The sequence below is a fragment of the Rhamphochromis sp. 'chilingali' genome (genome assembly GCF_963969265.1).
Source record: "Rhamphochromis sp. 'chilingali' genome assembly, chromosome: 19".
Classification (NCBI taxonomy): Eukaryota; Metazoa; Chordata; class Actinopteri; order Cichliformes; family Cichlidae; genus Rhamphochromis; species Rhamphochromis sp. 'chilingali'.
This window is the reverse complement of record NC_137946.1, coordinates 32998942-33071030: the sequence shown is the minus strand read 5'-3', so window position 1 is coordinate 33071030 and position 72089 is coordinate 32998942. Positions and strand designations below refer to the sequence as shown.

Sequence of the window (72089 nt, the reverse complement as noted above, 5' to 3'; positions counted from 1 at the left end):
TTTTTCCTCCTCAGAAATCACTTTTACTTTTAAACAAATTGTGTGTTAAATTAATATGGGGAACAAACCGTGAGGTAACAAAACGAACCTTAATGTATAAAGGCAAAGAGTGTGGTGGATTGGGTGCGCCAGATCTCCGTATCACTTTGAGAATTCCTTTTATTAAAAATGTTTTTAGCGCTCTTAATAGGGGAACTCTGTGGATTAGAGGTAACGAAGCACAATGGGGAAAACTAAAAGGTAGGGCTAGATCCAATATACCTTATTATAAGCTCCTTTTTGGTGACACTACGGAACAGTGGAAAGACTTGAGCATTAACTGGACACAAGTATGCACTAAACAAGTATACAATATAATTAATAGTAAAAATAAAGGACAGATAAAATATAAGGGCGTGGGCGTAGAAGAATACCTGTTAGTAGTTAAAAAAAAAAAATCTCTATCTCAAATTAATCTCTGAAAATATGAGAGATACAGTGTGGTTGATTTCTGTTGGACGTCTCCCCGTTAGAGCGGTGGTGCAGTGGAGCTGTTATGTTACCACCAAAGAATGTCCAATGCCACGATGTGTCGAAGATGAAACCCTTGAACATTTACTGTTATCGAACAGTAGAAATCAGACAACAGATGACTAAAATGGGTTTTGAAATTGATAACAACATACAAGCTATAAAATATGGTCTGTTTAAAGAAAAAAAAATGTATGACAGTAAAAGACGCCTCTTTTGGCTTATTATGTGTGTCATTAACACCCACATTTGGAAAACTAGAGCCAAGGTGGTCATTGAGCAAAAAATGATAGATAGCGTTGCTGTGTGCAAAAATATCCTTACAGACCTGAGAAGGAGGAAGACTTTAGAACAAAAGAAGGAGCTAGTACGGGTGCAGCGACAGGCAGTGCCTCAGCCGGCCTGGACACCGGAGCAGGGACCAGGTGGACCTCAGCCTCCCCCACCCGAAGCACTGAAACAGGTGCAGGGGAATGCTGGGCCTGAGCTGCACTGGGAGCAGGAACACAACGGGGTGAAGGAGCAGGCTCAGCAAACAGACTCATCTAAAAATGCTTGTTAGCTTCCTACCACCACGTCTAGCAGTCTCAGTCTTTGATTTAACAGTTTTCAGTCTCAGACTTTGTGGCCAGGTTTAGAAAAAAAACAGACTTGGCAAAAGTGGGCTTTAGCTTATTTCCACCACGATGAACAGTATTAGGACTAAAAATCTCAGAGGAATGGATATTGTCATTAACTAGCTCGTGAGGCGCTAACCAAAACTGGCCTTCCAATCCAAATCATCATCGCGAGAAGAGATCCCGAAGGTGTCTGAGGTGAGATTATAGTCCTTTCTGTTTATTGGCTCAGGAGTGTGGGCAAGGTAGTCATTTCAACTCACCACCACAAGTTGCTCAGAATTGTCCATATGACGGTGGCGTGGGCGCCGCTTTCCTCGGGAGGAGCAACGCTGTGGCTCCAGCAAGAAATGTGTGTCTGAAGTTAAACGAAGACCTCCCACTTGTAGTGTAGGTAGCACAAGTGCAGGCGAAGCAGCATGGCAACTCTGGGGACCCCCCCAGAGCTAAACGAGTCCCATGAAAAAATGTGCCCGTAGTCGGGGGTGAGCCATGGCCTCCACCGGAGCTCCTCCTCTAGCTGGGAGAGAGCTACCTGCCGGCGCTTGTGCAGTTCAACATCTGCTGGGTCCATGTTCTGGTCGCAATCTTCTGTCAAGTGTCGCTGTGTGCAGGCAGGAGTAGTGGACCCAAAGTGCAGACTCACAGCAGGCAAAAGTGTACTTCAAACTGAGCTTTTATTGCTGGATGGCAAAACATAACAGAAATGCAAATAAACAAGCAGGCAGCCCATACAGCATAAATGAGGGTAGATCATGACACCGACAAACTGAAACACAGGGCTTAAATACACAGAGGGAGCAATCAGGGAATGGACAACAGGAGGGAAACACAGCTGGGGCAAATCAGGCCTAACGAAACTGGGGAAGCAATACCAGACACATTAACATGAGCCATGGACCTTCAAAATAAAACAGGAAACATAACACAGACTGAACTTACAGACACAGACTCACAGGCAGGCACTACAACAGAGGGAACAGAGACGTGGGACCAGGGCAGACAGACACTGACTGGACACGGGGATATAGCAGACAGGGGAGACAGCAACTAAGGATTACACAGAGACATAAACCATAAGACATGACTCTAACAAAGAAACCAAAGACTAGAAATGATAAATAATATAATAAACTCAAAAACCCTGGGTCAACGACCCAGGCATCCTAACATTAACCCTCGGTTAATGTGGTGATAGTACTATGAGCGGGGCCCTGGGTACGTCACTTAATTTTACTGGTAAACAGGAGAAACAATAATTAACCAGTTTTAACCTTTGTACTTAGAAGTTTTAATATTGGTGGTGCCTCCACTCAGTGGAAACAGTGAGTTCTGTTTAGATAAATCCATTATTCTTAGTGAAGATTAATGTGTTAAGCCCCTTTTCACTTTTTAGTAACCGTTACCACTTATAAACTCTGTAAATAATAATTATGACACAACACAAAACTTTAAATTCAAAATGTAAAATTTAGTCAAATAAAATATGATTTAAATAAAATAAATACAATATTTCAAGTTCTAAACTGTTTCCTTACAATTAAATTGGGTGTTTTTTCTTCACAACTCACATTCAATGTTTTAGAAAACGCATTTATCCAAATTACTCCCCTTTAAGTTCCGTTCAAATTTGTAACCTTTGTGAGCTCATATACTGAAACCGTTGCAGACCTGGTCGTTGCTTGGGCTCGTTGGGATCAGAAAACACATAAATGGCTGCTTCACTTGTTAAACAAGCAGAAAATAAAATGCCCTTGCTCAAGTCTACTCACAAATCCTTTGGGCTAACTGCGAAGGCAAGTTGAGGGGCAGGCTCGGTCTGTGACCATGCGGCCTCTACTCGGCAACGTGGTTGGAATTAGCTGCATGGCCGGGTTGCTGAGGACACTCGGACGAAACCACGGAAATCCTATCCACAGCAGAAGGGTCCAGAGAATTCCTCTCGGTCCATCATCACAGGGTAAAACAGTCCATAACAGGAACGTAGACTCTGCATCCACGGCTATTGTTGAACTATTCTCCCGTTAGCTCTGGTATACAACCTCCTCCGCTAATGTGCAGCTGCCGACTCTCACCAGCTTAGTTAGTGTTGTTTTTTTTTTTCTTTCGCCTCACTTAGATCACACCTTACTTACATCTGATTGAACAATAGGTTTACATCAACCAATGGGATAAAAGAAAATATAAGATTGACAACCCAAAATTTACTTGTAAAACAACTTGCAGCAAATATGCCAAGTTGATCAATTACTGATTCCACTTCCTCTCTTTTAATTTCCCCAACCAAGGTTTCATAAATAACAGAATTTAATGGTTCAACCTCACTTAGAAGATTGTTAACAGCGTCACTGTTTGTAACTATGGGTGAAAACATCTCTGAACAATAGTCCCTAATAACTTGTCTTTTCCCTTCTTCTTTAAAAACTGACTTTCCATGTTTGTGCTTAATTGAGACAATGAAATCATTTCCACGTTTCTTTTGATTATTTAGAATCATATAGTTGTTATTCCCATAAAATTCAGTACATCTCAAGATATTAAATAAAACTTCTCTATTGACTCAATCAGTACTCTCCTTAAGAGATATCATTTGATTTTCCTCCTCTCCTTGTTTCTCCTTCTTATTTCTTATATATATATATATATATCTACTTACTTCTTCATTGTATTTCATATTCTTAGCATGATTTAATTCTCTCGCTTTAAATATAAAAAATTTACACATGCGTCGTTCAAGAAGTTCCCGAAGTTCCCGAAGTTCCAAGAAAGAGGCAGTAAAAATCTTACGATGTAATATTTTCTTAATTTCAGATTTAACTTCAGACACAAGCAGCCCGTCTGCTAACAAAGATGTATTCAGTTTCCAATAGTTCAAAAATTCATGGGAGCAACAGGAAATTTGAACCAACAATTTACTTTCTCGCCGCGATTCTCTAAACTCAACATTGGATATCCTGTCAGTCGCTTCAGTAACAATATTAAAATCTCCACATAAAATAATATTAAAACCAATCTCTAACAAATACATTTTTTTCAGCAATTGCATCTTTTTCGTTCGATCGGGTGCATTATATACATTAATAAAACGCAGCTTTTGCCTGTAATAACAGCAATCAACAAGGAGGAGTCGTCCCGTTATTATGTTTCTACTTTTGATCATATTCACTGTATCTTTTTTGAAGAAAATACCCACTCTGTCAAGCTGTCTTCCCCTATTGATATTATTGAATGGCCAGGGTTCCACACTTTATTTAATTCATTTATATCCGTATGTGTTTTTAATCTCATCTCTTGAAGGCACAAAGCTTCTCTCTCTTGAGCAGTCACGGGGGCGTCTGTTGCTTGGGAAGGTTCCTCCAAAGAAGGAAAAACCAAAGTGTCTGAGGGTCGAGGTTGTTGGGAGGATTTCAGTATGTTAACAAAGGACTTGGGGCATTTAAAGAAAGTGTGCCCTTTCACACCACAGAGGGAGCATTCACTTTCATTATGACAGTCTTTAGCCTTATGACCCAAATCACCACATTTCCAACATTTAATTGTTGGGCATTCTCTCGCCTGGTGATCTGGATATTGGCAAGTGAAACACCTCACTGTTTGGGCAGGGTAGATAATCCTGCCATTATAGGGGCCCCGAATTTGTCAACTGGCTTGAGTCACCACTTCTACCTGGACAGAAGACTCCACCTGTCAGTTAGTGATGTGCGATACCAGTGCATCCCAGAAACGACACAGAAAGTCATAAAGTCAAACATAACTTTTAAAACCACCAGTATAGGCTCATGAGGCCCTGATGGTAAAAAACTACATTTCTGCAAAGTGACGTCACTTCCGGTTTCGGGCAGGTCATGGCGGACATGCGATAGTTCGCGCTGATGGACGTAGGAAGTGTTACAAGCAGCTGATTGGATCGGCAAAGCGTGTTTCTGGAATATTATGTTCTTGTTGCTGCAAGTGCTTTTTATGCAGTTTTTGCAAAGCTATATGTGGAAGGAAACCGTGACCGAGGACAAGCTGATGGCATAAGATCTAAGTACAACTCCTCCGGTTTCATATGCAAAAAAAATTTTTTGCGCTAGCTTACGTGGTTGCAGAGCTACTGGGATTTAAAAATAGTTGCGCAAAACGGAGCGTGCTGCTCGTGCTAATAATGCAGAATTATTATATACAAATAAAAAAACCTGAAGTTGTGTGCTATTTCAACACGTAATTTAACATGTCATTTAACATTTATCTTTCCTTGACATTTCAACAAAAACATGTGACAGTACCACTTTCCCTTATTCAGAGGTTTTTGTTTAGGAACAACAGCATATTTACAGTTTTCCCTTTAGGTCTGCTCTGTTTTTTGCTCACAACCTCTCCTGCTTTTGAAAAGATTCTCTCTGCAGGTACAAAAGAAGCAACGATTCCTAGGTGTCTCACAGCAAGTCTGCTTAGGGATGGGAAGGTTTGTTCATGCTCTTGCCACCAAACCAAAGGATCCTTATCTCCTTATTTACTGGCATAATTCAATGAGTACATCACTGGAAGCTGACCACTGATGTTGGCTTGACACAACCTGCATGTCAAAATCTGTCCATATCCCTCCTTTTGTTGCAGCTAGACCTGCGGTTGGAGGACTCGGGATAGACCCTGAAGTCGAAGGCCCTGCGGCAGAGCTAACAGTAGGTGTTGAGCTTACAGTTAGAGTGGGAGCAGACTGTCCTCTCTGATAGACTTCTTGCATTTCAGTGTGGAGATGTGTGTTTTGACTGATCCAGAAATGTACTTGCAGCTAGACAGTGAATGCTCTCAATACCCCTGAATCTGCGCTGGCATTGCTGTGCCAGTTGTGTGGAAAAAGCGCTGCCCTGATGTTCACAGGCTGCTACAGCCCTGTGAATGAGTGACACAAGTGGAATAACTTTGGAGACTGAAACATGTTTTTCAGATGAAACCTCCTGTGTTACTTCTTCAAACAGCCGTAGTGCATCAACTGTTTCCTTGATCAGCGATAATTCTCCCACATTTAAGCACAATAAATTCTTCCCTAAAAGGCAGAGGGCTGTGGTCATGGCTTCATTTTTCTCACAGAGCCGCTCCAACATGTAAAAGACAGAGTTCCAGCGGGTATCTACTGACTGAATTAGCTTGTGCTCTGCCACTTTCAACTGTTGCTGACTATCCTTGAGCTTCTCTGTAGTCTTTGTGCTGTGGTGAAAAAAGGACACGATCGCACGGCATTTTTCCAGCACCTGCACCACTTCTGGGACAGCTTTTACACTGTCCTTTACAACTAAATTCAGTGTGTGTGCAAAACATGGAAGATGCCTCCATCCAGCTTTGTGCACTACAGGAACCATATTTGCACCATTGTCTGTGACAACTGCAACCACCTTCTCAGTTATGCCCCATTCTTCTGTGATTTGCTTAATTGCTGAGGTGATATTATCTGCTGTATGCTGCCCATGGAAAGAGTTTCCAGGACAAATTCTCTCATTTGCCAGTTTTCAATGAGATGGCATGTTACAGTCAAATAGGCCTCTGTGGACACTGAGGTCCACATATCAGTGGTGAGAACAACACTGGAAGCATTTTGCAAATATGCTCTTACTTTGCCTTTACATTCATCAAACAAATTTACAAGATGAGTCTCAGTCAGTGGTTTTCCTCCTGGGAGTTTATATTTTGAGTCAAGAGCTCTCAAAAATCCCTGGAAACCTTGGTCCTCAACTATGGACAGAGGCTGGAGGTCCTTCACAATCATCGCTACAAGGCATCTAGTGAGTGTTGCTGCTCTTGGGGAATCATCTACATAAAAAGTAAAATACAAAGGACAAAACAAAAGATGGGGTATACTGTACTGAATGTTTAATCTTTTTAGAGTCATCTATGTATGCAGTCTGACAAAATAGCCCAAGGGGAAAGGAATTGATAGTTTACATATACTTTTAAATAGAATGCTGTGTTAATGAAATTGTCAGTATAATACACAATTAAAGGAATAAATAAGTTCGTCAATACCTGCATTTTAAAATATTCAAATAACTATCAGTCAAAAAAATGAAACTGAGTGAAAATAATAATAAAGCTAATACATAATAATAGTATCTATAAAATGTTTCTCTTATGTATGAAATAATCTTCAACTGAATTTTTATGTTTTAAAGACTACAATGCCTGTTTTACTGCAAGTACTCTGTATATTTTAATGCGACCTAGCCTATGTACCCTACATTTTCCTCCTCTGTACCTGGATAGTGCCTGCCTGCAGCACTAAAGGACTCAGCGAGAGACGTCTGTCTCGCCCTAGCAGCACCTTCTCCTCTCCTCCTCTTCGGTTCGCCTCAACATGAGCTCATCATATTCTGTGTTATGATTAATTCTGGGGTGTTTTACGAGGTTAGTGGTGTTGCCACAACACCTCACTGTCTTCCCACATACATCACATACTGCGTCTTGGCTGTTTGTGGAGGTAAAATATGTCCACACATGGCTTCGCTTGCGGTCGGCCATTGTTTTGAGTGTGCATGGCTGCACGCCAAGGGTCTGCGACACATTTATACAGCCGTATTTCACAGATGACTATGAAAGGCGGAAGAGGAAATAGTTCCTTACAATTTCGACGATCCCAGTGGTATAATTTCATTCCATTATGTTCCTATTAATGATAAAATATACATTTACGCAGAATTTATAAAATATCGATATTTTAATACGAGAATCGATTCTAGAACATAATTAACTGGTATCGGAGGAATCGATATTTCAATATCAATCTGCACACCACTACTGCCAGTCTTTCCATTTTGGGTGCGATGCGTTGGAAAGTGATATCTCCAGGAAGCGACGTAAAGGCGCCTCTTGGGTAAAGCACAGCTCAAAGTCCTGTTTATTAGGCAGAGCAATGAAGGAATAAATGTCTTGTACATTCACCCATGTTGTTTGTAGAAGTAACTCTTCAGCAACATAATCACGGGACGGAGGATCCCCGTTTCCGATGTATTTAAGTCTCACCCATAAATTGTTGAAGTTAGATGCAAAAGGTAGTGGTGAACACGGGGGCATGATTACATAACTCCAAGTCCACCACCCTTACCACCCTTGCTTTTTTTTTTTTAAATACTTTATTTAAATATCAAAATCGCAAATTACAAATACACATCACATAAACACCATGCACAAAGTATTCACATTATATTGTTTTACATTTAACAATGATAAAAACGGCCACGGCAAGTCGTTTTCCTCCTCCTCAGGTGCGCTACAATATTGTTACATACTACAGAACTACTTATCATTTTTTGTTCTATATCCCTTTAGCCCTTGTTTTCCATATGTATACATTTATAATGCACATCACCAATCAAAACAATCTTCTTTTTATTTCCACTCATCTTTTTTTTAAACAAACCATATCTTATTGCTTTTATATTATTTTCAATATCAAATCCGAGTTTATCCATCTTCTGTCTTATTTCAACCGTCCTGTAACATGATAGCAACAGATGATCAAGAGTTTCGTCTTCATCACAATTCTCCATGCGGCATTTCTTTGTAGTAACAAAGCAACTCCACAGAACCACAGCTCTTAGTGGGAGACATCCGACAGAGATAAGCCACACTGTATCTCTCATGCTCTCGGATATTACTTTGTCATATATGTTTTTAACTATTTTCTGATTTTCATCTTTTTCAGCAAACGTATATCGTATCATACCTTCATTTTTTCTTCCAGATTGATTTTATTATATATTTGTTTTGAGTTTAATTGTAAAAGATTTAAACCACACACTGATCTACAAAATCCCCGAACACAAGTTTAAAGTATGGCACTCCCGTTCGGGCTCTCCCTTTCATGTTTTCCCCTTGGATCCAGTGGGTGCTTCGCTCTAATGCGCTATATATATTTTTCAAAAAGGGAATCATCAAAATGATACCCCAAAATGAGATCTGGTGCTCCTAATCCTCCATTTTCTTTGCCTTTGTACATTAATTTCCTTTGTGTTACTTCGCGGTTTGTCCACCAAATCAATTTAGTACACAATTTACTTAATAACAGTTTTCTGAGGAGGGGGAAAGACAGTAGCTAGGAAAAGTAACTTTGAGACTACATATGTTTTTACAATATTCACACGCACTTTATAGTTTGTATTTTTGTTGTCCCATTCAGCTATTTTATTCTCTATTTCACTCTCTTTCTTTTTCCAATTCAAAAGACATGGATCATTTTTAGTAATCCAGGATCCTCCAGCAGCCACCAGGCCCAGGCTCTTCCAGCAGCCACTAGGCCCAGGATCCTACTGCTCCACCAGGCCCAGGCTCTTCCAGCAGCCACCAGGCCCAGGATCCTCCAGCAGCCACCAGGCCCAGGCTCTTCCAGCAGCCACTAGGCCCAGGATCCTACTGCTCCACCAGGCCCAGGCTCTTCCAGCAGCCACCAGGCCCAGGATCCTCCAGCAGCCACCAGGCCCAGGCTCTTCCAGCAGCCACTAGGCCCAGGATCCTACTGCTCCACCAGGCCCAGGATCCTCCAGCAGCCACTGGGCCCAGGATCCTCTAGCAAGGCACCAACAAGTAAATCAACAGTGACAAGACGGTGAACGGAGCGAGCAAGACAACAAGCTCAATGGGGCCTAAGAGAACACCGAACGCCGATGAAATTGAGGACATCAAAAAGTCATTGGACTTTCTAACTGAGGAAACATCGGCTATCAAGCTACAACAGAAATATATCCTAGACTTAGTCGAGGAAATAAGGTCGCTACGTAACCAGAATGCAGAGAAGGAGAAACGGATCGTCTATCTGGAGAGCAGGGTCGCGGACCTGGAGCAATATACCAGAATGAACGACGTGATCATCACAGGGCTGTACATAAAACCCCGGTCATATGCTCGGGCTGTGACTGCTGGCAGTAAAGAGGAGCAAGGAGATCTGGATGGGAGCTCTGCGGAGCAACAAGTAGCTGGTTTCTTGCAGTCGAAAGGGATCGACCTGGACTGTAATAACATCGAGGCATGCCACCCCTTGCCCAGGAGAAATGCTAGTGATAAACCAGCTATCATCATAAGATTTGTAAACAGGAAACACAAGAATGCACTGCTGAAGCAGGGGAGGAAACTAAAAGGATCGAACGTCTACATGAATGACCATCTAACCAAATCCAATGCTGACATAGCGAAGAAAGCACGATACCTAAAGAAACTGGGAAAAATTCAGAACACCTGGACTGCAAACTGTAAAATATTTATAAAGCTCAACGGTACACCGGAGGAAGCCAAGGTGCTGGTCATCAAATGCATCCAGGATCTGGAAAAATATTAACAGGTCACTTGACTACAAAGGCAAGGAGCGGGACAAACAATCTACAGTCATCAAAGCAGGTAATAGAAGACAACAACGGAAGCTAAAGCGTAACGTATTCAAGGATGAAACAATCAATTAATTCATTATCTGGGAATTATACATTGCTACCACAAAGGATTGCTAATCAGGAGATAAATTCACCAGTAAACACGGAATACAAAACACACTTCACAGAGCAGGACATTGATCCAGAACTGAACTTTTTTAACATCAAAAATACCTGCTACTATCATACTGAAGAACAATTCAACAAAACTGTCAAGGTCGACGGCAAAATATCTATAATCCACTTTAATAGTAGAAGTTTATATGCAAATTTTCACAAAATAAGGGAATATTTAAGCAAATTTACACATCCATTCAGTGTGATTGCAGTATCTGAAACATGGATTAATAAACAGAAAGGAGAGGACTTTGTAATAGATGGATATGAATTAAATCTTACAAATAGAAAGAATAAGAATGGCGGTGGTGTGGCCTTGTTTGTGGATAAAAATTTAAAATACAAGATGGTAGAAAAAATGACGATGGCGGTAGATAATATATTAGAGTGTGTAACAATAGAAATTAGTATGGGAAAAGAGAAAAATGTCATTGTAAGCTGTATATATAGAACACCAGGTTCAAATACTGAAATTTTTAAGGAGTGGGTAGATAAAACATTCACTAGGACAAACCAAAAAGTCATGTTCATTTGTGGGGATTTTAACATAGATCTACTAAATCCAAACAAGCAGAGAGCGACAGAGGAATTTATTAATACAATGTATAGCTTGGGACTTTTTCCAGTGATCACTAAGCCCAGCAGGATTACAGCACAGTCGGCAACCCTAATAGACAATATATTTACTAATGAAATAGAAAATAGAACCATAAGTGGTCTCCTAATTAATGACATCAGTGATCATCTACCTGTTTTTATAGTGTATAACAGCAATTACAGGAAGGTTAAACAGCAAAACACAATAAAATACAAACGAGTGAGAACAGAAGAGTCAATAAACGCATTCAAAAGTGATTTACTCAAGCAAGAATGGGAGATGCTGTATAAGGAAAAAAATATTGATAAAGCTTATGAGATTTTTTTAGGAAAATTTAAACTGTTATATAATAGTCATTGCCCAGTAAAGAAATATAGTAAAAAACAAAAATATGCAGAGTGCCCATGGATTACAAAAAGATTGCAAAATGCATGTAAGAAGAAAAATACCTTATACAGAGAATTTATAATGAACAGAAGTACAGAAGCTGAAAATAAATACAAGAAATATAAAAATAAATTAATGAGTATTTTAAGGTCATGTAAAAAGGAATACTATGAAAAATTACTGATTATGAATAAAAATAATATTAAAGGGATCTGGAAAACATTAAATACCATCATCAAAAAGGGCTCGGGGCAGGCAGACTATCCTTCGTATTTCGCAAATAATGATAGAAATATTACTAATATGAGAGATGTGGTAAATGAGTTCAATACATTCTTTGTAAGTGTTGGGCCAGACTTGGCTGAAACAATTCCTGATATGACAGATTCTGTAGAGAAAGAAACTAGACTCATTGACCGCAATCCTCATTCAATGTTCTTAACGGTGGTGGAAGAAATGGAAATCATTGATATTGTTGGGAAATCACAAACAAAAAACTCTACAGACTCTGACGACATTGATATGGAAATCGTTAAGAGAGTGATAGAGGGCATTTCCAAACCCTTAACACACATTTGCAATTTGTCCTTACAAACTGGTACATTCCCAAAACAAATGAAAACAGCTAAAGTAACACCACTGTTTAAAAATGGTGACAGACACCAATTCACAAATTATAGGCCTGTCTCTCTACTTTCTCAATTTTCAAAAATACTGGAAAAAGTCTTTAGTAATAGACTTGACAAATTTATAGATAAACACAAAATAATAATGGATAGTCAGTATGGTTTCAGATCAAATAGATCAACATCATTGGCATTAATGGAACTGATCGAAAATATCACCAACAATATAGATAAAAGACAATGTATAGTTAGTGTATTCATTGACCTAAAAAAAGCTTTTGACACAATTAATCATGACATATTACTTGATAAACTGGAGTACTACGGCATTAGAGGAGTGGTGTTAGAATGGGTAAAGAGTTATTTGAGAGACAGGCAGCAATTTGTGAAAATTGGGGAATATCAATCAGAGTGTATGGACATTGTTTGTGGAGTTCCGCAGGGGTCAGTATTGGGACCAAAGCTGTTTATCCTCTATATCAATGATATATGCAGAACATCAGATATACTACAGTTTATTCTATTTGCAGATGATACAAATATTTTTTGTGCGGGAGAGAACTTACAGCAGCTTTTGGAAATTGTCACACAAGAAATGATTAAACTGAAAACATGGTTTGATAGAAATAAGCTATCATTAAATTTGGAAAAAACTACATTTATGTTATTCGGAAATTGTAAAAAAGATGCAGGAGCAAAATTATTAGTAAACAATGTTGAAATAGAGCAAGTTTCGGATACAAAATTTCTGGGTGTGATAATAGATAACAAAATCTGCTGGAAACCTCACATAAAGCATATACAAGCCAAACTGTCAAGAAGCATCTCCGTACTAAGTAAAGTTAAATATTTTTTGCCTTCCAAATCACTCCGGGTACTTTATTGTTCACTTATATTGCCATATTTGGAATACTGTGTGGAAATTTGGGGAAACACATATAAAACTGCACTTCAACCAATATGTAAAATAAAAAAAAAAAAAGCAATCAGGATGATTAATAAAGCAGGATTTAGAGACCATACTAACATCATGTTTTTGAAATTAAAAATACTGAAGTTTATGGATCTTATAAAATATAAAACTGCAAAAATTATGTACAAGGCCAGATACAATATGTTACCAGGAAATATACAGAGGATGTTCTATGACAGAGAAGGAGACTATGAATTGAGGGGGAAATTGAATCTAAGGATTCTTAAAGCACGGTCAAAGGTTAAAACCTTTTGTGTCACTATTTATGGGGTAAAACTGTGGAATAGTTTTACTATAGATCTACAGCAATGCTCAGGAATTAGTAAGTTCATGAAAATACTTCGAAAACTGATTTTGGAAGAATATGATACCGATAAAGATGATCACCCATTGTATGTATAAAAATATCAAATTATATCCAAATTATATCAATCACGGTAGCCAAGTTTATATAGGTTCTCCTCGTGTATCGTGTGGAATATGTGATGATGGGAATTAGGTGAATTATGTGGGATCAATAAGATGTTGAGCAGGGGTAGGAATTAATAAGTATGTTCATACTTCTTCCTACTCCTTTTCAGACCAAACATTGTTACATTATGTCAGACGATTTTGTTTTATTTCATTATATATTTTTTGTTTATCTGAACACATACGTGTGTGTATATCTACATATATATTCGTATCTGTAAATGAAAATATATGTAGTGTGTATATATTGTTTTTTGTTTTATATGTCTGAAACAAATAAAGATACAATACAATACAATACAATCCAAATACCTATATTCTTCATCTCTTTGTTAGCGTTTAAATCAATTACAGGTTCTTTTGAGTTTTGTCACGGTTTGCAAGCCGTGTGGAATTATTTAGGACCAGGACGCGGCAGCTCTGGTGCAGGTGAGTATTTATTAATGAAGGAAATACAAACAACAAAGGCACTGGGAACATGAAACTGGAACCTAAACTGGGTAAAACTAACAAAACAAACCAGAAACGAAGATGCAGGGAGGTCCGGGGAAATACACATGGAGAGCTGCAGGGAGACCGAGGGAAAACAACACAGACGAACCAGCAACGACTATGACAGAAGACACAACTTAAATACACTCAGAGAACACAGGGAGATTACACACAGGTGGGGGACACAGCTGGGAGTGATTAACATGACGAGACTAGGGAGGCAACTGAAAACACTCACATAAGACGCAGACCTTCACAATAAAACAGGAACTTACACATGAAAGGACACAAACTAAGAAACGCAGACTAGATACAGGAACACACGGGCAGAACAGAGTAAACACTAAACAGAGGAAGAACAGAACCAAAATCACAAGAAGAGAAAACACAAAACGCTGGGTCAAAAGGACCCAGGATCATGACAAGTTTTGTCCAAACCACACTCCTTCAGTCTTTTCCTGGTTTAACTTGGCACCGGAGGCTTGTTCATATTTTGTTAACAACTCCTTGAGTATTAATAGCTCCTTTTGGTCTTTAATAATTACTGAGACATCATCCGCATAAGCAAGGGCTGTCACCTTGCATAAGTCGTTTAGGACGTATCCAGTAAAACGGCTATCACAATTGATTATCTTGAGTAACGGATTTATTGCTAAAACATATAGAGCTGCACTTTTCACAATGATAAAGTCTCCCACGGCAAACCGTTACATAATATCATATTTCTAGTTTTCCTCCTCAGGTCCACTATAATGTGTTTACATACTACAGAGCCACTTATCTTTGTCTTATAACCTCTTTAGCCCTTCTTTTCCATATGTGTACATTTATAATGGACAATACCAACCAAGACTATCTTCTTTTATTTTCACTCATCTTTCTCTAAATATACCATATCTTACTGCTTTTATGCTGTTTTTTTTTTATATCAAAACCTAATTTTTCCACATTCTGTCATATTTCCACCGTTCTATAACAGTGTATTAGCAGGTGATCCAAGGTTTCACCATCCTCACACATATCCATAGGGCATTTCTTAGTCGTCACAAAACAACTCCACCTTATAACACCTCTTACAGGGAGACGCCGACCGACATTAACTCCACTCTCTACATTTATTTGTTCAGTCAACCTTCCATTAACTTTGATCTGAACACATGATTTTTTGTATAATACTTTAATCCTGATCCTGCCGATACTACTCTACGGATCCGAAACGTGGACGGTGCTCAAAGCGGACCTCAACAAACTCAGTTTTCCAGATGTGCTGCCTTCGGCAGATAGTATCACTTCGAGACTGCCTTCGAAAAGAGGGCATCCGATGGAGATCCGACAACCAACCGCCAATCGAGGGGAAAATTCATAAATGCCGATTGCGATGGTTTGGCCATGTGTGTAGAATGGATGTGAGCAGACTACCACATCAACTCCTCTGGCGTAAACGGACCAGAGGAGATATGGAGAATCCACCGAATGACACCGAAGAAAACATGGGTAAAACAGGTCAAAGATGACAGGGATCGCAGAATAAATCTCGACGAGGCCAGGACAATCGCCAACGATCGCTATGCATGGCAACGAGTTGTGAAGGAAATTTGACAACCATTGGCACCCACAGCAGCGTATGGGCTTAGGAGTCGATCCAGACCCAACGCCGGGTAGGGATCAAAGAAGAAGAAGAAAGAAGGAGCATTTGCTTTCATTTTGACATTCTTTTGCTTCTGGACCCAATCCTCCGCACTTCCAACACTTAAAGGTGGGGCAATCTCTCACTTGATGGTCTTGCGCTTGACAAATGAAACACCTATTTACTTGTCTGGGATATATAATTCGTCCATGATAGGGTCCTAGTGAAATTGACCTAGGTATGACAACCATGTTGCCAGCTTCATCTCTCCTCATCTGCACCTTAAATTTCCTCACTCCATACCAAAGGCCAAACTTATCGACTGGTTTAACAGGTGGTTGTAGGATTTCACAATATCTTTGCAGATATAGTTCAATATCTTGGTCTGAGACTCTTCCTGTACCATCCTGTACCCCAATTTCTATGTATTTATGCCAAGTCGTCGTGTTTCAGGTTTCTCATGACAGGTTTCCATCTCCCTGTTCGTGTTCATGTTTTTTATGTTTTGCTTTAGTTCTCCCAGTTTAGGTTATTGCTTAGTTTCACACTTGCCCTTTTGATACTGTTTAAACCAGCCTTAATAAACGGCTCACATTCTGTTAAAATGAAGTTTTGTTTTCGTGTGTCTGCACTTGGGTCCACCTCCTCACTCCACACAGTCTGCTTCTGCAGATTGTGACTGTTCAGTCATTAAAGAAGTTAAAGAACTATTTGTTGCAAAGCAGAAAAGATGAGAAACATGCCCAGCATTATTCCTCTTAATCACACAGAGGCAGTCCACTAAAGTAGTATTATTCAGTACAGACACTGTAAAATCATGTTGCCACGCCACTGACCTGTATATGAAGTAATAGTTGTTTTTATATTAAAGTTCCTGAATTCATACAAACACTTCCTTTATTATGCCGACTCAGCAAAGAGCATCATGTACCCCAATTTCACGAGTGGAGAATAGATTTGTACTCAATCACATCAATATGGTGACATCCATCCTGTTGGAGGCATGTTTAGAGTGAATCCTGTAAAATGCTGCCATTCATGTCAATATGCTCTGTTTACAATGTCCACTGGCATATCTTTAAATGTGCTACTAGAAAATACACAAAGCATAAAATACACGTAAAACTACTTTATTTTCTGCTCCCTTCTTCTTCCTATTCTCTGTCTTCATCCTGCTCTCTCCCTTATTCTCTCTCAGTCTTTGTGCCGTCACCCCAAAAAAGAGAAATGTTACAGTGTATAGAAGACATAAACTAATCCAGTTAGCAACAATATTTAAACTGAATACTGGCTACTGCTGGACACTGACAGGTAACATCAGTTTGACTTCCTATCACCTGGATCTGGAGCTGTATTGTAAACAAACACTGAAGCCCAATTTGACCAGAATAGGAACAGAATTTTTTAACAAACTAAAATGATAAAGTATATCAGCTTCTTAACTGGCAACTCACAATATCCCAGCAAACTAGTGGATTAGAAGGTTCAAATTAGCCAATAATCTCTAGTGATTTCAGCTACATTAGTTAATATTTTTGATGCTATTTAGAGAACAAATACTAATTAGCAGACTCTTTATAAGTCACAGTAATGTTCCAGCATTCCATTTTGTCATTAATAAAAAAGTTGGGAAAATAATACATTTGAAGATAATTCCAGAAAATAATACAAAAATACACTCACTACTATTACTATTGTTATTTTTAGGGGTGCTGTGATGAAATTTGGGGTGGTTGATTTCTAAAAGGGTCTAAACTCAACTATGGTTAATAATGGTTAATAATCTGTGTACTACCAATATAACTGAAATAACTTCACCATCTGCTAGGCTAGGTAAGTTCAGGTTAAAGAAATTGACCAACACACGAAAGCAGGATACATAAAAGGACATAAAAGGAAGTTAAACATTATCTGTGTCAGCAGAGGAGTGGTAGAAATCTAAACTAAACACAAAATAGATCAAATAGCTGATGACTCCTTCTTAGAAGTTATTCTAAGACGTATTTAAGCATTGCTACTTAAAGCTTCACCCATACAGGAAAGCTGAAACAGAAAGTTGTTCTGGAGTTCTTACACATCTCACACGGTGAAAAGCAAGTGACCACTGAAGTTGGTGTCATGATTAACACCATCAAAAATCCTGGCATGAGCCCAGAGACGCAAAGACACCTGATCTCCAGGTTCTAGAAGCAGTGAGGTACCACAAGAAGTGCTCACAGTACCAGATGCCTGCAGTTCAAATGCAAGAAAAATGTGTTCTCCATTCCTGAACAACACACCAGCTATAGGATGAGATTTGTATGCATGTCCATGTAGGTGCCACTCAAAGTGGTAGGCTCCTCTCACTGGAGCAATGAAGATACCTGTTCAATAGAAAATGAACTGTTAGAGCATCTACAACAGATCAGATTGACATCAACACTTCAGGAACAAGATACACATTATTATTACCTGTTTGTGGGTTGTAGGCGTTTCCAATGTTTGTGATGACACGTCTGAAGACTAAAGTAATCTGTACATTAAAGGGTCCAGTATATCCATAGCCACCCTCCAACAGAGATGCTGAGAAAGCCACTTGTTTGACTGAGAGAGAAGGAAGGTGGATTGTTTTAAACTTTTGTTTTTGATTTAAACATTTTTCCTTCAATTGAGGATTTCTTTTTCATAGTTTAATGTTTTCTTTGTTAACACAGTGCAATGGGACTATTGTTTTTTTTTCTGAGAATCAAAAACAATTTGCTGACATAAATGTTTTTGTTATGCAGTGATGTAGTCATGTCATGGTTGGTGCCTATTCACCAGCTAAATTTAATTAGATTAAGTGTTGGGTACTAAATATGATGTTGTACTTTAAAAGAAACCTATAAGCTCCACAAAGTGATAAGACGTACAATAATCCAATGTGTGGTGACCTCCTTTATAATATCATAAATGCTAAATATTCTTCCAGTTACACCCCCCACGTTAGTGACCTGGATTCATGTTCTGCTTCTTTTAGGCTTTTATTTTTTCCTGTTTTAAGGTCTATCAGCTTATTTGTTTTTAGCTTTATTATTTGAGAGTTGCTGAGGTTGTACAGTGGGGCAAAAAAGCATTTCAGATAATAAAACTATGGATTTGATCACCAACTATACGATTGTGTTTAAAAGCAGCAAACAGCAGACTAAGATAGTTACATTCGGGTCAAAGGATTACACTGAGATATTTAGGGGTTGTTCCTCTTTAACAACTGGAAAATATTTATGATGTGGGCATTCATAAGTTCACTGAAACAATCATAACTTAATTGATTACATTACCTTTTGATTGCTGCTTCAGATGTTCAATCTCAGCCTTCTGCCTCTCCAACTCAGTCATCTGCCTCTCTAGTTTTGTTACATGCTCTAAAAAACAACTTTATTTAGATCTTTGTTTGAAGATTGCCTTGAAAAGCGCTATATAAATCCAATCCATCATTATGTCATTTTTGTCATTGTGAATATTTATGAAATGACACTGTGACACAAACGTTGGTCATAGGAAACACACACTACTGTACCTTGATTATCTTGTTTTAATGTCCTGATCTCAATCTTCTGTTCAGCCAGTGAGACTGCCATCTCTCTGAGCACAGCATGGATGTCCTGTTGACAGGGTTGTTGGTTTGAAATCTGCTGGTCAACAATTTCATTATCTGCCTCTGTCTGATTTGTGGAAACAGAGCAGACCAGAAGCAACAGCGAGAAAAACACCATGATCTCCATTCTGTCAGTGAAAACTCAACCGTATCTGTGTCATCTGCAAACCTGACTGACTTTTATATTACACAGTACAAAGATGACGTAGCCACCTTTCCTAAGATAACTGAGGACATTACTATGCCTTATAAATCACTGGCTATTGTAATGTTTATGAGTACCATTTAAAAGGCTACAAGGAAAACAAGTTACTGTGAACGATTGTCAGTCGGCAGTAAAATGGGTCAGTGCATGTGCTGTCTTTGGAAGTTTAATGTAAACAAGAAGAATATAAATGATTTCCATGAAATGACTTTCTACCAGTTTAGCCTCTTATTTCTCTATAATTTGCTTCCAAGCCAGACTATCTTTAAATGTTAGAAAATCATTTTGAGAAACAGTTCTCCACGTTTTCTGGAGGACTTCTCACAAGCTGTTGTTTTCAGTTCAGTATCTGTATCTGACCATTTTGAAGGGGGGGGGACCTCTGCCCCCCAGAATTCCCAGTCAAAGTCTGCTTCTTTAATAATTCACCGCCACGTTCTCTGGGAACTCCCAGGCCCTCCAAAGTGTGGAGGCCTATCTCCCCTCACCACACTCCCTGCCGGTGACTGATGCCCTCAGGGGTCGGTGCATTGGTGGTTCTTGGTGTCTGGGGCTGGGCGCTCAGGTATGTACCAGCTCACTCCCGGTGGCTACCTGGCGGGGCCTGGCGCCTGTTGCTCGGTCAGGCCTCTTCCGGGGTGCGGGGGGCCCTCGGGCCTCCGGCCTCTGGGCCTGCGGCTCGGTTCACTCTGGCACAGCTGGCTGCTGGCAGAGCTGGCGAGCACGCCGGTGCAGCCCCCTCTAGCTTCTGCTCGGTGGCTACTGGGTGACGCCTCGTCTGGGGATACTCAGCCCTTCCCATGAGGGTGGCACGGATGCCCCTCCGGTGGTCCTCCTTGGGCTCTCGTGCTCTGGGAGCCTCTGGATGTCTGGGGCCTGGATCTCCTCCATGCCTGCTTCATACCCTGGGGGCGGGGCTATGGCTCGCTACATCCTCTTGCAGACCATTACATGTGGAAACCATTTGAATACAAGCGCGCTGATCCACACAGGTGTGCACGCGGGTGTTCACTGCTCGTAGACTTAAATTACACCTTTCTTGGCTGCTACTTCAAAGCACATTGTGCGCTGTCTGTCCTGCGTGCTGCACAACAACATTGAATATTTAGTATTTACTGCTGTTTACACTTAGCTAGATTAATGCGATGGTGTTGTGTTTAGTATGTTGCTTTGGTATTTTTTGCTTGTTTTCTATTCTTCTTCTCTCAACAGGTGATCCAGGAGATTTTTTTTTCCTTTCTCACTGTCCCTCTCCCCTTCTGTTTTTCTTTTCCTTCCTCTTTCTCTCTCCCTTTCCTATCCCTCACTCATGTCTGTCCCGTCTGTAACATCTGAAAATAAAATAAAATAAATAATAAAAACGAAGGTCGATCAAATGGACCGATACGGCAATGCCACGATGATCCATTTGGTAAAGTAAATCCATTGGGTCTCCTTGTTGGTCTTCAGACAACAATTCTGACGGCTAAAGAACCAAATGGGACAGGCAGAAAAAAAATAAATAATAATAATAATTCACCGCCTGTAGGAGGTGTGGTCCTGTGGCTCTGCAGTGTGTGAGGTGGAGGCTGAGGGGACGTGGAGGAGACCACCGCTCAGTGTAGCATGAACAGAATGAGACTCACAGTTACTTACATACCTGTGCTGTACTGACACAAGCAGCTTTTACACATGATGTGTTGGGGGCAGTGTGGGTGTGTGTTTGAGAGGTGGTGCAGTAACCTCCTCATTTATGTTATAAAAAGCTTCACTTTGGAGACAGTACAGTTGCACAGCAGTTATCCAGCGACAGAATGGAGATCATCATGTTTTTCCTGCCGTTGCTTCTGGTCTGCTCTATTTCAGCAGATCAGCCTGAGACTCCACTCCAGCCACCCTGTCCACAGGACATCCATGCTGTGCTGAGAGAGATGACCGCCTCACTGACCGAACAGAAAGTGGAGATCAGAACCTTAAAAGAACATAACAAAGGTAAAATATTACCTTTGGGAATTACAGAAGTACCAGTATCACAGCATGTAGCTCCACAGATGGTCTTCCTGACACAACATCCAAAATATTTGCATCTCCTCCTGGGACACAGAATCTTTGTGTTTCTAAGGTGAATCACTACATCACGGGCCACTAAACTTAAATGTAAAGTTCTTTATAATTTGTTTTTCAGAACTTGTTGCAAAACTGAAAGAAGCAGAGAGTCAAAAGACTGAGATTGATAAGCTGAAGCAGCAGCTGCAAGGTAATCATCCCACACAGGCAAACACACCAGCTCCAAGCAACACCAACGACTCTCAGCTGGTTAATATTACACAAATATTAATGTTGTGTCTAGAGAAAATGATAAACTTTTTCCTTTACTCATTTTATTCAGATCATGCAGCAAAGCTGGAAGAGCTGGAGACTCACAAGTCTGAGGTTGTCGAGTTAAAGCAGGAGCTGAAAGGTACTGAAATCACCATGACTCTGACTGTTAATGTAAACATTTACAAGACACACTGACTGTAAAGTCTTCAATTGATTTATTTAGCAGATTGTTTCATGTTTTAAGTGCCTTCATATCTGCTAAATAAACCACAAACTGGCTTTGTGTCGACATGAAGATCTTCCTTTAATGCCTCTTAATGGCTCACAATGAGACAAGTGGTGGGTGGTCATGTACGTGTGACACATTTGGTTACAGCTCAAATGAATGCAAAGGTCTTTTCAGATATTTGGTCAGCACAACAATCATTTCCCATAAACACAGAAAACAGCTAATGTTTTTCTTTTTTGATTCTATGACAATAAAAACTGTAAATTGTTATTTTACTGCAAGTTGTGAATATTAATGACATTTCTCTCTCTCTCAGTCACACAGGTGGCTTTCTCAGCCTCTCTGCTGGATCAAGGTGAAGGATATACTGGACCCTTTAACACTCAGAGTACTCTGGTCTTCAAACATGTTGTCACAAACATTGGAAATGCCTACAACAAACACACAGGTAATAACACTGAATGTCACTTTTCAGCTATGTTGATGTCAGGCTGATGTTCCAGATGTTCTAACAGCTGATTTTCCCTTTAACAAAAACAAATGTCCCACAGGTATTTTACCTGTGGGACTACCACTTTGAGTGGCACATAGGTGCACATGGAGATGCTTCACATGCTGTATATGCTCTGTTGTTTAAAAATGGAGAGCGTATATTCACAGCATATGAAGTCCAGCCGTCCCATTATGTAACCACCTCTAATGGAGCCTCTCTGCTGCTGCAGGTTGGAGATCAGGTGCTTTTGCATCTCGCTACTAACGCGAAAATCTACGACAATCAAAATCATCTTTCCACCTTCAGCGGTCATCTGATTTTCACCATGTGAGACCGAAGCACTTCCTCATGTTGTTTTTGCTCAGCTGTTTGAGAATTATGTGTTAAGTGCATTCATGTCATTGATGGTAAATGTAAACCACCTGTCTTCTGTTTTTAAACCATTCACATTTTTAGATAAAGGCGATGATACAGTGTAACAGTTTGCAGTCATATTTCTACCAAAATAATAATTTTTTTTTCTTTTTTTGTTTGTGTCATGGTTCTGGGTCATTCGAACTCCATTCTGAGTTTATGATGTTTTGTTCTGGTTTCTTTGTAATCTTTTTCTTGTCTATCATTTAGTTTATAGTCATGTTTTTTCCTGCTAAGTTGATTATACTCCCGGCCCGTGTGTTCTTGTCCCTGTGTCGTGTAGTTGTGTCTCTATCCTGTTTACATGTTCCCATGCTTGTGCTTCATTCCGTGGCTCCTCCGTCTGTGTTGTGCTTTCATGTGTGTTCTCCCAAGCCCGTCATGTGCCCCTCTCCCTCTCTCTCTGTATCATCTCCGTTAACTGTTTCCGCGTTCCCCTCTCCTGGAAAACTACTCCCATTGTCTCCCAAGCCCAGCTCCTATGTCAAGTTGTGTGAATTAGTCTGGATCTCAGTGTTTCCTGTTTTACTTTGAAAGTGTCACGTCCTGTGTGCATTGTGTTTAGTTTTGCTTCCTGTGTGGTTAGGTATATTCGTCTCAGGTGTGTTCCCAGGTGTTCATTGTCAGGTCGTCTGATTGTCTCCCCGTGTTCCTGGTCTGAAGTTTTTTCCACGTTCTTTGTGTTTTGATCTTAGTTTATTTTCATCTGTCTCCTCTTTTGCCCTTTTTTTGAATGTTTTTTCCTGGCCTCAATAAACTGCTTGTTTTTCTGTTAAACCCGTTACCAGCCTCGAGCGGCTGTGTTTGGGTCCGCTTAATTAATGAGTTCTGCCCTTTGACACTCTGTTTGTATTTATTAAAGAATAATTGAAAGACATCTGTGGAGTTTTCCTGTTTGTATTTGTTTCAGATATGGACATCACCACAAAACGGTGATGTAACACATCCTAAGTACAGATATTATACTCAGATCAAAGTAATGTAAACAGAGATCTTTGTTTCTGGGTGCAGATGTTTCCTCAGGACATGGACTATTTAAAACCTTTTTTTGTTTGTTAAACAATCCTTGGTCAGTCCTCTGTAGTCCCTGTAATCCCGTCAGTGATAAGGCCAACGATTGCTGAGTCAACAGAGAACTTTTGCATTAAGCAGTGTACTGTACTGCAGCGCAGCGTTGTAGAAGTCTGTGGTGTGTATGGTAAATATAAATGGAGCCAGGACTTTTCCCCATTGGGCGCCTGTACTGCAGACGACCCTGTCAGACACACAGTTCTGGATCCTTCCATGATCCACTCACACCTGTATACTCCAGGTTATCTCTCAGCATTGTGTGCATGATAGCACTGAAAGCACTTTCAAGATGAGCGAGGGATCGATGTAGGAGGTGGATCACAGCGTCATTAAAGCAGACAGCCATGTAGCTCGTTTCACAAAGGGACCACAGAACTCTGATATAATGTTTAATTCAGACCGTTTCAGGGTCTGTATTATTCTGCTGACAGTGTCTTAATGCAGTGTGTGACAAGAACAAGTGAAGCCAGATCTGAACATGCTAGTATGTTTCTTGTTATGGTAACAAGCACTTACAGCAGGTGAGGTGAGGACAAAGATGTCTTTCCAAATTCTCCTCAAAGTAAAAAGTGTTATCAGGTTGTACTTTGGTTAATTGCACAAGTGGGAAAACCCCAAACATTTGCTCTGTGAAGAGAGCAGTGAATCAGTCAGTCTGACAAAGCTCAAGAAGTATGAGGAAACAGTTCTTGTCACCCCGTCACAAACAAATATCATGCACGTGTTTTCTGGACACAAAACTGGACTTTGGATCTAAACGGCACAATTAGCCTTGGGCAAAAATCCAACACCCTCAGAGCTGCACAACATGCTGATCAGCACATCAAGATAAAAACTTCAATATCTTTATTTCAAACATGTTCCAACAGTTTAAAACGTGCACAGAAAGCAGTGAGATAACCATGTTGGTAAAATGGTCCATTAAACAGCCATCCTCTCCGTCTGGATCCATTAAACCTTCAACCTGGAAGGTTCAGTCACAAGGACTTTGTTTTCATTCCATTCATGACACGCGCATAGGGCAGACTTTTACTATAACTAGTACTAATATAATTTGGTTGAGCCTGTTTACATTTGATTAAGGTGTATTATTTATTGTGGGTTTCTGTGAGCAGGGGTGAGTGTGAGGTGTATCATCTGTTTCAGAGTCTGGTTGTTAGAAAGAAAATTTGAGGAGTTGCTTTTCAGCCTTCCAGTTAATATTTTTAAGTCTGATTTTTCACCAGGAGAGCCAGTATCCTCAACATTCATGAGGGAAGGTCTGGATTGTTTCAGAGATTCAGATCTTTTGACTGGGCTCCTTTACAAGAGTCAGCTGTTATGGCCTCCAAATGATTCTTCATTTGGATCCTTCTATTTGTTCCTAATTTAGGAATTATGAATGGTTTGTGTGTTAGGAAGCATTTTTTTCAGTGTGCTGATAAAAACGTTTATTTTTATGCATTTATTTGTCCTCCACATTGGTATCATTTCAACCAGGTCTTCTTTTTACAAAATTCTGTGCTTAGCTTTGCTTTGTCTCCAAAATCATGGAAATCCAGACGCTGCTCATTTCCCATTTTTGCTCGTTTCCTCAGTTTTGCATTTAACCCTTTAAAACTGCTCCCACTCAATCTCATCTCAAATGAGAGCTCAGTCACACTTACTCACTCTCTCAACCAACCTTCACAGAGCTGCTGCCACACTGTGCATGTGGATTACCGTAATGACCCTAATATCCCAGAAACGTGCAGAGTCACTGCTTGCAGAAACCTTTGGAATTCTTTCAATTAAGCAAATGTTTCAAGAGTTACCGGAGTTACAGATGTTTCAATTTTTTTTGTAAAACATCTGTCTGATGCCAGTGGCAAAAAGTAACACAGAAACTATGTCGTGGTGGTGGTGTGTGTGTGTGTGTGTGTGTGTGTGTGGGGGGGGGGGGGGGGGAGGCTGCAGAGATCATGAGCTCTGTTTAACTATGACACAGTTCAATCACACAGATCTCAGAGGAGAGTATTTCTTCATTCCTGCTCTGTTTACATGACCCAGTTTGTTCAATAATGCAGCAAAACAACACTGATTCATTAATCATTCAGCAGCCAGTACCTGTAGTAGGGGTGAGGATGAACAAGGAGTCATGGAAGGTGTGTTTGAGGGGTGGGGAAGTAAATTCTCATTAACGCCTCTTTTTGCAGTGTTATAAAGAGGTCAGGTTTGAAGATGACACAGATACTGTTGAGTATATATATATGATAAATTAGTTGAGACTATTACTTCCTTTAATGTCAAACTTATCATCAATTCAACAAGATAAATAACTTCTGGTTTGTCTAAATAGCACATTTGCTAAATTTAATTTGCAGTATTTGTATTTGTGAGGCTGCATTGATAGATTTATAGGCAAAAATACTATTATGATCTTTTATTGTAACTCTTATTGTTAAGAAGCTTGGAAAGAAAAGCGTCTGGACTTCTTTAAGTTGCTTGAAGACGTTTCATCTCTAATCCGTGAAGCTTCTTCACTGAAGAAGCTTCACTTTTCTTTCCAAGCGCCTTAGACCCTGGATGACTGAGAACCTTCACAGACTTATTGTTATCGCAAAAAATACCACAAAATGTCATGATAGGATTTTAAGTCCATATTGCCCAGTTCTAATCTTCTATTTAATTTTAATATTTTTAGGGGCACAAATATTAAATATATTGTTGAACAATCTAGAATTGATTAAAGCAAAAATGAAAGCTTTCACGTAATGTCAAAATTCAAAGCTTCGATTTTGGGGTTTATATACTTGTTGATCTGACTCAGAGGAGTCAGTGCCTTAACAATCATGAACCTCACTGCACGTCACTGATGTGAGTTATGAAACTTTGCTTAATCACTTATCTGGATTATGTGTTAATATTTTTGACTTTGTTTTGTAAAAAGGTTGAAAGGAACCAAAATAGGAAACTTCTCTCATATTGAGTTCTTATCTCCACCAGAATCCCAGCGTTGATGTTCGACGGGAATGCATTCTGAAAGCTGTCTGTGTCTACTTAAATGAAAAGCCAGATGACCTGTTCAAGGAATTCTTGGTAAGTTAAAAAAGGAAAACGATCAGTTATTTTCCTTTTTTTAATTTAGGATTGGAAATGGAAGGTGGACTTACTTGTCCATATGTATATGTATGCAATTAACTTATCTTTTTCTTTTATTTTTATTTAAAGGATGTGGATCTTGGAGCAAGCAGAGAAACGGAGCAGCTGACTTTGGGAGTCTGTGTTGTCAGACATGAAGGAGCAAACTCTGCAGATACACCTGAGGACATTGGTGTCATCATAGAAGGATGCACTGTGCTGCAAGCTCTTAGTGATGTGGCAAAGGGGTGTGCCCTCCTGCTTGGACTAATCTACAGTCTATAAAATACACATTTGAATTTCTTCAGAAGGTGCTGATGGAGTTGGATGGGAACAACCTATCCATGAAGGTGCAGGTTCTGAAAAACAAACTGCTTGAGTGAAACAGCCTGCACTGAACTATAGAGGACACTGAACTTTAAGGTTCTCGAACCCTTCTCCTTGCACTTCATAAACTTTTCAGTTTGAATTGCCACAAGAACTTCTGCAAGGCCTTTCACTTTTCTGCGTTCTTTGTTCTTGAACCTTTACCAACATCCAACTACACTGAAAAAGACTGCTCCTAACTTTGGACTTCAGTTTAAGTTTTGAAGCAAAGGTTATTTTTCTAAATATGGACAAAAATGACACTGCAGTAATTTCTACCTGCTGTTTGCAGGGCTGTATTGTGGGCTTTTCATTGTAGCCCAATCAAGTTTAAATTAAGTCATGTTAATGTTAAAAATGTTGGAATCACAACACTTCCCAGTTTTAATCATTTCAGTTTAACATGACATTCTGCATCTTGTCTTCCTGCGCTTAAAATGCACTTGAATATATGTAAAGATTGTTTAGGAAAAAAGATCTAGAAGCATTTGAATTGCTCAAAGTGTGCTTCAAAAAGTTTTACACAAAGTGTTATTAAAGTTAGGTTAACTGAATAAACTTGTGTTTGATTTTGTTAAATTTACAAACTTAAATAGAGTAAATTGCAATTCCGTTAAAGTGATTTAATCCTATAGTTTCAGTAGAGCGTGTTTTGGGTGAGTAGATTTATCAGATTTACTTAAAATTTCTTGTTCAAACTAAATATATCATACATTTTATATTTCACTAACCCAGTTGTGTGGAACCGGTTGACATAACTGGGTGGAGTAAATACAACATGTTATTTCTTAGAGTGTATATGTGATATAGACAAATAAAGTTTTATCAATAAATTTGTACTTTTCAGATCATGTAGAAAAGCTGGAGAGGCAGAAGACTGAGATTGGCCAGCTTCAACAGCAACTACAAGGTACTGTGTGAATTTTTTTATTTTTTTTACTCATGTTTGCATGTCTATGACTGTTTCATTGTAAATAAGAAAATTAATTTCATCATATTAGTATTTATTTTTCCCCTAGATAATAAAACTAAAAACTCCTCTAGTATATCAGCGTCACAAGCTGGTTTTTGTGTGTTTTAGAATTAAAAAGCACACATAGCCTCACTGTGGCAAAATAGTTCAAACCAATAGTACAGCGGTCCCTCGTTTATCGAGGGAGTTACGTTCTAAAAATAATCTGCAATAGGTGAAATTAGCAGAGTAGCCAACTTTATTTTTTAGAATTATTATAGATGTTTTAAGGCTGTAAAACCCCTCACTACACACTTTATGTACTTTCCTCAGACAGGCATGAACATTTTTACACTTTCCTCTCCTGTTTAAACTCTCAGAGTTCAAACCTTTGTAGAAAAATAAGTCCAGTATTATAGAATGAAAGCAAAGATCAAACCATGTTTTCAGGTCCAGAACATGGGAATAGAGCTGCTGCCAGAGAATTCAACATTAATGAATCAATGGTACGGAAGTAGAGAAAGGTTAGGTTGGGTCGGGTCGGGTCGAGTCGAGTCGGGTCGGGTCGGACTTTTCTTCTAGGTTTCAGAGTGACTGATGTAGATTGCTCAACAATGCTCCGCGGCTGCTGGGCGAGCCCTCATCTGGGACTCTCCTCAGCTCTTACTGGGACAGTGGCGCGGCTGCCCCTCTGTTGGTCTTCCATGGTCTCTTGTGTTCTGGGGGCCTCTGGATGTCTGGAGTTTTGATCTCCTCCATACCTATACATATATATACATACATACATACATAAGTCACTTATAATAAATATTTGGAAAAGAAACATGTGTAGTTGTAGCAGTAAACAGTGTGTTAAGTGGATGCGTAGTACAGGGAGATGGCCACAGGCAGGAATGATTTCCTGTGTCGTTCAGTGGTGCTTTTCGGTAATCTCAGTCTCTCACTGAACGAGCTCCTGTGGCTGACCAACATGTCATGGAGTGGGTGGGAGGTGTTATCCAACATTGTCTTTATCTTGGACAGCATCCGCCTCTCCGACACCACCTTGAGGGAGTCCAGCTCCATCCCCACAACATTGCTGGCCTTACGGATCAGTTTATTAAGTCTGTTGGCATCTGCGACCCTCAGCCTGCTCCCCCAGCATGCAACAGCATAGAGGATCGCACTGGCCACCACAGACTCGTAGAAAATCCTGAGCATTTTCTGGCAGATGTTGAAGGACCTCAGTCGCCTCAAAAAATAGAGACGACTCTGGCCCTTCCTGTAAAGTGCTGTGGTGTTTTTAGCCCAGTCCAGTTTATTGTCAATGTGTACTCCAAGGTATTATGGTCCGAAAAATACGGTACCTTCTACCTTCCTTTAGCATGTTCAGAAGTCCAACGTTTTGTGCGATGGTTAACATCTTCCTCTGTCTTTTGGGTGCTACCGCAGGAGCCTTTGACAGTGCAAAATGTTTCATCGGCATTGTTGTGTTTGCTGGGGAGAAAACTTACAAACATACAGTACAGCACTTTAGAGTCACACGGCTAGCGATCAAAGATTTATGTAAATTTGACTGTTAAAGGTGAACCGCATTATAGCGAGGGACCGATCTACATGATTGTGGCTAATTTATGAAAACTACCACCTGCAAGTGGAAGCCCATAATATCCAGTTATGTGAATGTGTGGCTGATCAAGATATGGCAATCCTATAAATTTCTCCAGAAGGTGGTGATTCTGTGTTTCTATGTCATTAGTTCATTCACAGATGGAGAGGTGATATAACACTCATCAGTTCAATTTTCCATCAAAAAATTTTAAGAGAAAAATTGAAAATGGAATCCAATTTTCTATAATTCCAAAAGTAATCAGTAACTAATTACAGATTACTTCCCAAAAAAAGCAATCCCATTACTTTACTGATTACTTATTTTCAAAAGTAATTAGTTACTTAGTCACTTTTAAAAACATGATAATCCATCATATAAAATATAAAATATAAAGAAAACATATAAAATGTAATCAAATGAGAAAAGTATCTTTTTAAAACTTGTTTTATTAGTTTTAATTGTTTAACTTTATGCATCAAGCAAACATTAAATTATATGCACCATTCTCTGACTGTAAGAAATTTGTTTGACGTTTAAACCTATTTTCTGCACATTCCTGCACATAAAATAAAATATTTTTTGTGTTTACACTCGCTCTTTCAAATAGATGCAAGTAAAACACAGCAGAAAATAAATAAAGTCAAAGACTTGGCAGTCCTGTTTATTTTCACTTGTATAGCAGGAGTGGGGCAGGCGGAGGTTTGCCCTGGTGCAGGTGTGTCGCAGTGGTCATGGGGAGGTCTGGGAGTTTCTCTGTGAATGTCACATTCCCATGGCCGCGTACACTCGGTGCTTGCTCGGAAGTTTAGTTTTTTTTTCGCTGTAAAAAGAAGTTTTCTTCCCACGCAGTGAGCAGCGGACGCTAATGTTTTTGTCACTTTTTATGGAATCAAACTCAAAGTAAGGTCAGTACTTCCACGCTTTAAACGCTGCACGCTCATACTCTCTCCTGCACTCGATATGTGATCCATTGTTGATCTGCACACAGCTGTTGCCACGAATGTTGCACTCGCTTACGTCACTGTCGTGAGACATTCTCGCAAAAAAATCACAGTTTTAATAACGCAGTAACGCAGCGTTCCTACGGGAAAGTAACAGTAATCTATTTACCTTTTTTGTAATAGTAATCCCTTACTTTACTCATTACTTGAAAATCCGATTACTTGAAAAGGGTAATCAGATTACACTAACGCGTTACTTGTAACGCATTACTGCCCATCTCTGGCTGTCAAACACTTCTTTCATTGGAGATAATGATGACTCTTTTGGGAAGAGTCTAACTCGAAAACAGTTTAAAATAATGACATTTCTCTCTCTCTCAGTCAAACACGTGGCTTTCTCAGCCTCTCTGCTGGATCAAGGTGAAGGATATACTGGACCCTTTAACAGAAAGAACAGATCATGATCCAGAGTACTCTGATCTTCAAACATGTTGTCACAAACATTGGAAATGCCTACAACAAACACACAGGTAATAACACTGAATGTTGCTTCTCAGCTATGTTGATGTCAGGCTGATGTTCCAGATGTTCTAACAGCTGATTTTCCATTTAACAAAAAAATGTTCCACAGGTATTTTCACTGCACCAGTGAGAGGAGCCTACCACTTTGAGTGAAAAATATATGGATATGGAGGCATTGAGAATGGTGCTGTGTTGTTCAGCACATTTTTATTGCATATGAAGTTCAGCCATCTGGTGCTGCAAGTTCCTCTAATTTTGTCTCACTGCTTTTGGAGGTTGGGGATCAGGTCTTTTTACGTCTCTGGACTAATTCAAAGATTTATGATAACCAAGTTCACCATAATACCTAAAGTGGTCATCTGCTTTTCACCATGTGAGAAGCGTGACAGCTTCAGAACCTCCTGTTTGTTTCCAGTTGGTGACCCTTAAGACTTTATGTAATTAAAACAAAAATTGAACATGTTTTATTTTTTCATCTGTCTGTGAATCCAGATCCAGATGCACATTATGATGTCAAAATTGTAAACTAAAATATTAATAATGATAAACAAAGAAATTGTCTTTTTATTGAACAATAAACAATCACTGAAATAACATTATTAGTTTTTTATCCATTTCAAATATATAAATATTATCATACCGGGAGCTGCCATCATGGTGGCAGCTTTGTGAGGCTGTACTATGATCTAAATGCTTAAACTGGCAGGGTGGCAGTCTTTTAAAGATATGGCTGTTATGGATTCTTATATCGTGCTTTCCTCCTCTCCTGGATCAAGTGCTTTATACAACATGCCACATTCACCCAAGCAGTGTTTTCTATGCTTTTTAAGTCTTTTCTACAACTACATTCACACTCTGATGGATGCATCGTAGAGCAACTTGGGGTTATTAACTTGCCCAAGGATATTTGGCATGCAGCCGGGGGGAGCCAGGGATCAAACCACCAACCTTCCAACCAGCAGATGAGCTGCTCTACCTCCTGAGCTACAGCCATAGGGATCCCATAGCATAGGGTTGAGTCTGATCCTATGCTATGGGATCCGACTTGCATTAATAAGAACTTCAAACTAAGCAGGAAAGCCAATTCTACAGCAGGTTTCAGCATCACAGCAACAACACCTCTGAGTCTTCTCTCCTGAACTTTTATTGCAATATCAGCAAAACAACAATTCCAGACAACAAATTACATCTAACTCATTGTCATCCAGCTTTTACATAAAGAACAATTTGAGGCATCCTATAACAGTCCAAGATCATCAGCTTTACCTCAACACTTATTAAATCCACTTGTTCAATACAAAAACACACAACACACGCAAACAGGCTACAACAGTAGCTGTACACCGACTGTTATGAAAACCATATTTATAAAGTCTAATAATGATAAGTGCATCTACTACTGACACATTAAGTATTTACAGTCAAAGCAAAGATTTCACACCATTATCAGCTGTACTTTGCATCATTAAAATCAGAGACACGTATTTCCTCCATGCCTCTTTTTACTGTGCAATATAAAGCTCAGGTGGTGTGAGGGTGCACGTGGATAATCTTCACATGGTACGAGTGTTGTGGTGTTCAGGAAAGTAGAGCAAACTTTGTCTGCACTGGTACCAAAACAAATGTAGTGACTGAAAGTGTGAACTGTTTTCTCTCATTCTTTTCAATTTGGTTAAAGAAAATTTATAATCATGTTTCAAAGTATGTTTTTATAGTATGAAGTAACTCAGCAGGAGACCTGAAACGGATTCAAATGTGGCTCCAAAACATTTTTACAAAACTCAGTTCTTAACAGCGCCCCTCAGTGAAAAACAGCTCCAGAGAAATGATTCCACTGTTGCTTAAACTCCTGTTTTTGTTGGTACTGGGAATCTCTATTTGAAAACTGTGAAAACTCAGAATTGCATCATTCAGCTGCAAACAAACAATACACCAGCAAAGCATCAAAAATATACTAAATTATTAATGTGGATCTCTGATTAATAATTAAATTAATAACTGCAAAATGTACAGAGTCAGCAACATTGAAGGATGTGAAAGTTCTAAACAAAGGTTGGCAGGATTCACACATGGAAAAGGTAATTACTCCATTACATCTGTGTTTCCAGACTAATTACCTTTTTGAATTAGTAGAAAATTTCATGAGAGTCATTTAAACTGCTCTTATTTGCTATGAACTAAACCAGCACATGTCCCAACACAATTTACTGTCAGCAGACAATCACTGATAGTCACGCGTTTGTGTCCTTCTGACTGAAAGTCATAATGATTAATGATTCATTCACTAAGATTACTTATGCCTTCAGTTATCAAAGAATCTCTGAAACCAATGAAATCATTACTACATAACCATAACTGTGTAATATAAAAGTCAGTCAGGTTTGCAGATGACACAGATACCGTTGAGTTTTCACTGACAGAATGGAGATCATGGTGTTTTTCTCGCTGCTGCTTCTGGTCTGCTCCGTTTCCACAAATCCGACTGAGGCAGATAATGAAATTGTTGACCAGCAGATTTCAAACCAACAACCCTGTCAACAGGACATCCATGCTGTGCTCAGAGAGATGGCAGTCTCACTGGCTGTGCAGAAAGCACAGATCATGATCCTACAGAAAGAAAATCAAGGTACAGTATCATGTCAGGTAGTGAGAGAAGTAACAGGAAACCTTCCATATGCTTTCATTTTTCTATATTCACTGTTGTCTTATAAAAGTGCCAATGTCACTACGAAAATGTCCAGTTAGAAAGAAAAAACCCTGAAATAATCAGCATACTTTCTTTTATGTTATGGACAATGCTCTAAAATTAGCTGTGCAGTGAAGTGAAACTCGTAAAATTATTTTTTACACTTTTAGATCATTCAACAAAGCTGAAAGAGCTGGACGGACATGAGACGGAGCTGGACAGGCAGCAAACTGAGATTGACCAGTTGAAGCAACAGTTACAAGGTAATGTGTGCAAGTCATCATGAGTCTGATCTTTTCTATGAAAAGGTAACTGTGGATGTTTGTGACACGTTTAATTACAAAGCATAAAGTTAAAAAACAAACAAAAAAAAGACATTTCTCTCTCTCTCAGATAAACAGGTGGCTTTCTCGACTTCTTTGTTGGATAGAGGCACTCTAGACATTGGACCCTTTAACACAGATACTACTCTGATATTTAAACATGTTGTCACGAACATTGGAAATGCCTACAACCCACACACAGGTAATAACACTGAATGTCACTTCTCGGCTATGTTGATGTCAGGCTGATGTTCCAGATGTTCTAACAGCTGATTTTCCTTTTAACAAAAACAAATGTCCCACAGGTATTTTCACTGCACCAGTGAGAGGAGTCTACCACTTTGAGTGCCATGCATATGGATATGCAGACTCGGGTTGAGTTGTTCAAGAATGGAGAGAAAATTTTTATTATACTTGAATTTCAACCATCCCATTTTTGGACTTCCTCTAATGGAGCCTCACTGCTTCTAGAAGCTGGAGATCATGTTTTTTTACGTCTCTCTGCTAATGCAAGGGTACGTGATAGTCAAGGTCATCACACCACCTTCAGTGGTCACCTACTTTTCACCATGTGACCAGTGGGACAGCTCTATAACGTCCTGTTTGGAGCTCACACTTCAGAAGTAAAACAGATTGGATTGGTTCAAGGTTTTGTTTGTGTGTGTGTGTGTGTGTGTGTGTGTGTGTGTGTGTGTGTGTGTGTGTGTGTGTGTGTGTGTGTGTGTGTGTGTGTGTGTGTGTGTGTGTGTGTGTGCGTGTGTTTCCTTCTATTTAGTCTTGTGTTTCTAAAACTGCAGACTTACAATGTTGAAATGTTTTTATATTTGCATCTATATCTGGATTACATACATGTGATAATAGACAGTAATAAAAATGGGTTTGAGTTAGTTTCTCTTTCCAAAGTTAATCTAATAAAAAATATTTTAGACATTTTTCTGCTCCAACTCACATGTTTAAATATTGACTGCAGGTTTCCCAAACATATGGTTTTATACAACCACAGCAAGGCCAGTACAGTGGGGGTGTTTTGCACCATCGCCCCACTACAAGAATGTCTTTAATACATCTACTTTTCTTGTTCTTCCTGATCAAGTAGAGAATGGTTTCTTTGAAAATATGTTTGAATGTCATGTATCATTAAACCCAGATCTGTATCACCACAATGATCGTGTTTGATTACTTTGCTGGCAAACAATCCATTCAGATCATATCACAGGAACATTAATAACAATGACCAATGACTAATTTTAAAGATGAATAATAAAGTATCAGCTACCTCTTATATACAATGGAAAAATCACTGCATATTCAGGTATAAAAATATAGTTTTCTTTAGTTATAAAAACATGAATCCATTCAAATGTTAATATTACATATGTCCATGTACATGGATCAACAAGAGAAAAAATATGAATCAAATCTGTGCAGGAAAAGTAAACAAACAATAGACAGCTTTTATCTCCTGCTGATAATTATCAGTTTTACAGTATAAGATCGAGTTAGTTCATCTTTTATGAATGATTAATAAAAACCTGTCACGTAGGAATTTTCTAGGCATTTAGAAATTGTTTGGTTCACTTAAAATAACTAAAACACTCCTTTTAAATCCAAATTCAAATAAAATCTTAAGACACAGTAGTGATCAGTAAATGGAAGAGCCTGAAAGTAATGTGTTATGTGTGGAATTAGTATTGCAGAGACTTGTAAGCAGAGCTATCAGCTCTTTATTGATGTCAGTCTCCTGTTCTGGTTTTCTTTTACAATGTCATTCCTGACACTTTACTTACTTTCTCCATTCTCTTCAGCTTCTACTTTCCAGTTGATTCACATTAGGCACTTTAAAATATCTCTTTTCTCTCCATCTTTTTCCAGTTCACAGCCATACTCTGTACTTACAGTACGATGGGACAATGGCACCATCATGTGGTCAGTTATCAAGTAGGAAAAAAAGAAAGAATAAAAGAGCAAACCATTTGACTCCAAATTTAACATATTCTCATCATTTTTACTTGTGTAGCTGAAAGCTTGGTGTAAACAGCCCCTCTTTGGACACATAATCAACACACTGAAACCAGGTAATAATAACGCCAACATGTGGAGTGGAAAAGTTGTGTTATTTTTAGTGCACATATCATAAACATATTCAGATGTGCAACCATACTGGACCAGTGTCTATACTTATACATACTTATAGATATCTATGACTTACTTAGTAATAGTGATGGTAGAATAGTTACATTTATTTCTTGCATATTTCCACAACCCTGTATCCATAATCACATTCTGCGTTTGCTACCATTGTATGTAGTGTATTATCTTATTTGTTTTGTATTTTTTGTATTTTCCGTCTGCTATCTCTACCTGAGCTGAGGTAAATGGGAAATGGCCTGTATTTGTATAGCGCTGTACTTAGTCCCTAAGGACCCCAAAGCGCTTTACACATCCAGTCATCCACCCATTCACACACCCATTCACACACTGCTGATGGCAGCTACATTGTAGCCACAGCCACCCTGACAGAGGCGAGGCTGCCGGACACTGGCGCCACCGGGCCCTCTGACCACCACCAGTAGGCAACGGGTGAAGTGTCTTGCCCAGGACACAACGAGCCAGACTGTAACACACACATTTCCCCACAGTGGGATCAATAAAGTCTTATCTTATCAAATCACTGACCACAGAAGTAATATTAAAATCATCTGTCAGTCACACAACAATGGAGCTTTATCTGAAATTAGAATCTGAAATCTACAGTTTATAGCTGTAACAAAAAAACCAAACAAAAAAAAACACCATGAAGATGCTTTAACACAATTATATTTCCAACAAAACTGAAACAAAGTGAAAAAAATATCTATGTCAAATCATTTACAGAGTACTGCAGAAAAAGACGACATGTAAAATACTGAAAAATGTTTCATTTAGAGCAGAATCAAGACGTTCCCTGCAGCGCATGTTGTTCCTAAACTTTCAGATACATTTGCCCCGCCCCCACAGCACTGAAGGGGGGAGGGAAGCCCTCCTCAGCTGATTATGACACCCCGCCATGTTAGCTATGAGATGTTCCAGTACTGTATAATACTTTTATTTAGTATTATAAATTTATCAGTCTTTTGTTGCCATTTTTATGAAGTTACCACAATCAAAATAAAATAGAATATGTTTCTAAAAACATTTAATATGTTGTCTTTGTTTCACTATATCAAAGACAACATATTAAACTCATATTCACTTTAAATATAATATTTAATTTAAAAAAATGCACTTCATGTGATATATTTGGTAATTTGTATGTTTTTAGGATGCTGAATGCAAAACATGAGAAGTTTACATTAAAAAAGCACAACAGTGATTAAAAGAATCAATATTTTATTACAATTAAATATGCCTAATTTCTCCGAGATTCCTTACCTTTCACTATGACCAAAATAAACCACCTTGCATTTTCGATTTGTATTTCTCTTGAGTCTCACTTTTAGAAATGTTAAATTAATATAAGAAATCATTATTGGATATGTTTTTTGACTATAGGATACCAGGTTTCACTTTATAAAGGGAAATTGTACGCTTAATTAAACTAAAAACTATCAGGGATGTGTGTGGATGAGAGGAAGAGATGAGCCAAACGCAGGACCCATGGTGAGAGTTGGAGTTTATTATAATGAGGGGACGAGCAGAACTTAAGCTGGCTGAACCAAGATCACACATGCGGAGTAGACAACATCAATGACAAGACGCTGGACCGAGCGAAACTGAGGGTTTAAGTACAGGCTGGGTGATGAGTAATTAGAAACCGGTGAGTGAACAGCTGAACTTAATCTGAGTAAAGACACATGGAAGTAACTGGAACAGCAAAACAGGAAATGAGAACGAGTGACAAAATAAACTGAACATGAAGAAAACTGAAAACACTGGGTGAACCACCCAGGAACCCTGACAAAAACACCAGTTTTGAAAGAAATGTTAAATATTTTTCCTGGTTTCAGTGATAAAAATGTATAAGAAACAGTCAAAAAATTCTTATTTGATTTACATTTTACACATGACGCCATTGTTATTTTTGTTTAATCTATCACAATCTACAACAGAAAACATTACAATAGAAAATAATGAAACAGGTCTACAATAATCATCTGACATATATCAGCTAAAACTGCACTTTATCATAAATATAATGCATCTTCTTGACACCTATTCCTAGTATCTCTAATGAATGCAAAATATGAATTAAAAGAAAATTAGAAAAAGAAAATCAAGAGAGAGCAGAAATGATAAAAGTTGAGCTGTAGTATTTAGTGTTTAATGGAGTGAATTTCCATCCATTGTGCAGAAAATGTTTTTATGGTTTGGTTGTGGGGTGACAGCGGCTCTGGTTTCTGGTTCATTTGTAGATGCAGATGAAAAACACTTTGAGAAGTTGTCCGAAACACGCGTCCTCCTTCGTCACGGACAGCTCGTCATGGTAACGCTCTTTCTTGGTCAGTTGAGCTTCTTCTTTAAGTGACTAACAAGCTGGAACAAGAGCTCTGTCAGCACACCTCTGACACCCATTAAGCACTCTTTGCATGGCAGATGGTTTGATGAGGCTCTGGCTCTTTCTCACTGAAAAGCTGAAGTCATCTCAGACCCATAACTACAATAAAATATTTGGAACATCAGGACAGTCACGCTTTTGTCTTTGTGTTTCATGCTGTCTGAATAGTTCAGGGTTGTCAAACATAAGGCACGGGGGCCAGAATTGGCCCACCAAAGTCTCTAAGCCACCTCACTGAATGACTTTGAACAATGTGATGGAGGGCACGAGTTTTAACTTCATATTCATGAGTTTTACAGTTTTTCCAGCTGATAAAGAACTCGGCCGCTATTAAGTAATAAAACAAACTGCTATAATATGCTATAGAAAGGTAGTTTTATACCATTTGTCCACATTAAAAATAAAGAAATCTCAAATTTTCTTTGTAATTAACAAAAATTTCAGTTTTATAACTACAGGACTTTTTAGCAAAGTTTTTTTATTTTTTGAACAAAAAACTGAGACTTACTATTGAAATTGCTTTTTCCCCGATATTAAGCTCTGTCACGGGTTAAATGTGTAATTAAACTTCTTCACAGTTATACGACTGAGTTTGAAATACTTTTAAATCTGCTGACATGTTTCACTTCACTCTGAGCTCTGCTGCACATCCTGATTTCTTTTTACAAACGTTCAGTCCTCACATTTGATCAGAAATATCAGCTCTTTGACATAAAGACAGCTTGGACTTATTTTCAGTTTTCATGCCTGTTAACGTCAGATGTGATGGAGGATAGGAGATGCTGCATGACGTGAACACATCTTGTAAAAAACCTAAATAGAAGTGATTTCTACGACTGTTATCTGCTTTAAACTAACAAGCTGAGCAGATGGAGCAGAAGGTTAATAGTTGATCAGATCATGTCGGCTCATTAGCTTTAGTTTGTTTTACTAAGTGCTGTAACCAGTCAATCAGAAACACACTGTCACTTAATATGTGCTGATGGCAGCGCATATGTTTGTACACACACACACACACACACACACACACACACACGCACGCACACACACACACACACGCACGCACGCACACACACACACACACGCACGCACGCACGCACGCACACACACACACACACACACACACACACGCCATCTCTTCACAGGGCTGTTCATTTCCTGAAACTTCAACCAAATCTTTCACCTCAGGTTTAATAAATCATATTAATGGTTTGCAGAGTCCCCATAATCCGTAATCATACACAAGTCCCCACAATGTGGGTGAAATAGCAGGGGGTGTGTCCAGGTGGTGCTGGTGGAGTATAAATGGCGAGAAGGCTCTTGGTTCTGCCTCACACAGCTGCTCCTGCCCTACATCTCAAAGTTACCTCCTCCTCTCTGCCTGTGCAGGTGAGTGCTGGCTGTAGGTTTGGTTGTGAGGACAGTGACTGTGATGCTAACGTGAATGTGCTTTTGTGTTCAGCTCTTTCCAGCATGGCAGCGCTCTGGCTCCAGACCTTCTCCCTGCTCGTCTTAATGATGGTTTCGTGGCCGGGCTCCCAGGCCGTCGGTGGGCCACAGCACCTGTGCGGCTCTCACCTGGTGGACGCCCTGTATCTGGTCTGTGGGGACAGAGGCTTCTTCTACAACCCCAGGAGAGATGTGGACCCTCTGCTTGGTGAGACCGCCAACCATGAACAGAAACACTAGACAAGCTATTTCAGGGCAACTTTTCTTTCTCTCAATTCACTTTAAATCAGCTTTCATGTTGGAAACTGTAATTTTCCATATCTTTATGGACCCTACATGATTAATTTACATCTATTGTCATTTGTCTCAACACCTGCATCATATAATGGCGCTGATTTTGTAACACTTTGTGTTAGAATTAGTAATTTATGTTCTAATATGTTTAAAATGTATTATTTAATATAAATTCCCATAATTTTAGATCTGAACATTCACCTGCTCTTCATCCCATCAGGTTTCCTCCCTCCAAAGGCAGGTGGCGCTGTGGTGCAAGGTGGCGAGAATGAAGTGACCTTCAAAGACCAGATGGAAATGATGGTGAAGCGAGGCATTGTGGAGGAATGCTGCCACAAACCCTGTACCATCTTTGACCTGCAGAACTACTGCAACTGAACACTGCTCTGCTGGACTTTGTTTAGTCGAGCCAGGCTCGGCTAATCAGGTCTGAGTCCCAACCCCACCTCCCCCCCTGCTTCAGAGGAGAGCCACAGCTGTCCTCTCTCTGAAAACCAACTGCTGTCAAATGAAGTGCTGAGAAATGGATAAAATTAATTTTCCAAGAAAATAAAAATGCAAAATGTGACGACGTGAGGCAAAAAAGTGTGTTCTTTTGTTGTGATGAATTCAGTTAATTGATTACATTGAAAACTCAAGCATGTTAGGTACCTGCTGCTATCCAGCACAAACTGCTGAGCTTTCACTTTTCAAATATTTGTGTTTAGCTTATAGTGTCACTTCTCTGAACAGGATATAAACACATCATGCACTCGGACATGATGTCCTTTTTTCAACAATCCCTTGTCATCTTTATTTCAGCAGCTCAGTGTCAGTGTTTTTTATTCAGGTCCTCATGATTATACAGTGGGGATGCAAACTACAATGCTCTATTTAGAATTCCCATATACCAGTATTATTTCCTAAATGTTGCCAATAAAAAACTAAATCAGAAGAATTTTAAGCAGTTTTAATTTTAAGTTAACCTCATTTGAGGAAGAGGTCAGAGGTCCAAGTATGGGAATATTTAGAATTCCCATGTTGTCAATTCAAATAATGCCAATAATAGTTTGAAATATTTAGCATTATTGTCACTTGACTGTCAGCTCAATCTATTGACTTTGAAGGAATTAAATAAGTTTCAAAATACTACTTAATACTTAAATCAATTGAAAATCATAGAAACTGGGGCCCCACGGCGCATTTTTGCCCCGGGCCTCTGCTGAGTTTGCTCCGCCTGTGTAGGGCGGGACCGGCTCGTGCCGGCAGGGCGGGGTCAGGTGTTCACCTGCCCCGCTGCTTTCAGTCGTTGTTCCGCTGATTCCGTGACGGGGCTGTGGTGTGAGTGAGCCGGGCTGCGGGTTCCATGCTGGCTGCGACGCTGTTGCTCGCTTTCTGAACATCTCCGGACAATTAATTTGAGTTCTGTGGATGCGCAGAGTCCGCAGGCTACTTCCGGTTCTGTGAAAGCCTCAACAAAGCAGCACGATGCGAGATGTTCACCTGAGCAATGAGACGTGCACAAACGGTAAGAAGTCAGAAAGAAGTGTGTGTGTGTGTGTGTCACAGTCACAGTCAGTCAGGTGTTTGTTTGTGGAGCAGGAAACGAATGCAGAGTGCGGGTGCGCTCTGTTTAAAAATGACTCACAACGATCCGGAAAAATGCTCCTTCTCCTCAGCCTGATGGACAGGGGCGTTTCCACGAGTGTTTGCTCTGTGTGTGAGAGAGACAGCGGGAGAGAGAGATTGACAAATAGTTGATCAAAAATAAATCCAGCGTGTAAACTTGCTGTGGAGCTCAGTTGTAGTTTAGCTGTCATCATCTCTGGTGTTCTGTCACAATTCTGAGGAGCTTGAGAAGAACAGCCACAGATATATTGAAGTTTCTTGAAGATTGTTCTCCTCTCCTCTGAGGAGCTTCTTCACTTACACTGGGACAGCACTATCATCTGTTATGTAGCAGGTTAATCAGAGAAACTCAGTGTTCTCCAAACACGACATCCCAGTGTACCTCAGACCCAGCCACACCCTCAGACCAGAACTGGTGGTGTATCCTGTAGGGCTGCCACGATTACGTCGACTATCAGAATCGTCGACGACTGATTTAATAGTCGACGCGTCGTTTGAAGCTTTGTAAGATCCCAAAAGACGCAGGAATAAGTAGCAGGATTTAAGAGTGTAATAACGGACTGAAACAGAAGATGGCAGCACTGCATGTACAAGGATGCCAGCTGCTGTTAAACCCCGAATAAGAAGAAGCTGTGTCCCAGAATTCATAGCGCAGCCCAGCGCAGTTTCCAACAATGGCGGCAGCTAGTTAGTTTTAATATTACTCTTATTATTCTTTCTGGGTCACAAAATAAACGTTTAACATATTTTCAGGCGAGAATGTAGCTGTGTAAACCTCAAATATCTGCTCAGTTTATCAGGACACCACATATTTTCAAAAGCGCTCCGACGTTTTCGGAGACGTCTGTTACCCACTAGCTCGATAGCGAGCCGGGGGCTAGGCTCACTAGAGCCGTGAGAACACCGGACTCCCCGCAAATTGTTTTCAAACCCACCGCCGTCTTTCACTACTCAGGTTAAACATGATATATGAGTCACTTAGATAACTTAAAAATGTTATTGTTTGGCTTTTTTTTAGTATTTTATTTGTTCCTGAGTAAACCGGTGAGTTTATTAAACTTCACCGAAACAATCTGCACATTTAATTAAAATTTAATAAACTACCATCTTGTATTTATTTTTAGTTAGCACAGACCTGAAACACTTAAAGCTGTAAGCTAGTGATGGTTATATAAGAGCAGATACATGCTGGTGCAATAAGCTGTACGTTTTAAGTACAATGGATGATGATCTGATTAGTCGACTATCAAAATAATCGTTTGTGGCAGCAATAGTATCCTGTGCAGCGCAGCAAGGAGAGCTCAGACCTCTACAGAAACCCAACACTTCATAAACACATGGGAGAACCTAGAAGAGCCACCTCGGCTGTACATCTAAAGGTCAAAGGTCACTCTACGAGGATGTTCACATTTTGGACAGAGAAGACAGGTGGTTTTGAGATGCCTCCCAGACGCCTTAACGCCCACTCACATCCTGGCTCAAGTGTTCTCAATAAGTCACATGACAGAGTGAGGCAAGGTCTCACAATAGTTTCACCTGAAACCTCTGCTGACAATGACCCACACCCATTTTCACACATTGAATCATTTGATGAATCACTCTTAAGGGTCAACTCCCACTCAGGCTTAAGTCCCTGGGACTCTGCTCCATTTGGTTTCAGAACTGAAGAAGCTTCTGGGATGAAGCATCTCCAACAAACTTAAAGAATCTGATCGCTTTTCTTTCCCGGCTCCTTGGATTAGTGACCTGGAGATACTCGGTCACAGATATATTTGAAGGCAATAACTGACATTAACAACACTGCAGGAACACACTTTGTGTGTTAGCTGGGTAATAATCAGCACAGAAACAAGCAGCAGTTGTACTTCTGTTTGTTTTCTATGCTTCAGCTCAGCTTAGTTCCCATCATCATGTTCAGCTTGAGTCATGGAGGCTGCTGTTAATGATTTCCAGCCCGTGCTGAGCTTTTATGATGCAAATCTCAGAAATATGATGGAAGACTGAGCGCACCTGCTCTGATGAACATGAAATTTATGTTCTCGTATTTCCTGATGAAACTCTTTGATTATATCTCACAGCAGCTCGGTTTGATCTCGCTGTTTTCACACATTTTTCTGGGCTCTATTCAGATGGATATTATCTTATGATAGATTTTAGATAGCTCTCCTCAGCTGTAGCTGAGGAGAGCAGCTGCTGGACTTTTATGAGTAAATGTTGTCCCGTTCCTGTGTGGTGGAGGAGTCTAGCAGTCCCGGCTCATCGTTGTTACATTTTGGGTTTCGTCATGCTCCAGATGTTGGCGAAAGCGCTGAGCCGTAGGCAGCCCGGTCCAACATCTGGACTCTTCTACTGTGAAGCCATGGGGCTGACAGAGAATCCACACAGCTTCGCAGTAGAAGAGTCCGGACCTTAAAATCCAAGCAGCCGGCTGCTGTTCAGGGATGCTGGCCTGCTCCTGTAATTCAGGCCAAATTAGATAAAAGTTGCTGTTTTGAGGAAGCGCCATAGAAACAGACAGCTTGGCATCATGTAAAAGCATCGTAAGATGGACAATTATTTTGTTTAATTCATGGCCAATAGGGAAATGTGAATGTTCGTGTGGCTTTTAGCTAAATTTCTGCCTTTTTTTTTTCTTTCTTTCCTGAAAATCAGTTCCGTTTTTCCATAATTTGGCCCGAGTGTGTTGTGAGGATTTGACCTTGATGTCCGTGTTTCTCCCTCTCAGTATTTTTGATTTTGTTGTATTTAATTGTCTCTTAATTACATCCTGAGTCTAAAATCCAAACACTGTTTTTCTGCACTTGCTGTTAATCTGTCATAAAGCTTGGACTTAAAACACACCCCACACTGCTGTGGGGTGTGTTTTATGGTGGCCCGCGTGTACGAGCGCTCACTGTTGACAGTGTAAATATTAAACTGCTCTGCCTGGTTTTACTCGTCCTCTCCGCTGCGTGTTGTTACTGCAGCAGCACAACGGTCGGGTCAGTGTTACACGCCTGCAGCTGCGTCTTCGAACCATACGCCCCGGAGACGCTTCCTGATGTGAATGCTGTTTAAAACAGAGCTCCTGTTGTCCTGTAAGGAGTGCCCGATTATTCACACTATCCATCTGTTTTCTTCTGCTGCTGAAAAATCCCCCTGTTTGGTTTTTGCCTTTAAAATGTAATTCATTTAATTTATTAAATTTATTTATGATGAAAACTAATCGATCCAGTGATAGAAACACCCAGGGTCATGTGCTGTCACTGTCTTTCTTTGGGGAGTCATACATTTCTCCACAGCTTCCTGAACACTTCAGCTCAGACACAGCAGCATCCTCTCTCTGCTGTGTTTTGTCCACCGTCTTGTTTTGTTTGAAACATGCTTTGAGGAGTTCATGTGGAAAATTGAAGTTCAGAGCACACTGCTCTGTATTTATGAGACTCTGTATTTATCCAAGAATTTTACTTTGAAAGTTCAGTCACAGCCGACTAGCTGGTGCTGGAGCAGACTGTCTCATACTGTCCCACCGCTGACGTCTCCGCTGAGTCTTTCACGCAGACAGAGTCAAGCTCCGCCATCTTGGACTGGTGAAAGTCACGCCTGTGTTTTACCCCAGAGCCGTGCAGCTCCCAGAGCTTTGGGAAAGTTGTTTTCAATGTTTGTTAGCAGTGTTTAAATCTTCAAAATAAAACGCATTTGAGTGTCTTTTTAATGATGTCACTGTTGCTAAATTCAGCCTGCCGGACGCTCCTGCTTCAACTACCTTTGGTTAACGAGAGTGCTTCCATGGACGCGGCTGTAATCAGTAAAAAATAAATAATTAGCTGAAACATAAAGGATGTAAAAATGTGTCGCGTTTGTGTCTCTGCAGGGTCGGCGGTGAGGTTGTGGTGTGGCTCTCAGTTCACAGTGTGTTTGGTCACTGGAGAAACGCTGATTAACACACACCTGAGCAATGGCACACAGACAGGTATCCCCCCCCCCCACACACACACACACACACACATTCCTGTGTAAGTGGGCACGAGGAGTTTGTTTAGGGTTAAATATCAGTGTGTTTAAAGATTCGTTGTTGTGTGTTGATGATTGTCAGGGCTCACGTCAGTCTCATCCATCGAGTCTTTCCTCAGAATAATAATCTGATATCTGACACTTTCACATAGTTCTTAGTTGCCCATGACTACAGTGTTGCTGAGTCAGCAGTGCTGTGCCGGAAACCTGAGACAACAGGTAAACAACAGCTGCAGGTTAAATTAGCCGAATGAGGCGCTGATGAGTGGATTTTCCACTCATCAGCCAGTGTTTAAGGGGGGGAGGGGGTCCACAAATAATCTGTTTTGTTAACACACTCTGTGTCGTCGGCCTTTTTCTTTGTGAGAAAAATAAAAATGCACTATTTTCTCATTGTAGCGTTTCCACCTCAGCACTCAGTCTTTTATACGACACGCCTCCTTCACCCAGTCACACTCTGACGAGCACATCGGAGAGAAACTCGGGGTTCACCAGCTTGCTCAAGGCTACTTTAGCACGTACAGGACCGAACCACCAACCCAATGATTGGTAGAGCTGCGCCCACCACGGAAATATTATCATTGTCTAGAGTGAATCAGAATCTGTTTAAAAAGGGTAAAGCCTCCATGTTTAGTCATGTTATGTATTTAGCTGTAACGCTGTTAGTTTATGAGTATTAGCAAACATGATAAACTAACAAGCCCAAATAAGTTCAGGTATGAGAATCCTGATTACTGCTGACAGACTTCAGGTTACACACAGACTCGAAGGATGCAGTGGCCAATGCTTGTGCTAATGTTTATATGCACAAGTGTTTCCAAGATGAAAAACCTTTATTGGGAAAGAAAAAAATCATTCTTTATTTGTTGACATTGTGGATGATGTCATTAGAAGTTTCCCCTACAGGAAGCTAATGAGCTGCAACTTTAATGACTGTTTGATTGTGTTGTTGTCTCCATTGTTCTCCGTGTCTCTGGAGACGAGTTCCTGAAACTGTCTTTCCAGGAAGTGATCGGTTCCTCGCACTATCAGGGTTAACTGTGTAGCAGATCAGATGTAACACGAGGAACAAGGAAATGAACTCCACAGGACGTGTGTAACTGTATCTGTCACGTCAGTGTTGGTATCGTGGTAGCCTGACAGGCAGGATGTGTCCAAGCACACCGAAGCACAGTTGAAGATGATGAGCAGACCAAACATGGAGTAGATCAAATAGCAAGAGAGAAGCAGAGAGAGGAAGGTTACTCCACACTTCCTCAGTACAGACAATGGAGGAGGAAGTCGGACGCAGCACAGACTCGTTCAGGTGAACTAAAGCGTGACCATCACCGCTGTGAGCGAGATCAGGTGCACAAGCAGAGGCCACATATGCATATCGGTGGGTGGGGGGTGGGGTGTCTTTCTGTATGTGTGTGTGCGCGGTACAGGTTATTTTTCTAAATGAAACAATAGCATCAGTGTCAGCTCTTCATCTTTGAACATTCAGTCACCTCACAGCTGAAATAGCAACAGCTTTTAGTGACGGTGACCTCCATCAGAGCCAGGCTCAGTGAGTGGGGGGAATGAAGAGCACAGAGATGCAAAACTTACTGACAGAGCGAAGCGCCGTAAAAACACCTGGGGACAAATAGACAGGAGCGTAGAAGAAATTCCCAGTGCATCATGGGAGGTCCCTTAGCACTCTAAGCCCGCTGCAGCATAACTGGTTTAGGGTTCACGGTCACCTGATTCAGCCCTGCCTATAAAACAATGAAGCCTCAGAGAGTGGAGGGGGTGTCGCCTGAATCCAGACTGGTTCCATGCGAGGGGCCTGACGGCTGAAGGCTCTGCCTCCGTTTCTATAGAAACTTCAGGAACTGTGAGTAAGCGCTGCTCTCTCAGACGGCGGGCTCTGCTCGGATAATATGACTCTGCCAGTCTTAGGAGCTCGTCACATGAGCTAAGGTGTCCTGTTGTGCTCACATGATGGAGTGGGGCAGTGTGTCACAGAGGTCTGATGGGTAAAGTGGGTTAATGACCCCAGGGCCACTTCTTATTGGACAGCCACCACTAGTTTATTAGCTGGAAATTCAAGAGGCTTCCCCACCAGCTGTGGTGCCAGTTTACCTCAGACCTGTATGTGTGGGGCAGCATTTGCGTGGTGTGGTAACGCTGATAAACACACAGTCTGAGGTTCACACACACCCTGATAAACACACACTCAGTGACGTCGTGTTTGTCTCCAGATGTACAGTCAAACAGCACCTACAACCTGTGGCTGGGCCTGACCCTCGCCCTGCTGTCGGCCTTCTTGATTGGTGGGAGTGTCATTCTCAAGAAGAAAGCCCTCCTCCGATTGGCCAACAACGGACACACCAGAGCAGGTGAGCAGAGTCAGGTGTTTCTGATGTTTGACTTATAAGGTTTATCCGGGCTCAGCCCTGATGCTATTAGTATTCATGGCAAGACCACATGTGGATTCATCCAAAATTGAAAATAGTTCCCAGTAAATGCATCGGTCGAGGAGGGAGGGGCAGCTTTGTCTGTTTAATCTTCGAGGTCAATATTATATTTGGAGTGTTTATTGATATTTTAGATGAGACCGTTGACCTTTACCACCACTACAGGAACTCACTCACCTCCCACTCTGAGTCGCTGTTGCTTCCAGTGCTCTTCTCCCTCCTATGTAATGACTTTCTGACTTTCCAGGAAGTGATATCAGTTTCAGGTGCTCTCGGGGTGGATACTACTACTACTACTACTACTACTACTACTACTAATAATAATAAGGGCTGTGCGATATGACCGCTTTTTTCTTTGTGAGTATTTATTACACGGCGTGCTGCGGGGAAAAGCCTGTTCTAACGTTTGAGTCTAAGGTTTACTTTTTAGCACCTGACGGCTCTTTTTTGCTTCTCCTCTGTAAACTCTCTGCATGCTCTTTCACGTGATTATTTTTATTTTGAAAAGTCTCAACAGGATCTTGAGCATTATTGTGAAAGGTTCATGGGGAAAATAAACAAGTGGACACGCGGTAAAACCATCGCGTGTGAAAAAATATTGCCGTAAACAGTTTATTTTGTGACACCACGAAACAAACGATAGCATAAAATGAAACGATAAATGTTTTTATATCATCATCTGATATATATCGTTATATCAAACAGCCCTAATAATAATAATAATAATAATAATAATGACAATGATGATGATAATAATGGATTGGATTTATATAGCGCTTTTCAAGGCCACTATTCATTCACTCCCACATTCACACACTGGTGGAGGCAGCTACAGGTGTAGCCACAGCTGCCCTGGGGCAGACTGACAGAAGCGAGGCTGCCATATCGCGCCATCGGCCCCTCTGGCCATCACCAGTAGGCGGCAGGTGAAGTGTCTTGCCCAAGGACTGTGCAACGACTCATGTATAGCGTGACAGACGAGCTCATGAGTATCACAGATCATGTCTGAATCATCACTCTCAGAGTTTCTGTTATTCCCTCGCTGCTATCTGTGTCACACTGTGGTTGTTTCAGGTCTGCTCGCCGCCACAGTGTTTTAAAAAACACAGAAGGTTCAGGTTCTGTGACTCTGAAAATTCACAAAGTACATGTAGAGTAAATCTGCCAGTAAATTAAATTTTATATACTGGAAAAAAAACGCGTTAAAAGCAAACATGAAGTCTGAGAACGGCATCTGACATCTGCAGGTCTGAGTTTTGGGAACTAAACTCATTTTGGAAGAATCGATGTTCATTAGAATAATTAAGACTGTGGGTTTGGTGGGTTTTCTCTTCTATGAAGAGCTTGCTGATGTTTGTCTCTGAGAGTGAATGAATGTTTGGAGGATGGATCAGGCTAAGGTTTTAAAGCCGCACATTTGTCCTTGAATTTGTTCCATAGCCTGTAAAGGAGGCTGTTTACAGCCTCTGGTTTATGGACGTGCTGATGCTTCCTCCCTGAACTGGTTCCAAGATTTTTATATTGCTCCTTACACTGCACCTGCTCTTTTATATGGCATATATAACTTGTACATATCTGTGTAGATACTTGCGTCATTACACACATTCGCTGTTTAGGTATGTATGTACCTACAGACTGAACTTTAAGTTTATTTTTTGGTTTCTCTTATTCTAAAGGAATTTTACTGTAAAAAATCTACATGCTGCTTACGGAGAGATGCCAAACTGTTTCGTTGTTCTTGTGACAATAAAGATCTATTCTATAATTTAGTGATGAAATGTGTTAAAGATGGAAAAAAGGAGGAAAACAAAGATTTCCTGACTTGGATGATCCAGTTTCAGACGTTTCTATGTTTGATATATTTATAGGAAGGTGTGGGGGGACAGATTGTCGACATATTTTTATAGTTTGTAAATTTACTTTAGGACTGGTATCCTAGTCTCTCTCTAAATGCGGATATAATGGTCTCTAAATACAAAGACAAGTTTCGGTTTTCAGGTAAATGAGGTGGAGCATCGTGCTGATTGTGCTGTGTGTGTTTCTGTAGGTGACGGAGGCCATGGTTACCTGAAGGACTGGCTGTGGTGGGGAGGCCTGTTAACCAGTAAGAGTTTCAGTTCCATCTAATTTTCTGATCCACAGTTCTGTGGCTGGAGTACAAGCACAGCCAACAGCTGTTAGTTTAGGATGTGACATGTATACAAATCTGTCACGAAAGTAAACGGCTACGATATAAATCACAAAAATTTAACATTTTCTGTAAATTCTGTGAATCTCAGGCAACTCGACTTGCATGTTTTTTTTCCAGCTGGGCGTCGTGTAGCTGCAGTCGAGTGTTTTAACAGATGCATGAAACGATACATTTTTAGACATAAGTTGTAACGGCCGCCGTTTCCTTTCAAAGTTTGAGTCTAAGGTTTATTTTTTAGCACCTGACGGCTCTTTTCTCCTCTGTAAACTCTCTGCATCCTCTTTCACGTGACTCAGTTTATTTTGAAAAGTCTCAACAGGATCTTGAGCTTTATTGTGAAAGGTTTACATGGAAAACAAACAAGCGGACACGCGGAGCAACGCAATGGTTTTACCGTCGTTGTTGCTAACGACGACACGTAAAAGCAGGCGCTTGTCCGTCCGTAGTGTGGTTATTAAATTAAGAGAAAGAGAGAAATGAATATAACCACTACAGTGACCATCAAAACGGTGAAAACATTGCTGTAAACAGTTTATTTTGCGACACCACGAAACAAACGACAGCGTGATAGGAAACGATAAATGTTTTTATATCGTCATCCGATATATATCGTTATATCGAACAGCTTTACTCTGTTCTGTATTTTTCTCTCGTGTGATGGAGCTAAACAGCAGTTCCCTTCAGCTAAACTCATCCTGGATCTTATTCAAATTTCGGTTTATGTTCGAGTGATTAAAAATAGTTCCTATGTTGCTGTCAGCAGTGATTTTCTTTTCCTCTGCAGTGGGAGCAGGAGAAGTCTGCAACTTCGCTGCCTACATGTTTGCTCCGGCCACGCTGGTGACTCCGCTGGGCGCCCTGAGTGTCCTCATCAGGTAGCTCTAGTTTGTAAATTTAAATTCCGTTATGTTTGTGTTTTAAAGCAGCATGTTTGTCCTTGAATTTCCTTCTGTGGCCCGTATCAAGGCTAACGTGAAGTCCTGTGTGCTCTGCAGTGCAGTTCTGTCCTCCTACCTGCTGGGGGAGGTGTTGAACATTGTGGGGAAGCTTGGCTGTCTGCTGTGTGTGCTAGGAAGCATCCTGTTGGTTATCCACGCCCCACAGGAACAGGAAGTGACATCACTACGGGAGATGACCAACAAGCTGCTGGAGCCTGGTGAGAGGGGTCGCTCTACTATCTCAAACTCAGAGCGTTCGGTCGTCGAGCTTCAGTTAGTTCGTTTTTTTAAGGAAACTTTGGTTTAAATCATTGTTTTCAGTTCAGCACTTGACCCCCACAAAGACTCATATGAGGACTGAATTACTTCAGGATGCTGCCTCAAGTGGACATTAGAGAAACTGCAGTTTTTGTATTTTGACGTCTTGGTCAGCCCCAGAGGTCACTGCGTAGCCTTCTGTAAGGCCACAGAGGCGAGCTGGAAGGTTGGACGGCTGAAAATGACAGCCCGGTGATGTCATTTTACCATGATGTCAGCAGTGTTATCTCACTGATCCAGAGTCTAGATGCAGGCACACTGATACAGATGTGAGGCTGGCTTATCGTCATAGTAACACCTGAGCCTCAGCTTTGGTGCAGAGCAACTTTTTATCAGTTCAGATGTGAAGTGAGGAGCAGAAATCCATGTTTCTGTGTCAGAATCTGTTTTCTTATCATCCGTCCTGTGTGTGTGTGTGTGTGCGCGTGCGTGCGTGCGTGCGTGTGTGTGTGCGCGTGTGTGTGCGTGTGCAGGTTTTCTGGTGTATGTGGCGTTGGTGTTGGTGCTGTGTGCGGTGCTCGTGCTGTATTGCTGTCCTCGCTTCGGTCAGTCCAACATCCTCGTCTACATCGGCATCTGCTCGCTGCTCGGCACGTTCACTGTCTCCTCGGTGAAAGGCCTCGCCATCGCCATCAACACAGGTAAGTGAGAGAGAAGCGGGCGTGCCCGTGCTGCAGAGAAAAGCGTTTTTCCTGCTCTGTGAAAGACAATGCTGGTGTTCTGATATTCTGCTTCTTTTCTTTGCATTTTATTTGTTTCCTTTGAGTCACATGGCTCATTCTCAGGAAAATCAATTCAACTTTTTAAAAACCCTCCCTCATCACTGTCTTAAAGATGAATACACAGTATCACGCCTCATACACACATGAACAAGGATGTCTCCAAATTCAGACTTTTTGTTTTTTTCTGGATCTGTATTTGATAGAAAAATATCACTGTTTAAATAAAATGTCTCCTTTGTAAGGCTGCTGCTGTTATTAAATCACGTGTGCGTTCTCTCTTTATCTTCAGTGTTTTATGATCTTTCCGTCCTTGCTAATCCTCTCACCTGGATCCTGTTGGCAACGCTTATCGTCTCCATAGTAACACAGGTAAGTTTCACAGGTCTGTTTGTCCGGCCCTTATCTCTGTTTCTCAGCTGTATTATTGTTTAATGGTAAAGCACGCAGTGATGAATGGCTGGGCCGGAGATGTTTGGGCTTCAGCTGCGTCCTCCCTTTAGATGGATCCCTGTTGATCTGTGTTTCCACAAAACAAACTGTTCATCTGAAAGGACTCTTCAGCATTTGGGCAGAAATCTGTAACTTTTTGGATGAATACACATGAAGTAACTTTCCATCAGATATCAGCTCACATCCAAGGCACAATGCAGGATTTCTAGTGTTTGCATAATGAAAGTGAGTAACAGCTAACAGCGTCATCTCCATAGAAATGTATACATAAAGAAACACCAGCAGAGAAAATGACCCTGAAGTGATCAAACACCCACTGAAGGACACCAAATAACTACACACACAACATAAACACAAGTGAAAAGAACCTAAACATCCACACACACACCCTGTCCATGATATATTGAAAAACAGAAATTTCCCACCCTTCAGTGTGTTCTCAGAGGCATCGCTGACATGTATGGATCCCAGGACAAACACAAACATGCTTTATGTTTCTGCCACAGGACTTGTGTGACTTCCCTGTCCTTGTGCCTGTCTCCAGGTAAACTACCTGAACAAGTCTCTGGATATCTTCAACACCCTGCTGGTTTATCCCATCTACTACGTCCTCTTCACCTCCGTGGTTCTATCCACCTCCATCATCCTCTTCCAGGAGTGGAGAAGCATGTCGACCATCGACATCATTACAACTCTGGGATCCTTTGTGGTCATCGTGGTGGGCGTGGCCATGCTGCACCTTTTCAGAGAGCTGCAGGTCGGTGGTCCGTCTGCATTATTGTTAAAATTCCGATCATCTCAGTGAGATTTTGAACAGCTCCTTCTTCAGAGGACCTGTCACACATTGAATACATCCTGCAGCTCTGCTCTGCTTTGACGGCGATGTTCTCACTTTGGAACTGTAATAAAATGTGCATAAAAAGGACTGCAGTGTTGAGTTTGTCAGTGTCAGAAACCTGGCAAACATGGATGGCATACATATATGTGTGCCATATGTTGCATCAACTGAAAAAACATGAAATGGGACCAACTGATTGTTCAGTACATGAGAAACTAACACAGACCCCTCAGTCTGAGTCTTACATCATTAGCGTTCTGTAGCAAATGTTTCGATGCTAAGACTACAAGACATATGACAAGTGTACAAGACGTACAGCTGCAGATCAAGTCCACCCCTGACCTTTGACCTAAGCTGATACCTGCTTCCCTTACAGCCACCTTATTGTCGAGCAGCTAATCTGTGATGACACAAAGCCAATAAACACAACCAGTTCTGGTTTAGTTTGAGCAGGGCACTCCTCCAGTTCTATCCATCGTCACCCACATCAGTGTTAAAGTCTCCTCAGAGATGGAGACCCCAGCATCACACCCAGTGGCTCCAAGAAGACTATCAACATCCCAGAAACAGTTCTAGCCAGTTTGCCACTAATTAGTGAGGTTCTCCAGATCTTTTTCAGACCCTTCTTTTAGCCAGCAGCTCAGCAAGGCTCATTCTGGGCAGCTACATGAGCACGCCTATGAAACAGGAAGTTGGGGTTCCTGAGTATTCAGATATTTTCTGTTGGTAAACACGTTAGCGAGGCTGATGTTAGCATTTAGATGCAGTAACACTTTTACATGTTTCAGCCTCAAAGGGTTGTTGAGGTCACTCAAATACTTTGTCTTTTGATGCAGATGACGATGAAGGAGCTGACCATTCAGCTCTCACAGCCAGTGGAGAGGGAGGAGCTTAACCAGCAGGTTGTAACCAATGGAGGAGGAGGAAGGAGTAAAAAAGAAGACAAGTACGGGCTGATGGACAACATGGTGATCGAGAGCCTTCCCCCAATGAGAGAGGAGGGACCGAGAGTCTTCATCATCAGCTAAGGAAGAGGAGGAGGAGACTCAGGTTCAGACTTCGCTCTGACTGTTACTGTAATGATCTGCACTTTAAAGAACGTTCTAAAACGGCCTCCAGTCTGACGGCGATCCAGCTCACACTAAACTCACTGTTACTCTTCAGATTATCACAAACTTAACGTTTAGATAAATATGAAAGATCATTACTGAAAACAGAAGCTGACTTTTAGTCCATTCCATTCTCTTTGCATTAGCAGAGTCACTTTAAATACAAAGAGCCACAAAATGCAAAAAGATGCAAAACAGCGGCTGAGATACAAAAAGCAGTATAAATACTGCAGACTGCCCACAGACATGTGAAAAGTACTCTGAGCAGCTGTTCTCTGCTGCTTAGTGTTGAGTAAATGAAGGTCAATCAATGAAGTTACTGCATATCAGAAACAATATTTTTCTGAATTTACGGTCAAATTCAGCGTCTGAAAACTTGAATGGTGCCTTTGTGCAGGCGTTACGGTGGGTGTTGTTGTGGTTTTTTGCAGACAAATCCATGAAAAGAGGAAAACCGGCCATCTGTGAGACGCTCCTCGTTTTAAAGCTCAGCGCCCGAGCTGGTCATCGCTTCTCAGGTGTTTATGTTGTGGACGTGTGATCTGACACCGAGCTCTGAATAAGTGATGACACACACAGAGCAGGCTGAAGTGTGGCGTGTGAGAGAATCTGTTTTTATTAAATATGAAACGTTGGGCGTGTCTTCATCAGAAATTATTTACTTGGAGATCAACACACTCAAGGAGATTCTCAGAATCAGAGCTGCTGTTCTGGGAGTTCTGGCCTCTGAGTCTAATCATTTACATTCTGTATTCACAGGAAATTTCTAAATTTGATCCTGATGTCAGATGTTTGTGTGTTTCTGAGTTTCTGTTGCTCCCAAACAAAAAACCTCTTATTACATCAAGTAAATCATGAGAAACATTTCATCAGAAGCACATAATCCATGTTGTTCACCCGTCTGTGGCTGTGATGCTGCACAAACCACCGTCTCCCCCTCCTGGCTCTGACAGTAATTGCACAAACACTGTTTCTACTTTTTTTTTTTTTTTTTTTTCCCCTTCTGAGTACCTGGAACTCCGCCCACACACTGTTCAGAGAAATATTTTAAAGGGTGAGTAACCGTGGCAATAATACGTCCACATCATTTTATTCACTCTTTTAAAAACTCCATTTTAGACAGTTAAAAATTACACATTTAAAATGTAATGATGATTAAACATCTGCTCACATGTTAAAGCTGTCTGAATGTTTCCACCACTTTTATTTTTTTCTTTTTATCTCCCGTTGTCATCCGGTTGTTCAGTCTGACGTCACTAGCCGTGTCTGGGTCTAAACTCCGCTGCAGGTCCATATATCAAACGATCACTATGGCATTACTGAGAGTTGAAAAACTGTCTAAAGTCTTTCATCTTTAATAAAATGATCAGCGTTCTGCTCTACCAGGTGTAACAATTGAGTTTAACATCCAGGCATCCATGAAAACGGAATTTATGACATTTAACGGAGTTAGAAGTTAGCAGGGAGTTAGCTCGCTAGCTTCTATCTAAATACAATATAGCATGTCCTGACTGCGGGGTTTTGGAAACAAATTAAAACGTACAGCTCTGTTATCACTTCCAACATAAATGAAGACAGAAAGCTAAACAGCAGTGACGTTTGTAGGGTTACTGAAGTTGGGCTAGCTGGTATATAATGATGTGCTACGTGACCGCTAGCGACACAGCTATGTTAGCATAATATAAACAAGCTAACTTTTTTCCCACTCGATAAAAGTTACCGTGAGTGTTCTCGGTGGTCAGGAACAAATGTAATCGCATGGCAGGATGCTGTGAACGGACCAAACTTCAGCCAGGAGAACAACTGAGATAATCCATCCACAATACGAGGTTAGTCATTCATATACTGCTGCATGGGCTGGGCTGTAGTTACATCCTAAGGTTTTAAAAACTGAGCTTAAATAAATGATTAGCGATAATAAAAGCCGAGGGAGGTCAGCAGTGATCACTGACTGTTTTAGGAGCTTTTTGAGATCAAATAGAAGAAAATACAAAACATTAAACATGTTAACAACACAAAAGCCATATTAAACGCAGACTACTTTAGACCCGGAAGTAGGATTCGTCACGTCATCACTTAACGACCGGATTGTTAGTGAGCGGAAGGGTTTCGCTCTTTTGTTTGATGGAAAATTTTCTGACTGAGTGCTGGATCCTGTCAGACTAAAGGCCTCTGAAACCAGAGAGACTTTTGTTGTTTTGTATAAATGTCTTTTTTTAAATATTGAAGTAGAAACAACTCCTAATGTTGGCCGGGTCGCTCCTCTGCAGGGCGACATGTGCTCTCTGGTTTTGAACTCCTCTCTGCTGACGGCTGATGTCAATGAAGCAAACAAACAAGGTGTTTGCGACTGTCACTCAGTGTGTGCTTTAACTTTAACGTAGCGCGCTGTCATTCAGTACCCCAGCGTTTAGTTCTCCTCCTGTAGGTTAAACTTCTGAGGTGTCCTTGAATGCCTCGTCACAGGCGTTATGCACACACTGCCTGATGATCCGTGAAGCCCTTGCTGCTGAAGACGTTTCAGCTCGTGATGCTCAGAAGAACAAATATCCAAACGCTCTGAGTGTTCAGGTATATGAACTCTGATAAAGGGACACACCACTGCTTTTATAATCAGGTTTTATTGTTTGTATTTATTGATTGTTTTACTATGAATACACTGTTTTTGTGTTCTCTGAACATTTCAATAAAGAACTGTGACCAAAGGATCGCTTTTTTTTTTTTTTTTTTTTTTTTTTTTCCTTCACCATGATGTTAATTTATCATCCAGACTCAGGGTGGGTGAGTTGGTCCTCATGTTGGATCAGAGCTTCAGATTGTGTAAATATAAAAGGAAACGATGCCATTCATGCTCGATGGGCGTGTTTGAGTCCAGCGACCTGCCGTGACATTGTCTCACCAACCACTGGTCATGTTTTGGAGAGTAGATGTGAAGACTGAGACTACTCTCATGTCTGCAGTCTCCCGTTAATAAATGAGCGTCATGTTGGATTAAAGTGAAACTATAGATCGAGGCCGTGAACTCATCATCAAAGGGTTTAACGAGTAAAACATGGCTCAGCTGTACAAAAGTAGATTTAGCATTTGATTAAGTTAGTTTCTGTAACTGTGTCACTTTGGAGAAGCACATGTGGATCCTCTGAAGCTGCAGTCCAATGTTTTTGGACCTGTTATTCAGGAATACAGAGTTTGGAGTGCTGCGTCACTCCTGAGACCACCGTGGACCACCGAAGCTTCAGTGCCATCGCTGAACATCACATGAGCAGGGAACGGATTTCATTTTGTTTTCCTGTGATGTGTCATTAATAACTGTTAAAATTTAAAAATTGCATTTCAGGTCATTTTTTTTAACTAAACTGCAAAAGTTGTTTAACTCAAACCTTTTCCCTACGAAGGCCTGGTTCTCTGAGCAGCAGCACAGTCACCAACACTCACGAGAGATATTCGTGAGTGTTGGATCCCTTTCCATGCCTGTAAATGAAACAGGCCCAGCTTTACTTTAGAATGATTTCTAAAGGACTTTTTTACATTTTCAGTTTGGTTTTACGGGTTAAAACATGTCACATCATTTAATTGTAAAGATCTGCGACACAAAGTTTGTCTTTCAGAAGATAGTTTCCAGATAAGGGGGGCAGCCGTGTTTCAGTGCATGAAGCTAAATCCAGGAGTCGCTGCTAAATGTTACACTGTGTAACTATAACCAGAGAAAACAGCTGAGAGGCTGTTTTTACTTCTTTGAGTGTGATGTGGGGAAAATGTCTTAGACAGTTCGTGGTTAGTGTTGTGCTTTTAAGGTGAAACCATCTACAGCTGCTCTGTAAACTGTTGCAATGGATTTGAAATGAGACGTTGAGTCATTATGAGCACAGAGGGAAGGTAAAGCCTGCTGAGGAAATCTGGGAGGAACCGAGGACAGCAGTACATACACTGGTAAAACATTGCCCCCTAGTGGTGACAGTTATGCAGTGGGTTATAAAAGCATCTTAAGTTCAGCCTCTAAACTCATTTATTTAAATTCATAATATCAGTTCACATGAAGACAAAGTGCCCCTGTGTGTTTTATACTCATCCTTTAATCGCATGATCGATGCTGAATCCATCACCTGGTGTGTAAACAGGCCTCCTCCACATGATGCTGCTCCTGTGGGAAACCCTCAGCGAGGGCGCGGCGGCCAATTATCCCACACCAGGAGGACCACACAGGAAGCCAGCCACCTGCAGTCAGAGGGCTCCTCGCTCGTCCTCGCTGAAGCTGCACAGGAATTTAAATTGCAAAGCATAAGCTCAGATGGTTTATGATGCTGATAGATCAACGTGTGCATGTTTATACTGACAAGAATTTATTATTTAGCAGGATTTCCAAAAATGGATTTTTATTTATAATTTTTTTTTTTTTATTTGAGCAATTTTCTTTTTCCAAATAATCACTTTCAGCTGTTTCAAAGGGAAAGTGTCATAGAATTTCTGAGAGTCTATATAATATTATAAATGATAAAACAAATAAATTATAGCAAAAAAAAAAAAGATTAACAGTTATTACGGGGAAAAAAATGCAAAGAGACAAAATTTTTAAAGCAATAAAATTTAGTTGAACCAGAGAATATTTTTTTAAAAAAAGGAAACTTTAAACAATACATCAAAAAGATTAAATGATCAAAGTTTGTGTAAAAAAAAAAAACCCTCAAAGTTCTTTTTTTTAACCTGTAAAATAACTTTTAGAGTGAAGCTGTTTTAATTGTGCAGGCCTGTGTTAACCTGCTTAACCAGTGTTTTGACTCTTCGTTAAAGTGGGGCTTAATTCTCTCAAGCGTGAAATACATTTATGTGCATCAGCAATGCATACAGCTCTGTTAAAAAAGGTAACGGCACTGAGGCAGGGAAAAGCATGAAATCCCATTAAATAATAATAATGATGAAATATCTCTGCTGGTTCCTGCTGGGAGATCCACGTGCAACAGGACCAGGACAGCAGAGCGTCCAGAACTCTGGAATGTTTACAAGTCATAAAGTCCTGGCTTCTTTCTGTATTTATTTATTTATTAAATATCATCATGTTAATGTGTCTCAGGGTAGGATTGTGAGGATTTTTTTTTTTTTGCCTTTTTTCCATCCATTCCAACCACGTCCACTTGGTGTCGCTGTGGTACAAACTATGAGCCTTAGGCAGGCGGCTGGGAAGAACACAGCAGTGTTTGAGCATTCAAATGAGTTTTAATCACTAAGCCTTTCTGAAATTTCTCTCTCATTCTTACACACACGCACACACACACACACACACACACCTGAGCTGCAGCACTGTTAGAAACACACACTTTAGATTAGTGAGAGCTTGTTTTATCTCCTGCTGCTGCTCGCGGCTAATTAGTATTCAGAAATTGAATAAAGGGAAAATGTGTTTTACCTGGATTCACCTCATCACTGAACGCTGACCTGAATATTCAGGAGCCTCCCCGAGAAGCCTTTTGTCTGCTCCACAGTAAATGTTGGAAATGTTTTGTGGCTCTGAATTCATCACATCTGCATGAAGAGTTGGCGGGAACTGTACATCACTGATGATCACGACACAAACTATTACAGTTTTTTCTGAATGCTTAAACCCTAACTGTGATTCCTGTAGCACAATCTCTAAAACTATTCAGACTTATAGCAAAACCACTCACTGAGTTTGCAAAACTAAAAGCACAAAAACTGCTTTGCACTCAGTTTGCAATTTTGTAACACACACTTTGCAAAACTGTAGGCACAATTCACTGCACAACACTCAATTACCAAATTTCCAACACACTCCTAGCAAAAGTATACACATGTATGGCTATCATTAACACTAATTTGCCAACTGTCTGGCACACTTTCACATGTGAAAACTTTTTTAGATAATTAGTTCACTTTGCAATCAGCCTAAGCACTATAATACAGGTAAGCTGTGTGTGCGGAGTACAATGGAGGGAGCAGAAAGAGTGAGAAGTAGAGGAGGCCGAGGAAGAGGACGTGGAGGTGAAGAAGTAGGATGAAGAGGACGACAAGGAGGAGCAAGAGGAAGATGAGGAGGGGGGAGAGGAAGGGTAGGAAGAGTAAGAAATAGAATTGCTGATGACATCAGAGCTACAATAGTGGACCATGTAATCAACCGTGGAATGACCCTGAGGGTAGCTGGCCAACGGGTCCAGCCTAACTCGAGCCGCTACACTGTAGCAAGCACCATAAGGACATCTTGAAATGAGAATCGGTGAGTACAGTCACTTCGCACAAAGATTTGTAGCACTGCCATATGCCAATGAGAAACACACCAATACCATTGATGTAAAAATACTGAAATTGTTACTTTACAGAATTGCTAGATGACCAGATGCTGGGGGCAGAGGAAGCATGTTCACTGCAGACCAAGTAACCCATATAGTCATTATGGCGATTGCAAATAATCTTATACTTGGAAATAAACACTTGTGTTTGTTTTGATGTGTTTGAATAAACACCAGTACTTGAAGTTTGGATCCCTCTATGCTTATGGATCTATGACAGAAGTATGAGCTCAAACTGACATAGCCTACCTTGTGCACAGAGAAAGCAAAAGCCAGATGTGTTTTGTATTCATACCATCAGTGTGCAGTTGGCGCATTGTGTGCTTAGTAGATGTTGGCTTGTGTGTACTGTTTGATACGGAAACACCATTTTTACGAAGGTGTGAAGAGTTAATCTAGCTGTGTTTGCTTTTGCAAGAGAACTACAATGTTTTGATGATTGGGTGACAGGTTTTCTTATTTGTGTGAAGAGTTTTGCAAAATTAGCCAATAGTTACAAAAAATGTGCTTAAGCAATCAGAAAAAACTGTAAAGCACATCAGAGAGCTGCTGCGGGCCTGACGTGCTCCTTCATCGCCACAACCACACACACTGACAAAGACTCACCGCAGCACCTAATGTGGATAAATCCACCTCTGAAAATAGTTCCAAAGAAAAACGGTGGCCAGTACTCATCAGCCTGTGGACGTTTCTGAGTCCTGATTTTTACTGTAGAATGTAAACATCTTTGCGTTGTGTCGTGGTTTGATGTTATAAGACGATAAGAAGATTCATAAAGGACTCAGAATCAGAAGCTCTCCGGAAGATTTTTAAAAGAGTGAATCATAGCAGGAAACCCATCACATTAGAAAGCTTGCACAACCATCAGTAAAACCCTGTTTAAAGTGGTGACGGTGCTTAGTGCTGTGGTTTAGAACTGCACTGAGAGATGCTGGGCGCCAGGACAGCTAGCCATCACTGGTGGAGCATTGAATTCAGAACATTTGTCACTGGACGAAAATGTGAGTCATGCAACAAGAAAATGATGCAAAGCACAAAAGGAGTTCTGCCAAAAACTCTGATTAAAGAAGAATAAAGTCCATGTTTGGAGTCTGGACCTGAATCCAACAGAAATGCTGTAAAACGGCCCGAAGCGAGCGGTCTGTGGGAGAAAAACCACCCACATCCTGGAGTGGAAGCTTTTCAGGGTTTGGAGGTGTGGAGCGAGGAGTGGATCTGACTGAGAAACGCCGCCTGTTCATACTTGACAGAGGATAAACATTGTGCTGTTTGACATAAATGAGCACAATGTTGTTTTATCTAAGACTGAGACCAGAGACAGCAAAGTGTTTACTGAGCACATAAAAAGAACTTTAAACTTTGTCACTGGCGTGTAAACAGTCAGACTTTTGGGGACCAGATGAGTCAATCCCTACTGGCCACTAGACAGAGTTTGTCTTTACTTTTTGGACCCCGACTGCCTCCATCAGGTTTTCTTCATTGCTTATTGTATGTGTACGTTCTATATACTCATATAGGTAAAAACAACGTAGGTTTTATCATTTTAACAATATTAGACTGATAATTTCAGCAATTCAGGCAGTTATGAAGTGAAAAAAATCTCCTGCATCCCTCCGCGAATCGCTACCTTATCATGGTGGAGGGGTTTGTGTGTCCCAGGGATCCCATGTTGTCTGGGGGTTTTTTCCCCTTGGTAGGGTCTCCCTTGGCAAATTGGTCCTGGGTGAGGGACCAGACAAAGAGCGATTCAGAAGACCTCTATGAAAAGACCAAGGGAGCAGTTCACCCTGCCGGGGATACGGTTACCGGGGTCCCTCAGGGAGGGTGCCCAAGGGCGAGCGTATGGTGGCCGGGCCTTAGTCCATGGAGCCCGGCCGGGCACAGCTTGAAAAAGGGACATGGGCCCATGTTACAAAACACATATAGTACATATAATCTAGAAACAGGCCTGAGCAAAGGCCTGAAACTAGTCAGCAACCTGTGGCGTTTGAGTTTGTTTAGTAACAGGTGACAGATGATGTGCCAAAAAGAAGACAAGTCCCTGGGGACCTTCAGGGCCTGAATTCATCACCATATTTGGAAGAAGATGCTAGAGAGGGGAACTTCGGTGTCTGCATTTATCTCTAAGAATTGATCATTGTCTGTAAAAGATGCAAATAATGTTCTTGTAAAACGCGAGAACGGGCATCAAACCCTGACATTATAAAAGCGATTGCTTGTGTATTTTTGGGTGGAGATCTATGCTGATTGTGTGCAGTATCCATCTCCCCGTGCGTGTGTTCAATAAAATCATTGTTTGACCAGACTCTTCGGGACCAGTGTTATTTTGTTTTCCTCCTCAATATTTTCGAGTTCGGGACAAGAGGTACCGGCTAGATATAGTCGGGTTCACCTCAACGCATGGCCTGGGCTCTGGAACCAGTCTCCTGGAGAGGGGCTGGAGTTGCCCCTGGTGGGTATCTTGGTATTCCCTCGGCTTGCTGCTGGTATGTTGGGGTTTCTGCCAGTGGACTAGAGGGTTTGATCCCTTTGCCTTTGGGTCAGGGAACAAGTCCTGACTGTCGTCTGTGCTTATGCCCCGAGCGGCAGTTCAGAGTACCCAGCCTTATTGGAGTCCCTGAGTGGGGCACTGGAGGGTGCTCCTCCTGGGGACTCTGTTGTCCTACTGGGAGACTTCAATGCTCACGTGGGCAACGACAGTGAGACCTGGAAGGGCATGATTGGGAGGAACGGCCTCCCGGATCTGAACCCAAACGGTGTTTTGTTATTGGACTTCTGTGCAAACCACAGTTTGGCCATAATGAGCACCATTTTCGAACATAAGAGTGTCCATAAGTGCACATGGCACCAGAACACTCTAGGCCACAGGTCGATGATCGATTTTGTTATCATATCACCAGACCTGAGGCCATATGTTTTGGACACTCAGGTAAAGACAGGGGCTGAGCTGTCAACTGATCACCACCTGGTGGTGAGTTAGATCAGGTGGCGAGGGAGGACACTGGACAGACCTGGCGCACCCAAACGTACAGTGAGGGTGTGCTGGGAATGTCTAGCAGAGGCCCCGGTTCGCGAGATCTTCAATGCACACCTCCAGCAGAGCTTCAATAGCATTCTGAGGGAGACTGGGGACACTGAGTCTGAATGGACCATGTTCAGCACCTCCATTGCCAAAGCCGCTGCACGGAGCTCTGGCCACAAGGTAGTTGGTGCCTGTTGTGGTAGTAACCCCTGAACCAAATGGTGGACACCAGAGGTGAAGGGAGCCACCGGGCTGAAGAAGGAGTCCTACCGGGCTTGGTTAACCTGTGGGACTCCGGAGGCAGCTGATAGGTACCGACAGGCCAAGCGGAATGCGGCGTGGGCGGTGGCAGAAGGAAAAACTTGGGTGTGGGAGGAGTTCGGAGAGGCCATGGAATAAGACTTTCGAACTGCCTCAAAGAGATTCTGGTAAAACATCAGGTGACTTAGGAGGGGAAAGCAGTGTTCTACCTGCACTGTGTATAGTGTGGGTGGAGTGCTGCTGACTTCGACTGAGAAAATCATCAGGCGGTGGAAGGAATATTTTGAGGACCTCCTCAATCCCACTGGCACGTCTTCCGTGGCGGAAGCAGAGTCTGGGGACGAAGTGGATGACCCGTTAATCTCTGGGGGCAAGGTCACTGAAGCAGTTAAACAACTCCTTGGTGGCAGAGCCCCTGGGGTGGACGAGGTCCGCCTCGAGTTCCTGATGGCTCTGGATGTTGTAGGGTTGTCCCGGTTGATACGTCTCTGGAATGTTGTGTGGAGATCAGGGGCAGACTGGGGTGGTGGTCCCCATCTTTAAGAAAGGGGACCGGAGGGTGTGTTCCAACTACAGGGGAATCACACTCCTCAGCCTCGCTGGGAAAGTCTATGCCAGGGTGCTGGAGAGGAGAGTTCGTCCGTTAGTCGAACCTCGGATACAGGAGGAACAATGCAGATTTTGTCCTGGTCGTGGAACACTGGATCAGCTCTTCATCCTCTCAAGGATACTCAAGGGCGCATGGGAGTTTGCCCAACCAGTCTACATGTGTTTTGTGGACTTGGAGAAGGCATTCGACCGTGTCCCTCGGGGGTCCTGTGGGGGGTGCTCCGGGAGTATGGGGTGTCTGGCCCATTGCTACGGGCCATTCAGTCCTTATGTGACCGTTGCAAGAGCTTGGTCCGCATAGCCGGCAATTACTCGGACTTGTTCCTGGTGGGTGATGGGCTCCACCAGGGATGCCCTTTGTCATCGATTCTGTTCATAATTTTTATGGACAGAATTTCTAGGTGTAGCCAAGTGGCAGAAGGCTTTCACCTCTTTGGTCTCAGGATCTCATCTCTGCTTTTCGCAGATGATGGGGTCCTGTTGGCTTTATCAGGTGATGGCCTCCAGCTCTCCTTGGAACGGTTCGCAGCCGAGTGTGAAGCGGTAGGAATGAGAATCAGCTCCAAATCTGAGGCTATGGTCCTCAGCCGGAAAAAGGTGGAGTACCCACTCCAGGTCAGGGATGAGACCCTGCCCCAAGTGGAGGAGTTTAAGTATCTCGGGGTTTTGTTCACAAGTGATGGGAGAAGAGAGCGGGAGATCGACAGACGGATTGGTGCAGCGACTGCAGTGATGCGGACGCTGTACCGGTCTATTGTGGTGAAGAGAGAGCTGAGTGTAAAAGCGAAGCTCTCAATTTACCAGTCGATCTACGCCCCTACCCTCACCTATGGTCACGAGCTGTGGGTAGTGACAGAAAGAATGAGATTGCGAATACAAGCAGCGGAAATGGGTTTCCTCTGAAGGGGTGCTGGCCTCTCCCTTAGAGATAGGGTGAGAAGTTTGGCCATTCGGAAGAGGCTCAGAGTAGAGCTGCTGCTCCTCCACATCAAAAGGAGCCAGTTGAAGTGGTTCGGGCATCTGACAAGGATGCCTCCTGGGTGAGGTTTTCTGGGCATGTCCCACTGGGAGGAGGCCTTGGCTTTTCCCCGGATAAGCTGGAGGAGGTGGCTGGGGAGAGGGAGGTCTGGGCTTCTCTGCTTGGGCTGCTGCCCCCGCAACCTGGCCCCGGATAAGCGGAAGAAAATGAATGGATGGATGGAAAAAATCTCCTGCATGGATAAATAATGGGGGCATTTACTGAGAATGTGGGGTAAAAATATGCTTCAGACTACACAAGAAGAGAAGATCAGATGCCTGATTTCTAGCGTCCTCTGATCACACTGCTCTTCCATCATCTCTGCAGCGCAGTAATTACTTATTCAGCACACGGCGATAAGAGTAATAATCACAGCTCTATCTGCTGCAGCTGATAAAATTTCCCACTGTAACAAACTCTGTAAACCCAGAGCCATAACTACATCGTCCACACTTTGACTGTCTTTTTGTTAATTCCCTGACAACCAATCAGCTCGCCTCCTCTGTCTGAGTTGTTAAACTTCCGTCCATGTTTTATGTTTGATGGTCATTTTAAAGCCACATAATCCTCTCTGAGAATGTGAACCAGCTGCCTTGCAGACGCAGCCGTCAGCCGTGCGACAGCTTCATCGTTGCTTCTGCACTTTTCTTCTTATCTGACAGACTTCAGCAGCTGTTCGTCGGTAATTCCTCCATAAATCGTCCATCTGCTTCCATCACTTTTCCTTACGTTGAGTCGTGTGTGATTTTCTGGATCCGTCAACACGAAGCAGAGCGTCATCACTGAGCTGTTGTGTCCATCCGCCGGATACGGATGAGTGCTTTTGTGCTCCATACTGAAGAACATGGACTCAGTTGGAGAACCTCGTCTTATTATTTTAACCCTGTCCTAAAATCCTCACATGCTCATATTAAATTTCCATAACCAGTTATTCTTCCTCAAAAGGGCTTTAACTGTAGAAAGCCAACGCTATCCTCTTTAGGGCCTGCTGTTAATAATTGCACAAACTAGTGGGTTACACATAGAAAAATCCCAGATTAATCCTGGTTGTGTGATGAAGGGCCGCTGATATAAAACAGTATAATCTGATACTACAGATCACAATGTTGTGTGCAAACATCAGGTCCACAGAGACTCCAGCCTGAGCCCATCTGTCAGCCGCGCACCTCACCACTGCCTCGCTGTTCTCGTGCAATGAAAAAACACTCTACAGCAAATAATCAGAGCAAAATATACTTAAAGTGGAAGCAAAAGTATTTATAAATAAGTGATTAATAAACACGGAGCTCAGATAATTAAAATCTGACAGGTAAAAGCACAATGCTTCATACTGAATAATATAATTACTGCCTTTAGACTCCTGTTTCTTTGGTCTTATTTCTGATATCTCTATTGTCTCCCATTGTGTCAGGCTGTGTTTCCTCATTGTGTGCAGACCAATGAGAGTAAAAGTGAACCTCCCATCACGCCACCGAAACGCTGCCCTCTTAGTGTCTCCTGTGATTTCACACTGTCTGCAAAATGAAAGGTAGGAGGATCCTGGTTTGGCTCCACTTATAACAGCATATCCACCCATTTAAACCCCATAGGGGGGCCGGGTTGTTTTGATTCGAGCGCAGCCACTATTTCCCCAGAAGGCAGACCGTGACAGAAGTTACTAGAAACTGACAGAGATCCTGGATTGAGGGGGTGTAATGTGTGTAAGCTTCCTAAAAATGCCCGGCTTCGTGCAGACAGAGACGCCCAAGGAGGCAGACGATGGGAATCAGTTTCTGCAGGGCGTGCTTTTTTAATTTGAATTTAAACCCACCAAACGTTAATCATATTCCTTCAGATCTTCCTCCTACAGTCCTGGGCTGTAAACCTAGAGAGAGTTTGAGAAAGGAGACATGAATATAATTTATTATTATCATCATTCATTGTTATTTAGTCTATTTGTCAATGAGCGCTATGAGAGCATTGACATTCTCTGCAAGAAGTTAACAGATGTGGTCTCACAGAGAGTTACACCCACTCTTATTCTGTAAATTCAAACTCATCATCAACAATTTAGTGCGTTACTTTCTAATTTCTCTGATTCTCTGAGCCTGTCAGCTCCAACCACAGTGGAGAAGAATTACGACAAAGCTCTCAAATAACAGGGACTATTTTCAGTGGTGGATTAATACAGCTTTGATGCTGTAGTGTGGATGGTGTATGTGGGACTAACTGAGAGTTTACTACAGTTGGACATCACAGTGGTTGAGCGGTTAGCACTTTTATTTAAAATACATCAAAAGTCACCAACAAAAAGGTAGAAAATTCCAATTCTGGGACTTGAATTCACAGTTAACTGACAGCTGTTAACAGTTACTGGTCGTTTTCTGGTTTACATCCACAAACATTTCTCAGAGCTATAATATCTCAGCACGTGCACTAAGTTTTAAGTGCTGCTGTGTGAACCTTGTAACCTGCTGAACTGGGTAAGTTGAGGCTCACACATCCTGATAATGATTGCCAAATTTGGATAAATATTTCTGGTGACTGGATTTACATCAGTGAGGACTGAAAATTGAGGAATCTCACCAACTACAAGTGAGATTCCTACAAAAAACATTCCTAAAAAAAAAAAAGAGAGAGAGAGAAGCTGTCCTGGTTCAGTTTAAGCCAGTAACTCAGGCTAATTCTGGACTTAGCTCATAAAAAGTGCTCCACAGACACCAAAAGCACGAACACAGACCATTTCAGTGACACCAATTGGTGGAGAGAGCAGACTAGTAGGAGCCACCTGTTAATTAAACTAGATGCTAATTTTAAGCATTTACAAAATCCAAACTGTAACAAATATATAAACTTGTCATGGTGAAATTAAGCTATTGCTTTCTTTGTAACCTTATTTCTTCCTACATTTCTGTAGCAGGTGTCAGGGTGTTGGGTCAGACCCAACGCCATGAGTTTATTGTTTTTTTGTGACTTTGTTATTTTAAAGATGGTTTAACCCTCATAATGTTCTCCCGATTTCCATACACCTGTGGTCCTCAGGGGTCAAAAATGTCCCCATCAGGTTTGATACTTAATTAATATGAAGTGGATTTTTCCCCCACTTTTAATTAAAACTTAATTCAAACATTTTGACACTATTTCTTTATTCCATTTCAAATTTAAGTCTGATAAAACCTCATTTACACGAAATGTTTCTTTGTTTTCGGGTAAAAAATAAATTGAATCATCAGTTATTGTGATTATCGTTTCACAACCAGAGTCGGTTGCTTTAATAGATGATCACAGACGGGTATATGTCAAAGTTAATTTAGGAAACTGTTTTTAAGATTTTTACTGGCAGCAAATAATCACATCTGTGGTCCTCTGTGCTCAAAAATGACCCGGTCTGCTTTGACTGTTTATAAAGCAACAAGTATAAAATATCATCCATCTCTGTGTTTCAAGGTTTTATTCAACTTTATTCCAACTCATTACCTGACAGTTTTCTATATTTTGGCATGGTAGGAACACCAGGGCATGAGTCTGAGTGAAGGCAAACTTTCATGAGGACAAAGGCGTGTCCATATTTGACACAAGGGCAGGAGGAAGCTCAGGTTTATTCCTCTGCACTGGTCCCATCATGGACAGCTTTCTTTCTGCAGTTGCAGGCCAAGGGGCATATACAGTAAACAAGCTGTTACAGGTGATTGTTTTCTTTTGGAAACCTGCAATGTTAGGGACAACTCGTGTCCTGACTGCAGGACAGACGGTTTGCCATTGTACACGATGATCATCTATTGTGTCTTTATCAAGAAATTATAACCTTTTTGGGATTCTGTGGTTAATCTTGTGTCAGCATGAAAACTTCTCCACCAGACTCAGGATGTCATAAACTGGCCGTAGTGACTCTACTGGATGCGCGGCAGTAAGAATCAACACACCCACATATGTCTACAGCTGCATTCGGTCCATTTTTCTTCCTCTCTCGTTGTCCCTCCTTGTTCATCATTGAGTTGGCTGTAGAGCAGGTCATCTGCTAATTGGATGGTTGTTGGTTCAATCTCTGTGTGCTCTAGTCTGGAGTTCTTACCAAGGTGTCCTTGGGCAAGTTACTGAACCCCAACTTGGTCTCTGATGCATCCATTGGCATGTGAACGTTAAAAAGCAGAATACACTGTGTATAATGCTTTCAGTGCTCGAGTAGAAAAGCCACTGAAGGAGTATGGGACCTGGCACATGTGCTTGGACTGTGGTAGATCATCTTTCTCTGAGGCACATGAGAGAGTCAGGCATCGTCTGTCACTGGGAAGGATAGAAGACCAGATCAGTGTTTCCTCACGTTACTGCAAATATTCCTCTGTCTCAGCTGACTCCTCTTTCCTGCTTGATTCTTTGTCTTCATCATAATTGAAATGGATGATGTGTAGTCCTCTGACACATCTTCTATTTCAGTTTCACATTCTGAAAATTCAAGAAACTTCAAGAAGCCCAGTCACTTTCTCTCCAAGCTCCTCAGACTACCATGTCCTGGATGCCTGAGAACCTACTTGAACATAGTTCAGATTCTTCATCACTTTTCTTCACTTCATAGCCTTCTTCCACTTCTGCAGGTGGCTGATGTGCTTTTTCAGAGAAAGGGTAGCATGTGCTCTAAATATTGACAATATTTTCTATATCTTCTAACCCTGGATCTTCCTGAACATTGATTCTCCCTCCTCATTATACTAGAGGACAATATCTGCTTTGTCCTACTGGTCATGGTAAAAAAAAAAAGTAGCTCACAAGCCTCCAGTGCAGTGGAGGCCTGTGAGCTACTTTCTGTGTATGTATTATTGTAGGGTCGACCTTACAATATGAAGCACCTTGATGCGACTGTTGTTGTGATTTGGAGCCGAGTAAATAAAATTTCATTGAATATAGAGCACCTGCCTCCTCATTGTGCTGCCTGTTGTGGTTGTTATGACCAGTGCTTGACCCCACACATCAGTGATCCAAGATCAAAGATGTTTGAAAGCAGTATGGTGTGAAAATACGGCTCTTTGCAACACTTTGTACTTTGGGGTCATTTTTGTCCACGAGGACCACAGGTGTTATAAAATCCAATAAAAACCCCATAAATAAATCAAATTACTTAAAACTTATTCCAATCATGTGTAGCATAGTAATGAATAACTTCTGTTATTTTCAGACCATTTGAGGAATAAAAAACACATTTTTGATTTTTCTTTACAGGACAAAAATTGCCCAAGGACAACACAAGGGTTAAGTTCTACAGTTAGACTCCAGTTTATGTCCATGTTTCTGAGTTTTCTGTGTCCCCAGTTTATGGTTTCTTGTCTGTTCGGCTCCTGTTGTGTCTCTGTCTCACCCCTGTGCGTCTCTCACCCCTCCATGTGTCTTGACTCCATGTTTGTA

The 72089-nt window shown here is 41.2% G+C and overlaps 2 protein-coding genes across 2 annotated transcripts; both read left to right on the top strand.

The window, feature by feature from the left end:
* The first annotated feature begins 40497 nt into the window (after positions 1 to 40497).
* On the top strand, positions 40498 to 41727 carry ins (preproinsulin). Its single transcript, XM_080868034.1, has 3 exons — positions 40498 to 40542; positions 40616 to 40810; positions 41117 to 41727. The coding sequence occupies exons 2-3, from the start codon at positions 40627 to 40629 to the stop codon at positions 41272 to 41274; spliced, it is 342 nt and encodes a 113-aa protein (XP_080724160.1). The 5' UTR covers positions 40498 to 40542; positions 40616 to 40626; the 3' UTR covers positions 41275 to 41727.
* Positions 41728 to 41987: 260 nt separating this feature from the next.
* Positions 41988 to 58203, top strand: LOC308387702 (magnesium transporter NIPA2-like). The gene is made up of 11 exons (XM_080867951.1): positions 41988 to 42403; positions 46358 to 46456; positions 48723 to 48860; positions 50986 to 51042; positions 51914 to 52004; positions 52125 to 52285; positions 52859 to 53026; positions 53397 to 53476; positions 54102 to 54314; positions 55232 to 55445; positions 55936 to 58203. The coding sequence occupies exons 1-10, from the start codon at positions 42364 to 42366 to the stop codon at positions 55421 to 55423; spliced, it is 1239 nt and encodes a 412-aa protein (XP_080724077.1). The 5' UTR covers positions 41988 to 42363; the 3' UTR covers positions 55424 to 55445; positions 55936 to 58203.
* The last annotated feature ends 13886 nt before the right edge of the window (positions 58204 to 72089 follow it).

Excerpts from the sequence above, each read along its gene's own strand:
- ins (XM_080868034.1), top strand. The coding sequence starts at position 40,627 with ATGGCAGCGCTCTGGCTCCAGACCTTCTCCCTGCTCGTCTTAATGATG. Across the intron at positions 40,811-41,116 it reads AGATGTGGACCCTCTGCTTG|GTTTCCTCCCTCCAAAGGCA; the intron begins GTGAGACCGCCA and ends TCATCCCATCAG.
- LOC308387702 (XM_080867951.1), top strand. The coding sequence starts at position 42,364 with ATGCGAGATGTTCACCTGAGCAATGAGACGTGCACAAACG. Across the intron at positions 53,477-54,101 it reads TCGTCTCCATAGTAACACAG|GTAAACTACCTGAACAAGTC; the intron begins GTAAGTTTCACA and ends GCCTGTCTCCAG. Across the intron at positions 54,315-55,231 it reads ACCTTTTCAGAGAGCTGCAG|ATGACGATGAAGGAGCTGAC; the intron begins GTCGGTGGTCCG and ends CTTTTGATGCAG.